Source organism: Notamacropus eugenii, chromosome 1 (assembly GCF_028372415.1).
Source record: "Notamacropus eugenii isolate mMacEug1 chromosome 1, mMacEug1.pri_v2, whole genome shotgun sequence".
Taxonomy (NCBI): Eukaryota; Metazoa; Chordata; class Mammalia; order Diprotodontia; family Macropodidae; genus Notamacropus; species Notamacropus eugenii.
In genome coordinates this window covers 253,579,911-253,651,999 of record NC_092872.1, presented here as the reverse complement: position 1 = coordinate 253,651,999, position 72,089 = coordinate 253,579,911, and the positions used below count along the sequence as shown (strand labels likewise).

Genomic DNA, 72,089 nt, shown 5'->3' with positions numbered 1-72,089 from the left:
TATTTTTCAACTGTTTAAATCTCATTTTATTTCTTTTTAGTGTTTTGTAATTATGTTCATATAATTCTACGGTTTGTCATGGCACTAGGCTCACAAGCATTTTTTATTTTCTACAGTTATTTTAAATGAAATCTCTCTGCCTTTTGCTTCTGGAGGTGTTTGGTAATATATTAAAATGCTGATGATTTATGTGGGCTCATCTTATATTCTACGACTTTGCTAAAGTTGCTAATTATTTCAACTAGTTTTTTTTTATTGTTTTGTTTCCTCATTGCCAATTCTGGTTTCTTTAATTACTTTTTATTTCTTATTGCTATAGCTAGTAGTGAATAACAGTGGTGATAATTGACATCTATTCTTTACTCCTAATTTTATTGGGAAGGCGTTTAGCTTATCCCCTTTACAGATAATACTTGCTCTTCATTTGTAATGAATACTGCTTATCATTTTAAGGAAATCTCCATTTATTCCTATACTTTCTAGAGTTTCTAAGAGGAATAAATGCTGGATTTTGTCAAAAGTATTTTATCTGCATTTATTGAGACCATCATATGATTTTTGTAGGGTTTGGTATTGATATGGTCAATTATGTTCCTATTTTTCCTAATATTGACCGAGACTTTCCTTCCCGGTATAAAAACCACCTGCTGATTGGGCATGATCTTTGTGACATATTGTTATGTTTGCCACTACTTTGTTTAAATTCTTTGTATCAAAATTAATTACGGAAATTCATCTAAACTTTTTTTTTATTGTTCTTCTACATGGTTTAAATGTCAGCACCATACTGGTGTCATAAAAAGGAACTTGGTGAGAACATACAGGTCCCCAGAGTATACTGTCCTCTTGACAAAGGACTCAAAAGTCAAATAATTGGCTGGAAAAATTCCCAAAAAAGGTGGGAAAAATAAGACTATAGAAGGTTACGTTACTTTCTTGGTGAACAGGTATTTTCTTTCATCCTTTCAGATGAGGAAGAAAGATGTTTACCATCAAAGTCCTTTAAAATAAATATGCAGTGGTCTCGGGGCATGAGGAGCTCAAAAAAGATTTTGAAAATCAAGTAAGAGAGGTGGAGGAAAAACTGGGAAGAGAAATGAGAATGATGCAAGAAAAGCATGAAAAGTAGGTCAACACCTTGCTAAAGGAGAACCCAAAAAATGCTGAAGAAAATAACACCTAGAAAAATAGGCTAACTCAATTGGCAAAAGAGGTTCAAAAAGCCAATGAGGAGAAGAATGCTTTCAAAAGCAGAATTAGCCAAATGGAAAAGGAGGTTCAAAAGCTCACTGAAGAAAATAGTTCGTTCAAAATTAGAATGGAACAGATGGAGGCTAATGACTTTATGAGAAACCAAGAAATCACAAAACAAAACCAAAGGAATGAAAAAGTGGAAGATAATGTGAAATATCTCATTGGAAAAAAAAATGACCTGGGGAATAGATCCGGGAGAGACTATTTAATAATTATGGGACTACCTGAAAGCCTTGATCAGAAAAACAGACTAGACATCATCTTTCATGAAATTATTAAGGAAAACTGCCCTGAGATTCTAGAACCAGAGGGCAAAATAAGTATTCAAGGAATCCACAGACCACTGCCTGAAAGAGTTCCAAAAAGAGAAACTCCTAGAAGCATTGTGGCCAAATTCCAGAGTTCCCTGGTCAAGGAGAAAATATTGAAGCTGCTAGAAAGAAACAATTCAAGTATTGTGGATATACAATCAGGATAACACAAGATCTAGCAGCTTCTACATTAAGGGATCAAAGGGCGTGCAATATCATATTCCAGAAGTCAAAGGAACTAGGACTAAAACCAAGAATCACCTACCTAGCAAAACTGAGTACAATACTTCAGGGGGAAAAATGGTCTTTCAATGAAATTGGGAACTTTCAAGCATTCTTGATAAAAAGATCAGAGCTGAAAAGAAAATTTGACTTTCAAACACAAGAATGAAGAGAAACGTGAAAAGGTAAACAGCAAAGAGAAGTCATAAGGGACTTACTAAAGTAGAACTGTTTACATTCCTACATGGAAAGAAAATATTTGTAACTCTTGAAACGTTTCAGTATCTGGGTAGAGGGTGGGATTACACACACACACACACATACACACACACAGACACACAGAGCACAGAGTGAATTGAATAGGATGAGATCATATCTTAAAAAAATGAAATTAAGCAATGAGAGAGATATATCAGGAGGAGAAAGGGAGAAATGGAATGGGGCAAATTATCTCTCATAAAAGAGGCAAGTAAAAGACTTTTTAGTGGAGGGAAAAAGAGGGGAGGTGAGAGAAAAACATGAAGTTTACTCTCATCACATTCCACTAAAGGAAGGAATAAAATGCACACTCATTTTGGTATGAAAACCTATCTTACAATACAGGAAAAGTGCAGGAGAAGGGGATAAGCAGGATGGGGGGGAGGATGGAATGGAGGGCATGGGGAGGAGGAAGCAATTTGGAGTCAACACTCCTAGGAAGGGACAGGATCAAAAAAGAGAATAGAAGCAATGCTGGACAGGATAGGATGGAGGGAATTATAGTTAGTCATACACAACACGACTATTATAGAAGTCATTTGCAAAACTACACAGATATGGCCTTATTGAATTGCTTGCCTTCCAAAAGGAGTGGATGGGGAGGGAGGGATGAAGAGAAGTTGGAACTCAAAGTTTCAGGAACTACTGTCAAGTACTTTTCTTGCTACTGGGAAATAAGAAATACAGGTAAAGTGGTATAGGAAGTTATCTGGTCCTACAGGACAAAAGAGACGGTGGGGAGAAGGGAAGGGAGAGATGATAGAAGAGAGGGCAGATTGGTGATAGGGGAAATTAGAATGCTCAGTGTTTTGGGGTGGAGGGAGGGGACAAATGGGGAGAAAATTTGGAACGCAAAATTTTGTGAAAATGAATGTTAAAAAATTAAATAAATTAATTTTAAAAATGCAATTAGTAAATATTTAAACAAAACAAATAAAAATACAAAAATGTATAAATATTAATATTAATAAATAAATAAAGATAGCCTAATTCAATTGTCAAAGAGGTGCAAGAAGCCACTGAGGAGAAGAATGCTTTAGAAAGCAGAATAAGCCAAATGGAAAAGAAGGTTCAAAATTTCACTGAAGAAAATTGTCCTTTAAAAATCAGAATGGAGCAGATGGAAACTAGTAACTTTATGAGAAACCAAGAAATCCCAAAATAAAACCAAAAGAATGAAAAAATAGAAGGCAATGTGAAATATCTCATTGGAAAAATAACTGAGCTAGAAAATAGATCCAGGACAGAAAACTTAAAAATTATGCGACTACCTGAAAGCCATGATCAAAAAAGAGCCTAGACATCATCTTTCATGAAATTATCAAGGAAAACTGGCCTGATATTCTCAAACCAGAGGGTGAAAGAAATGTTGAAAGAATGCAATGATCACCTCCTGAAAGAGATCCAAAAAGAGAAATTCCTAGGAATATTGTAGTAAAATTCCAAAGTTCTCAGGTCAAGGAGAAAATATTGCAACCAGCTAGAAAGAAACAGATCAAGTACTATAGAAATACAATCAGGATAACACAAGATCTAGCATCTTCTACGCTAAGGGACTGAAGGGAATGGAATATGATACTCCAGAAGTCAAAAGAACTAGGATTAAAACCAAAAATCACTAACCAAGAAAAACTGAGTGTAATCCTTCAGGGGGGGGAAAGTGGTCATTCAGTGAAATAGAGGACTTTCTAGTATTTTTGATGAAAAGATCAGAGCTGAATAGAAATTCTGACTTTCAAACACAAGAATCAAGAGAAGCATGAAAAGGTAAATAGGAAAGAGAAATCATAAGGTACTTACTAAAGTTGAACTACTTATATTCCTACATGGAAAGATAATATTTGTAACTCTTGAAACGTTTCTCAGTATTTGGGTAGTTGGAGTGATTATACACACACAGACGTATATATATATATATATATTTATATATGTATATATATTATGTGTGTTTACATATATGTGTGTGTATATACATATTTATGTATATATATAAATAGAGCACGCGGGGTGAATTGAATAGGAAGTGATCATATTTTTAAAAAAAAATATTAAAGAGTGAGAGAAGAATATATTGGGAGGAGCAAGGGAGAAATGGATTGGGGCAAATTATTTCTCATAAAGGAGGCAAGAGAAAGCTTTTTCAATGGAAGGGAAAAGGGGAGAGGTGAGATGTAAAAAGTGAATCTTACTCTCATCACATTTGGCTCAAGGAAGAAATAACACTCACACTCAATTTGGTATGAAAACCTATCTTACGCTACAGGAAAGTAAGGGAGAAGGAGATAAGTAGGGTGGGAGATGATGGAAGGGAGGGCAAACGGGAGGAGAGAGCAATTAGAAGTTAACACTCTCGCGAGGAACAAGGTCAAAAGAGAGAACAGAAGAAATGAGGGGGGCAGGATAGAATGTAGGGAAATATAGTTCAGTCTTCTACAACATGACTATTATGGAAGTCATTTGCAAAACCACACATATATAGCCTATATTGAATTGCTTGCCTTCTCAGTCGGGATGGGTGGGGAGGGAGGGAGGAAGAGAAGTTGGAACTCAAAGTTTTAGGAACAAATGTTGAGAATTGTTTTTACAGGTAACTGGTAAATAAGAAGTACAGGTAATCTGGTATAGAAATTTATCTTGCCCTGCAAGACAAGAGAGAACATGGGGATAAGGGAAGGGAGGGGTGTTAGAAAGGAGGGCAGACTGATGGAAGGGGCAATCAGAACGCTCAGTATTTTGGGGTGGGAGAGAGGGGAGAGATCGGGAGAAAATTTGGAACTCATAATTTTGTGGAAATGAATGTTGAAAATTAAAAATAAATAAATAAACTTTAAAAAAATAATTAAATAAATGGAATAAAAAGGAATTTGGTAGGACTCATTTGCCTATTTTTGCAAGTAGCTTATATAGTATTAGAATTAATTATTCTTTAAATGCTTGGTAGAATTCACTTGTGAATCCTTCTGATCTTGAGGATTTTTCCTACCTCACTGATGGCTTGTTCAATTTCATTTTCTAAGTTGGGACTATTTAAATATTCTACTTTCTCTTCTGTCAATGTGGACAACTCATGTTTTTGTAAATACTCATCCATTTCACTTAGATTGTCAGATTTATTGAGACATAAGCAAAATAACTGCTTGTAATCACTTTCATTTCTTTTTCATTCATTGTGAGCTCACCCTTTTTTTGTACTGTTAATTAGGGTTTGTTTTTTCTTTTTAATCAATTAACCAATGGTTTGTCTGTTTTGTCGGTTGTTTTTTTTTTTCATAAAACTAGCTTCTAATCTTATTTATTAACTCATTGGTTTTCTTACTTTCAATTTTATTAATCTCTCCTTTGAATTTCAGAATTTTCAATCTAATGGTTAATTAGAGATTTTTAATGTGCTCTCTTTCTAATTTTATTTTTGGTTTTTTTTTTTTTTTTTACTGTTCTTTCTGTCTTTTCCTGATGTAAGCATTTAGAAATATAAATTTTCCCTTAAGTACTACTTTGGCTGTATCACATAAATTTTGGTATGTTTTCTCACTGTTGTCATTTTCTTTTCTGAAATTACTCATTGCTCCTTTGGTTTCTTTTTTTATCCACTCATATTTAGGATTAGCTGGTTTAATTTCTAAATAATTTTCAATCTTTGTGTTCCAGCCCTTTATTAATGTTTTCTTGCATCATGAAAAGATGCATTTAAAACTTCCATTTTTCTGCATTATGTTATAAGGTTTTTTTGGTCAATTCTTGTATTAGAAGCATGTTCGCTGAGAAAAAAGTATATGCCTTTCTATTCCAATTCAGTTTTCTCCAGAGGTCTATTATATCCAACTTTTCTAAAATTCTATTAATGTCCTTAACTTCTTTCTTGTTCATTCTTTAAATTAGATTTTAGTAGGGTTTGTTACTGATATGGTCAAATTTCTAATTTTCTAATAAATTTCTACTTCAGAAAGAAGAAAGTTGAGGTTCCCCACTAATATAGTTTTATTTTCTGTTTCCTCCTGTAACTCACTGAACTTTGCCTTGAAGAATTTCAATGCTTTCCCCAATTGATAAATTATCAAAAGATATGAACAGGCAGTTTTCAGAGGAAGAAATTAAAGCAATCTGTAGTCACATGAAAAAATGCTCTAAATCACTATTGATTAGAGAGATACAAATCAAAAGAACTTTGAGATACCACATCACACCTATCAGATTGGTTAACATGACAAAACAGGAAGATGATAAATGTTGGAAAAGACGTGGGAGAGTTGGAACACTAATTCATTGTTGGTGGAGCTGTGAGCTCATTCAACCTTTCTGGAGAACAATTTGGAACTATGCCCAAAGGGCTACAAAAATGTGCATAGTCTTTGACCCAGAAATACCACTTCTAGGACTGTATCCCCAAGAGATCATAGGAAAGGGTCCCATATGTACAAAAAATATTTATAGCAGTTCTCTTTGTGGTGGGCAAAAACTAGAAATCAAGGGAATGCCCATCAATTGGGGAATGACTGAATAAACTGTGGTATATGAACGTAATGGAATACTATTGTGCTGTAAGAAATGATGAGCAGGAAGATTTCAGAGAGGCCTGGAAAGACTTGTATGAACTGATGCTGAGTGAAAGGAGTAGAACCAGGAGAACATTGTACACAGCAACAACCACAGTGTGCGAGAAATTTTTCTGGCAGACATAGTACTTCATTGCAATGTAAGGACTTAAATAATTCCCAGTGGTCTCTTAAGGCAAAATGCCTTCCACATTCAGGGAAAGAACTATGGAATTTGAGTGCAGAATGAAGCACATCATTTTCTTTTGAATTACATTTTGACTTGTTTTATGATTTCTCCCATTCATGTTAATTCTTCTGTGTAACACGACTACGGTGAAGATGTATTTAATGGGAATGTTTGTGTAGAACCTATATTTTTGTGTCATCTCAGGGAGGGAGTGGGGAGGTAGAGGGGAAGGAAGGAGGGAGGAAAAAATCTAATATATATGGAAGTGATTGTAGAACAGTGAAAACAAATAAAATAATAATAATAATAAAGAATTTCAATGCTGTACCATTTGGTCCATCTCTATTTGGTACTGATATTACTTCATTGTCTATGATATCTTTCAACCAAGATGTAGTTTCTTCTTTTATCTCTTTTTTTATTACCTCTATTTTTGCTTTGTCAGAGATCATGATTGCTATATATGCTTTTCTTTATATCACCTGAAACATAATAGATTTTGCCCCATCTCCTTACCTTTTCTCAGTGTATGAATTTCAGTTTCAATTATCTTTCTTGTAAAAAATATATTGTAGGACTGTGGTTTTTAATCCATTCTTCTATTTGCTTCCTTTTTATGGATGAGTTCATTCCATTCATTTTCACAATTGTGATTACTATGTATATACCTTCATCCTATTTTTCCATTTATCCATTTCTCACTTATCCATCTCTCTCTTCTTTCACTCTATCTACGCTCAAAAGTGTTTTGCTTCTGATCATTGCCACCCCCAATCTGCCCTCTCTTTTATCAGTCCCCCTTATCATTTATCCTCTTTCCCCAACTTCCCAGAAGAGTAAAATAGATTTCTATACTCAACTGAGCGCTTACATTATTCCCTCGTTCAGCCAATTCCAATGAGAGTAAGGTTCAAGTGTTGCCCCCATCTGCCCCTCCATCATAAAATCTATTTTTACCTCCTTTATATTAGATAATTTATCCCATTCTACCTCTCCCTTCCCCTTTCTCTCTGTGAATCACTCTTTCTCACTCTTTTATTTGATTTTTTTCTATCACTGTATCATGGTTAACTCTCAGATGTGCCCTCTGCCTGTGTATACTCCTTCTAACTACCATAATAACGATGAGATTCTTCAGATATATTTTCCATCTACCTCTCTTCTTTGATTCTAAAATACTTTTGAGCTCGCATATGAGTTCCTGTTGGGCCTGAGACCAATTCACATTTTTGTTTGATACTTTGAATGTGGCCCTTGACATTGTTGTCCTCTCTGAGTTTGTGTTTTGACCTTCTATGTCACCATAGTATCTTTCTATTATCAAGTTGTTGTTTTATTATTCTTATTTACTCATTTTTCCAGCCTATTTATAGACTTTTTACTTTATGTTAAATTTGAGTTCTGCTTCCAGGGTGGAAGGAGGTACTGTTTGAAACGTAAAGGTTTTCTTCTGTTGTTTTCAGAGTTGCTTGTGGGAGTCTGTAAGTTTCAAATTCTTCTGAGGTGTTATGATCTACAGAAAGGTGTGGACACCGCACTTCTCACTGTACCTTCATCTAACCAATAAAGGATGATCATTTTTTCTTTTGTATGGAGGATTTCACTTTTCATTTTCATGTTTGATGCCTAAAGTGTCTTTAACCTCTTCTCAAGCAACCACTTTCAGATTGCTAATCTTGGCAATAAAAAATCATAGTATTAAAATTATAGAATTTGTTGCAATTATTCAAACTCTGGCTCCTGCTCCCAGGGAGAATTCGCTTTCTGTATGTGGCTTATTCAGATAATAGGATCATTGCAAGTTTTACATAAATGTAATGTAGAAAAGTTCTCTTAAGGGGGAACATAAAGCCAACCATTTTGATATCTACCCTTTTCTTTGCTTTGCTTTTCCTTTTTTCTCCCTCTCTTCAGTTTGGGGTACGCTCAGAGAGGATGAAGGAAGGGAAAGAATTTTCATAGGATTCTTAAGGAACAAATGAATTAAAAGAACACAGAAAGACTCTTTGGGTCAACATTGTAATCATTAAGTGCCATTCAAAGTAGTTCTTCAGATTGTAGGTAGGTGTGTCTTGGCATGGTGTATGAATACATACATGCATACACATGCATACCTGTCCTTCTCTCTTATCTTCTTCACTGGTTTTGTTTTTCTTTACTTTTTTCTACCTAATTTAATGTTTATAAGTTTCCTCCTCTCTTGGACTGAATGCCCCTATAAAATTTGAGTTCACAACATGTCAGTTATCCTTTCTCCAAACTCTTTCGAATCTGTTCTCCCCCTAATCTCAGTGCTGTGTTAGTCTACAATCTGTTCTCTTCTTCTGTATAAAAAATTCTAAGATGCCATGGTCAACTCTCAAATGGTCCTTTCATTTCTATCCCAGTTATCAGTATCTCTTTGGTGAGTATATGGTCCAGAATTAACATTTCACATTTTGAAACACGAAATTTTCGTTTAGGTAAGTCAAGACATTCTAAGTCATTTTTTTTGTTTTGAGTAGGTGGAGAGACAGGCAGAGACAGAGTGTCAGAGATACAGAGAGAAAAGACACAGAGTCAAGGAGACAGAGATGTGAGATAGGGAAGTAGAGAAATAGAGAGAAAGAGAGAGACAAAGACAGAGCAGTGAGATAGAACAAAGAGACACAGAGAGAAGGCAGAGAGAGAATAATAACTAATATATTAATAGATCTTACTGTGTGCCAGGCACTGTGCTAAATGCTTTACAATTATTATTTCATTTAATCCTCACAAAAATAATCCTGGAAGGCAGGTGCTATTATTATCATCATTTTACAGATGAGGAAAGTGAATCGATCAGAAATTAAATAAATTGCCCAGGGTCACACAGTTAGTAAGTGTCAGATGCTAGATTTGAAATGAGATCTTCCCAACTCCCAGTCTAGCACTCTATTCACTGGGCCACTTAGCTGTATCAAAAGAGTGAAGAGAAAGTGAGACAGATAGACATAGACACAGAGAGACAGGGACAAAGAGAGACAGGGAGAGAGGAGAAAAAAGGGAGGCAGAGAGAAAGAGGATATTTCAGCAGATGTCCAGATTTTGAAGTCTCCAGTCACTATTATCTCATACCTTCTCTTCCCAAACTCTATTTTCTTTCCTCTTTCCATCTAGGTAACTCCAATGACAGCATTATTTCTATTTTCTCCTCTGTTGGTCTTCACTCCAATTGTTTCCCCTTTTCTTTTCCCCTTTCTGGAATTTCACAGTATACTGCTGCTCTCTCTACCCTGACCCCTTATCTGTCCCTATCCTTTTCCTTTTGAATATTGTATACTCTTATTCTACTTATGGATCTCATCCCATCATATCTCTATGGTACTGAAAAAAATCATATTCCCCTTCTCGCAAGAGAATCTAAAGTTTCCTTGCTTAGTTCACATACTTTGTGAACAAGTTTTTAGAGATCTGAGGCCCTATGTTTTATGGTAATATCCTTCCACAGACTTGGCCTCCTGTTCATTTCTAGGTGTTTTTTCTACTATTCTTCCCACACTGTAGTTACTCTCTGTAATAAAGATATATATAAGAATTACAGATAGTAATCTATCCTTACTCCATTTGTCATTTCACTTTCCTCCTTTCAGCATCTTGACCCAATAGTGAACCAGTTCCATCTTAACTAGTTCTCCACTTTTAAATCCCATGCCCACTTGTCCTATGAGGACATGCATTTCCTTATTGAATTCCAGCAAGGAATTATTCCTTCCACTTTCCTTCCCTGTTACTATAGCATTGCTACTGAACACAGATCTCTTCTCCTACTCACTACCCCTTTCCTTTCTTCTTTGGTGATCATCAATATGTAACAAAAACCCTTTCAAGCCCTTTATTTCTTTAATAGTCTCTATGACTCATAAGGACATTAGAAGTTTGAAGAAAAACTTGTCTCATCTTCCCCATTAAGGATGTAAATTTTTGTTCATACTTCCTTTTTCAAGACGACATATGACATCAAAGGATGATGTATCAGCCTGCTCATGAAGTGTATTAAAATGAAGATATCAGTTTCACTCTCTCTTCTAGTGTTATCAAAGGCCAGGAGCAAGACAAAACTCTAAAAGACTGGTGATGGCCCAGGACACATTGGATGGCCTTGGTCAGTCATCTTTGATATCTCACTAAGGTCTAGCTGCCTTCAGGACTATTGGAGCAAATTGTTCTCATCCACCTATTGTACTGGGGGAAATCTTTATATACTTTGGGTAGACATCCCCTAAGTCACAAATGTGTTTGAGGCCTGTCAGTTACCCACTTGGTTTAGGTGGTCTGCCAAGATGGTTTTACTAGAATTTGACAGTTTTACATGCTACAGTTTCTTGGAACTATTTAGGTGAAAGGTATAAATACTGTATCCTTACATGGTCTCTTCTGATTACTCACTGTTTTTATCATTATACCTAGGTTATGTAGTGTACATACATCACTGGGCTTTGAATCAGGAAGACATCTTTAAGAGATCAAATCTGGCCTCAGACATTTATTACCTATGTGACCCGGGCAAGTCATTTAACCCTTTTTGCCTTAGTTTCTCATCTGTTAAATGAGCCAGAGAAGGAAAAAGCAGATCGCTCCAGTATCTTTGTCAAGAAAAGCCCAAATGGTGTCAAGAAAGAGGCCAATGGATACATAGTTTTTCTAGGAGTTGGACTATAAAAAGGAAAGACAGACAGAGAGAAAGAGAAAGAAGAGACTGGGAGTGAGAAAGAGACAGAGAGAGAGAGAGAGAGAGAGAGAGAGAGAGAGAGAGAGAGAGAGAGAGAGAGAGAGGAAGGCAATATAACTGCGGTTGAACAGAGCATGTAAAGTGATTTTGCATTTCTGCTTTTTCCTGCAAAATGTGACTCAACACTCTTACACTTTCAAGATGAAAAGCCAGTCATGCAGGACTCATATATCCTGTGCCTTCCAGAAGTTGAATAAAAACCCTCCTTGTCCACTGAGTTGAAAGAACTGTTGTTAACTCAGCAGATACTTGAAAAAGCATACTTTGTCCTTTCAAAGTTATAAAAGTACTGAGTAAAATATGAACAGTAAGAATCAGAAAGTGAATCTCTGAGAATGAAATGGGGTTTTCTTTGTTTGGTTTGGTTTTAAGGAAGACAGTGAAGTGCATTTTATTGCAAGCTGTGGGAAAGGAATCAGTCTATACAGAGAAATTGAAAATTAGGAAAACAAGGGAAGTTAGAGGATGCAACCTCTCAGAGAAGAGAAAGGCAGCTGAGATCAGGATCCCACATAGAAGGACTGGTGGCTGAAAGGAGAAATGCTACTATTTTTTGAACAAAAGAGAGGAAGTGTGTGATGATGGTGAGTTGATTTAGGAAAAGGGTATTAGAAAAGAATATATTACCAATGCATATTCTCAGCCTTTTTTTCAATGATGTATTGATTTTAATCTTATGGTGAGAGGGAAAGAGTGAGATGATGGGAGAGGGCTCAGTAAAGAAAAGAGATCTTAGAATACATACTGAAGGGAGGGGGAAGTGCAGATGCGTGGACTATCCTCACTGATCAAAGTATCATAGATGGAGACTCATTAGGGAATTCTGAGTCCATGTAGTGCAACCTGTTCATTATAAAGATGAAGAATGTTATGTGAGAACAAATGGTGAAGTAACTTGCTCAAGGCCACAAAAGTTGTTATCATTAGCAGCAGGATTGATCCCAGGTCATCTGCTCTCAAAGCTAGAAAACCTTCCATGTAACCAAGCTGCCTTTAAAACTATGTATGGTAGTACAAGCACATATTTGCACTTCAGGAGTTATGAGCAATACAGTCAAGTTCATTGTACCCCAAATTTAAAAACAAATACAATACAATACAAAACAAGATCATGCTTGAGGATATCTGAAAACTACAAACTAATATGCTTTGTAGGGGAGTACTTTACAGATCTTCCTCCACTCCTAAAGCTACAATGGAGGATGTGGCTGGAGATATTGATGAGGGGGCTGCACATGAATGTCCATAATGCAATCCCTGTTACATAATGACATATAAGATTCTCTGCAAAGCTATCTTGTCTCTGAAATTAAGACTCATTTTAATCAAGTGGTGGGAATTTTTTCTTTCCCTCAAGGGAATTCCAGTAAAAACAGTATTGAAACCAGAAGATGAAAATAGTTGCCTAATTTACCTAATCAACTTTGTGTTCTTCCATAGTGAAGAAGAAATCATAGTTGGTAAAATGGTGGAGCATTGTTGAATCCAACTTGATGGTTCCTGATACTAATTTCATTTGGATCTCCAACAGGCTTGAGAGTGAAGTTCTATAGAATAGAGGTAAAGAACAAAAACAACTCCATCTTTGCCAGACCCTCTCCAAGACAAGAACGTTTTCCTGCAAGGAAACAAAACTATGCTTAGAAATCTTCACTCCACACAGTGACAAACAAAGTGAAACAGACTCACTGTAACACAACAATAGTGGGGGAAAGAGTAAAAGGGAAGGATTTAGATGGGCAGAAATGATGAGAACTATTATTTTGAATTATATTTCAGCTATTAGTATTAAAATGGGCAGGAAGGAATTCCCTCTTTATATTATTCTTCCCATGTGAATCTTTGTGCAGTGGATTTTGCAATGGAGTCAGAATTCCGGTAAAATAAGGGGGTAGGTGAACCACTTAAGAGGCTCAACTGAGAGGGCTGAGAAGAAGCTATGTAATAGAAATACTAAAAAAGATAATGTGTCACATGCCACAGTTGGGTGATGGGTCCTTCAAAGAACTACCCTAAGGAGGCTCAGCCAGAGAAGACTGAGAGAAGAACAGGATCTTATATTAGAGTGAAAGGTAGATATGGGGAGGGCTTCTTTTTACCAATGGAAAAAGGCATGAAGTCGTCAGTTTTCTTGAATTTCCCATTCTGATCCAAGAAGTGCTGGGGATCAAACTGGTCAGGGTGTGGAAACTCTTTGCTGTCATACAAGACTGGGGAGAGCAATAGGACGATTGTTGTGCCCTAAAGAGAAGAAATTCCAGGGAAGAGTCAGTTATCATAATAAATATCTTTCATATGCCAGTCCCAAGAAACTTCAGTGACTCTCTACTGTCTCTAATACAAAATTCACATTCCTTTGTTATGTATAGTGTATGTTATGTATAGACTAGAATGTCAAGCCATGGAAAATCTGCATAGGTTCCTGTCTAGGTTTCCAGGTTGCTGTCCCTATTATTGTCTCCATCATGCCCTCCTTGGGATTCCAGTTAAACTGATCCAACTGCTCTTCCCCATCCAGAAGGTTCCCTCTCTTATCTTGGTGCCTTCACAGTGGCTGAATCCCATGCCTGTAATGCACTCCTTGTTCACTTCAGCTTTTTAGAATCCCTTGCTCTCTTCAAGGATTGACTTGGAGTACTTCCTCCTTTGGGAAGCCTTGGCTAAGGCCCTGAGCTCTTTGTGCTCTCTCTCCCCACAATTCCTGGGTCTGTATTTCATTTATACACCTGCTGTCTATGTGACTCTAGGCAGAATATGGGAATGGCAATACGCCAGGGAATACTTAAAGCTGCTAGGGGCAGACCAAGTTTCCTCTTGAGGGAGTTTCTACAGCAGGAAGACATTCTGCCAATCAAATCACACCTTGAGTCTGAAGGAAAATAATAATACTTTAAGTGGACTTTTCTGTTTCCAAAGTGTGCTTCCTCCAAGAAAAGTCAAGGTCCTCAATAATCAATAACCTTCTCTTCTTTGTTTGTGTCAACAATACTTGGCCCAGCAATTCTCACATAGTAAGTTCTTGCTGAAGCCTTGATGAATTGAATTGAACAATGCATTGAATGAGGTATGTTAAATGTGAAATTAGATGGTATGCTCCCTTCTCCTTTCCTTGAGAGAGAATAATCCTACTCAGCCATTGCTAGGAAACTATAATCTAATTCAATTTAATTCATTTAATGTCTATTTAGTACTCCCTCAAAAGCAGTATTTTGGAGTCTAAAGACCTAGGTTCTAGTCTCAGCTCATGACCTAAGGCAAGTCATTTCACTTAAGGTTCAGTGTCTCCATCTACATAATGGAACAGATAATAGCATTTATACAATCCATTTCACTGTCTTGTAAGAGGGAATGACACGAAAATATTTCACTTGAGCAATCTCACTCTGTTATTTTCCCTGTACATTTTCTTTGCAGTGTTGCTGTGGTGAAATACACTTTCCTCTGATTCTTCATTCAGCACTGCATCTAAGTTGACTATGTATAGCAACAAAAGACTACCTTAAGGAAAACTTCTTGTGAGATCATTATAATGGGACTCAATTTTATCTGGTTTAAAATGAGATCACTGGGGGTGGAGAGGATGGGGGGCAGAGCCAATATGGCAGAGCAAAAACAGGAACTTCCCTGAGCTCTCCCCCAAAGCCCTCCAAATACTGATAAAAAATGACTCTAAACCAGTTCTAGAGCTACAAAACCCGCAAAATGACAGAGTGAAAGAAATGCCAAGACAACCAGGAAAGTTAGCAGGAAGGATATTTTGCACCAGGCAGGGAGCAGAGCTCAGTCCAGCTAGGGCTAGACCAGAAAACACCTACAGGAGTAGGCCTCAGACAACTGAATCATTGCTGGCTGTGGCAGTTTCCAGACTTCTCAATCGAAAAACACCAAAAAGGTGAATGGGAAAACTCTATGGGACCTGGGTCCCAGAGCAGTGGTAGCAGCAGCAGCAGCAGAAGCTGCTTCCAGAACTCTGGGCCCCCAGACAATGGGGGACCAAGTGGCTGATAGAAAATCCCTAAAACCTGGGACAGTACACCCACACCCACACCCACCCACACTGGAAACAGAGTTTTACCTTAACAAAGAGTTAAAAAGCCAAATGTTTGGCTGGGAAGATGGATAAACATCATAAAAGAACTCAGACTATAGAATCTTACTTTGGTGACAAGGAAGATCGGGCATACAACCAGAGAACAGCAGCATTTAAGCTCCTATATCCAAAGCCTCCAAGAAAAATATGACTTGGTCACAGGCCATAGAGGAGCTCAAACAGGATTTTGAAAATCAAGTAAGAGAAGTAGAGAAAAATTTGGGAAAAGAAATGAGAAAATCATGAAAATTGAGTCAATAGTTTGCTAAAGGAGACCCCAAAATATGCTGAAGTAAATAACATCTTAAAAACAGAGTAACCCAAATGGCAATAGAAGTCCAGAAAGCCAATGAGGAAAAGAATGCCTTAAAAAGCAGAATGGGCCAAATGGAAAAGGAGCTTCAAAAGCTCACTGAAAAAAAATAATTCTTTAAAAATTAGAATGAAGTGAATGGAAGCTAATGACTTCATGAGAAATCACCAATTATAAAATAGAACCAAAAGAATGAAAAAATAGAAGATAATGTGAAATATCTCACCGGAAAAACAACTGACCTGGAAAATGGATCCAGGAGAGATAACTTAAAAATTATTGGACTGCCTGAAAGCCATGATCAAAAAAAACACTAAACATCTTTTTTCAAGAAATTAACAAGGAAAGCTACCCTGATATTCTAGAATCAGAGGGTAAAACAGACATAAAAAGAATCAACCGATTACCTCTGGAAACAAATACTAAAAGGAAAACTCCTAGTAATATTGTATTTAAATTCCAAAGTGCTCAGGTCAAGAAGCAAATATTGCAAGTATCCAGAAAGAAACAATTTGAATGCTGTGGAAACACAATCAGGATAACACAAGATCTAGTTGCTTCTATATTAATTTATTGAAGAGCTTGAAATATAATATTCTGGAGATCAGAGGAGCTAGGATTAAAACCAAGAATCACCTATCCAGAAAAACTGAGTGTAATCCTTCAGAGGGAAAAATGAATATTCAATGAAATAGAGTGCTTTTAAGTATTCTTGATGAGAAGACCAGAACGGAATAGAAATTTTGACCTTCAAATACAAGAATCAAGAGAAACATTAAAAGGTGAACAGGAAAGAGAAGCCATAAGAGACTTATTAAAGTTGAACTGCTTACATTCCTACATGGAAAGATGATATTTGTAGCTCATGAGACCTTTCTTAGATTAGGGTAGTTGGAGGAAAGAGAGAAAGAGAAGGGAGGGGGGGGGACAAGGTGAGTTGAATATGAAGGTATGACATCTAAAAAATAAAATTAAGGCAAGAGAGAAGAATATATTGGGAGTAAGAGAAAGGGAGAGATAGAATGAGGCAATTCTCTCACATGAAAGGGGCAAGATCAAGGTTTCACACTGGAGGGGAAGAGGGGAAAGGTGAGAAGGAATGAGTGAATGTTACTCTCATCAGATTTGGCTTAAGGAGGGAATAATATACACACTCCATTTGGTATCTTACCATACAGGAAAGCGGGGGCAGGGGATAAGGGGGGATGAGAAAAGGGAAGGCAGATTGGGGGGAGGGGGTATTAAGAAACAAACACTGTAGAAAAGGAAAAGGATCAAAGGAGAAAATAGAGTAACTAGGGGATGGGATAGGAAGGAGGGAAATACAGTCTTTCACAACATGACTATTAAGGAGGTGTTTTGCATAGCTACACATGTATAACCTATGTTGAATTTCTTGTCTTCTCAGTGGTGATGAATGGGGAGGGAAGAAGGGAGATAATTTGGAAATCAAAGTTTTAAAAACAAAGGTTAAAGAATTACTTTTGCATGCAACTGGGAAATAAGATATACAGGCAATGGGATATAGAAATCTATCTTGCCATTCAAGAAAGTAAAGGGGAAGGGGATGAGAAAGGGGGATGATAAAAGGGAGGGCAGACTGGAGGAAGGGGTAATCAGAATGCATGCCATCTGGGGTGTGGGGGAGGGGAAAGATGGGAGAAAATTTGGAACTCAAAATCTTGTGAAAATGAATGTTGAAAAGAAAATAAATAAATTTAAATCTTAGAACAATGAGATGACTAGATCAGACAATATTTAAGATCTCTTCCAACACTAGATCCCATTCTTCCATGTCTACTGACCTTGGGGAGGACATATTGTTGGAATTGGATGTCCTGGTTCACTACATAGGGCATATCTTGGCTGTCCTTTATGGAAGGAACTCGATTATGTCCAATCACACGATCAATTTCCTCACGAATTTTTGCTGTAAGCACAATAAATATGCATAATCTCTGAGCTTCCTGGTCTCCTGGGAATGCTCAATTGAGCCTTTGTAGCATCTGCCTGATAGTATGACCTAAGATTATTGTCAGATGGTCTTAGTGTTCTTGTACTCAGTCAAGGGTACCAAGACTTTTGCAAGAGCAATAGGATAACCTTCCATGGCTTAGAGGATAGGAGTCAGGAAGAACTGAGGTTACATTGCTCTTTAGGTGCCATCTGCATAACTTCAGCCAGGTCATCAACCGTAAGTCCTATTTTCTTCATCTGAAAAATGGGGAACATAAGTTATGCATCTTGTAAGGCTCCCTACACATCTAAATCTACTACTCTATGGTTCATAAAATGGAGATAGTACTAAACCTTCCTTAGAGGTCATCAAATGAAATAATATGACAAGGAATTTGCAAACCTTACATCAAAAGATGCCAGCTATTATTGTCAAACATAATAGATGCCTTCATTTGAATTGATAGTGCTGGTGTTGACATTATAATGTTGACTTAAACCATTCACCAGGTATGTATCTCAGCTCCTGTCTCAATATCCAAAGTTTTTGAGGCATAGAATCTCAGCATTAGAAACGACCTGTTTTCACCTAGGGCTATCCATAGTAGAACAGGAATCCAGTTTCTAACAGAATGAACAAAAGGTCACCCAGCCTTTGCTTGAGAAACTCCAGTAAGCAAGAACTCACTACCTCTCTGGCAGCTGAATGGACTCTGGGATAATATTAATAGTGGGCAAGTCTTTCCTTACATGAAACTTCCATTTGTCAATTTGTAACTTGTATCCGTGGTTCCTAGTTCTCCCTTCTTAGATCCAGCAGAACCAGTCCTGGTAAGATGTAAATCACTTAAGGAAAGGGAGTGTTTCATTTCAATCTTTGTATCTTAAACATACAGCTAAGTGTGTACAATAGAAGCTTTATACATGGTCGTTAGAATTAATTGACAGGCTTTCACATACTTTAATAATCAATAGATCTTTCTCAGGTGTTCTGTTTTATTAAATATTCTGTCTGATCTGTTGTTGATCTGTGTGGGAGTCATACAAATCCAAAAGTAGGAAAGTGGGACCAGCTCTTGAGCAGGGTATAGGACTGGGAGAGCAAACCTGGTCTGTAAGCACGGCAGTTCTTGTACCTTACCTTGGATCTCAGGGTGTTTCAGAATGAGGAGCAGACCATATCTTAGAGTGCTGCTGGTTGTCTCTGTTCCTGCAACAAATAAATCCACTGCAGTCATTGTTAAATTCTCCAAGTTAAATGCAGACTGGGGATTATCTTTCTCCTAAAGGAGAGGTACAGAATAGATGAAGTAAGGAGAAAAAGCAGGGAAAGCCATTATAAACCATGTAAAGTACATGGCTTGTCCTAAAAGCCCTCCTCCACCTTCATTTACCTACCCTAACAAACTAGAACTTTCCCAATGCCCTCACGCTTCCACTGACCAACCATAGGCTTCCTCTTCCTAGGCAACATTCTTCCCAGCCAACAATATGACATAGTGGATAGAACACTAGACTTTGAATTAAGAAAACTTGGTAAGCTGTAGCCTCAACTAAGGAGTATGTTTGTGTCCTTGGATAGTCATGTAATTTCTCTGAGCCTCAGTTTCCTCATATATTACAGGATAGAGTTGGATTCCTTCCAGCTTTCTAGTTATTATCTATTATACATATGATATGATGAAGACCTGACAAAGTAATTCACTTAAAACTTTAATACTTCATAAGTGATCTCTCATGCAGATACTTTCACCACAAAGCAGAACAGCATTTGAGCTAAAAAAAAATTACATTGGAATTTCAAATTTTCAGAATAGGGAATTGAAAGAAATGACTCAATGCTGGACAATACAAATTTCAAATTTTGTAGAGAAAATGAAATTCAACCACCAACCTGTGACTGATCAGAAATTTCCTTTTCAAATTTCCCTTAAGTAGTCATTCAGCCATCACTTGAAGGCCTCCAGTGATACAGATTACTTAATAATTTCTTTTTTATATATAAGTAATTCATTTTTGTTTTCAACTTTTGCTTTCACAAGATTTTGAGTTTTGAATTTTACCCCCTCCCCAAAATGGCATGCAATCTGTTATAGGCTCTACATATACATTCATATTAAACATTTTCACGTTAGTAGTGATGTAAAGAAAAATTAGAACAGTGGAAGAAACCACAAGAAAGAAGAAATAAAACAAAGCAACAAAATAAAAAGAGAGTAAATAGTATGCTTCTATCTGCATTCAGACTCCAAAGTTCTTTCTCTGGATGTGGACAGCATTTTCCAACATGAGTCTTTTGGAATTGCCTTAGATCCTTGAATTTCTGAGAAAAACCAAGTCTATGAAAGAGTCATTGAACAAAATGTGGCTGTTACTGTGTACAATGTTCTTCCTACTCTGCTCCCTTCACGAAGCATCGTCTTATGTAAGTCTATAAGGTTTTTCTGAATTTCACCTGCTCATCATTTCTTATAACACAATAATTCTTGGTCAGACACTGTGATGTTCTGTGAAGATCTCAAAGTACAATTTTATTTCTTTCCAGGAAAACGGTCTTGTCTTGGGGAAGGCCTGGCAAGAACGATGTTGTTTTTGTTCTTTACTACCCTTCTACAGAATTTCACCCTCAAATCAGTTGGAGATCCTAATGAAATTAGCACCAAGATCAATCCTGTTGGGTTCACCTATGTTCCACCATATTACCAACTATGCTTTTTTCCTCATGAAGGAATAAGACTAAGTTGATTTGGTAAATTATACAACTGGTTTCATTTTTGCTCTCAAGAGTCTCATTTTTTTTTACTGGAATCTCCTTGAGGGAAAGAAAAATTCCCATCAGTGATAAAAATGAGTCTTAATTTCCAGAGAAAAGTCAGGTTAATAGAGTATCTTGTATGTCATTATGTAATAGGGACTGCCTTTTAGATATTCATGTGCAAATTTCTTACCTGTCTCCAGTCAAGATCTAATTCACACCCTAAATTCCGTTCTAGAAAATGGAGAAAGATCTGTAAAATATCCCCCCAAGAAAACCCATATTAGTTTGTAATTTTCAAATATACTGATGGATCATCTTATTTTGCATTGCATAGCTCTTGGTTGTGAATATAGGGTACAATAAACGTGGGGGTGTTGCTAATTACTCCTAACTGGCAAATGTGTGCCTGTATTTCCATACTTTAAGGATTTGTGACTTCAGAAGCATCATGGTAATATGGAAGGAACCCTTTCTTTAGAGGCAGAGGACCTGGGACCAATCCTGCCTCTAATGCTAACAACTTGCGTATCCTGGGACAAGTCAATTCACTATTTATTCTCACATCAGATGCTTTATCTCTATAATGAATGGGTTGAACTACATGGGCTCAGAGTCCCTACTGACTCTCCATCTATGATACTTTGATCAGTGGAGATAGTCAGTGCATCCATCCATCCTTGGTTTAGTGGACCATTTTTAAAGGTTAAATTCAAAGGAAACTGTCCTCTGGTGACAGCCACACTAGTGATGGACTTCTCTGCTGTTGGTTAATATGGTCACCAAGTGATTTAAGTCATTGTGGCTTGGTGGACCCATAACTTTCTATTGTTGTACATTCTTCTAACGTTTAGGTCCTAACCATCCAAGATCACATCCATGCTACAACAAAGCACAATACATCAATCTCTCAAGGATCTGTGATTTTGTTGGCAAAGTCCCAGAAGAGTAAGAACTCAACTATCACTCACTAGCTAAATTTAAGAAAACTAACTAAAGTTTTTAGATATCATTGGACTTGCCTATGACCACACAGTTCTAAAGAGTTATTTGAAGAATTCAGACACACATTTTTCAGACTCCAAGTCCAGCAATCTATCCACTATAACACACTATCATCTCTTCCTGGGATTCACACCTTCTGCATCTCTCCTTTTCCTTCACTTCCATGCCACCCTATTTTCCCATATCCTCCCTTCGTCTCTTGCATCACTCTCTTCCTTTTAGCATCTTGACCCTATAATGAACCAATTTCATCTTCAACTGACCACCATATCAAAATCCCTTCTTATCTTGCCCTATGGAGGCATGCATCTCTTACCAAATTCCAACAAGGAATTATTCCTACCACTTGCCTCCTCTGTTATTATAGGCCCATCAACACAGAACTTTCTTCTGGCTCACTACTACCCCCTGTCTTCAGCATCTATTCGGAGATTTCTTTTTTCTATTTAGTCCTCTTACATTCTCTTCCTTCTAACCAGAAAACTGAACTCAATATTTCCCTGAAAAAATGAGTAATTTTTTTCCTAAATTACTTCTTCATTACACATAAAATTCCTTTCTTTTGTTCCCGTATATTAGATGGAGGTGGAACAATAGAAAAAGAAGGAAACACTTTTCCGTGGAGCTATCAGTCCCTCTACTTGGGCCCTTAATCACAGCTCCTCCTTTCTCCTCTAAGACTTGTGCTTTCTATTCACCCTTGCCTTTTCCTAATTTTCGATGTGTCTATGTTAATTGCTTTCCTTGGTACTGTTTGTAAACATGTGCACAACTCTCTCACTCTCAGAAAGAAATAAAAAAAAAAAAACATTGAATTCCAGGAATTCCTGGCTGCTTCTGCTTTTCTCTGTTACTCCACATTCTTGGCCCTTCAAAATTTTAAAACATCTTTTTTTGAATATGTGCTAAGTTAACAACAGCTCTTCTGGCTCAGAAGAGGAGGATGCTTTGTTTAAACTTCTGGGAGCCACAGGACATCAGAGTCCTTCATGAGTGGCTTTTCATCTTAAATGTACAAGATGCTGAGTCACACATGGCCAGCGGAAAAGCCACCTGGAAATCTGTTCTGTTCAATCCCAACTTATTGCCCTTTTCTGTCTCCCCTCCTTTTCATGGTCAGTATCCTAGAAAAATAATCTTTCCATGAGCCTCTACTTTGTTACCTTCTACTTCACTCCCTTCCCCATATTCTGGCTTCCATTTTCATTACCAAAAGAAACTGCTCTCTCTTTCTATCTGACATTAAAGTGCCTTTCTTCTTCTTTTTTCATTACGGAAACTGAAATAATAAGAAAAGATAAAGAAACATAAACTTAAATATTGAAACAAATACACATTGAGAAGAGAGGGAAAATATGTCACATGCAGAGCAGAATATGAGTGGATACAAAATATATAGCAATAAATTTCCATTTCAAGAAAACCTATATGAATGTACTCCCCGTGTTGAGAGCAATCTATCTTTTCTTTGCTTCTTCATTAGTTTTCTTTTGTTCTAGTAGAAACAGGCTTAACACTGAAAGGTATCAAGGAAAATTTATTTACACAGAGTTCAGAGAAATTGAACTCCTTGGCCAAAAACATACCCTATCCCTCTTCAGCAGGAGGAAGTACTGGATATAGAAGTGAGAGCAGTTTTGTACTGTTAGTTTAGATTCTTCCTTCAGAAGATGGATTGTTCTGTTCTCCATTAGGTTTCCATCTTCTCTACATGCCTACAGAGAGCTGCTACAAATATATTTGTACATGTGGGACCAGAATGGTTGGATCAGCTCACAGCTCCACCAACAATGAATTAGTGTTCCAGCTCTCCCACATCTTCTCCAACATTTATCATCTTCCTGTTTTGTCATGTTAGCCAGCATGGTAGGTGTGATATGGTACTTCAGAGTTATTTTGCTTTGCATCTCTCTAATCAATAATGATTTAAAACATATTTCATATGACTATAGATAGCTTTAATATCTTCCTCTGAAAACTTCCTGATCATATCCTTTGACTATATATCAACTGGGGAATGACTTGTATTCTTTTAAATTTGACTCGATTCACTATATATTTTAGAAATGAGGACTTTATCCCAGTCACTAGTTTTAAAAAGTCATTCCCAGTTTTCTGCTTGCCTCCTAATCTTCATTACATTGGGTTTGTTTGTGTAAAAACTTGTCAAACTAATGTAATCAAAATTATCCATTTTGCAGTTCATAATGTTCTCTGTCTCTTGTTTCATCATAAATTGTTCCATTTTCTATAAATCTGACAAATACACTATCTCTTGCTCCCTTACTTTTTTTATAGTATCACCCTTTGAACCTAGATCATGTACCCATTTGGACTTTGTTCTTGCATATGGTATCAGGCAGTGGTCTGTGCCCAGTTCCTGTCACACTGTTATGCAGTTTTCCTAGAAGATTTTGTTAAACTGAGTTCTTATCTCAGAAGCTGGCATCCTTGGGTTTATCAAACACTAGTCTACTATTTTCTTGGACTACTGGGTCTTGAGTACCTAACATATTCCACCGATCTACCCCTCTATTTCTTATCCAGTACGAAATTGTTTTAATGATTGCTGCTTTATAATACAATTTGAGATCTGGTAGGGCTAGGCCACCTTCCCTAGCATTTCTTTTCATTAATTCCTTTGATTTACTGGAACTTTTGTCCTTCCAGATGAATTTTGATATTATTTTATCTAGCTCTAGAAAATAATTTTCTGATAGTTTCATTGGTATGGCAGTGAATAAGTGAAATAAGTTAGATAGAATTGTCATTTTTATTATATTAGCTTGGCCTACCCATGAGCAACTGATGTTTTCCCACTTACTTAGAAGTGATTTTATTTGTGCAAAAAGCGTTTTGTAATTATGTTCATATAGTCCCTGGGTTTATTTTGGCAGGTAGCCTACCAAATATTATATAGTTTCTAACATAACTTCAAAAGGGATTTCTCTTTCTATCTCTTACTGTAGGGCGTTATTAGTAATACACAAAAATGCCCGTGATTTATGTGGGTTTATTTTGTAACTTGCAACTTTGTCAAAGTTGTTTGTTATTTCAAGTAGTTTTTTACTTGATTCTCTAGGATTCTCTAAGTGTGTCATTGTATCATCTGCAAAGCATCATAATTTAATTTCTTCTTTGCCTGCTCTAATTCCTTCCATTTCTTTTTCTTCCCTTATTGCAAAAGCTAATGTTTCTAGTACCATATTGTATAACAGTGGTGATAATGTACCTCCTTGTTTCACCTCTGATCTTATTGGAAATGCATCTAGCTTGTCCCCATTACATGTAAGGCTTATTGGTGGTTTTAGGTGGATACTACTCATTATGTTAAAGAAGGCTCCATTTATTCCTATGCTCTCCAGTGTTTTCAATAGGAATTGGTGTTGTAGCTTTTCAAAAGCTTTTTCTGCATCTGTTGAGATAATCATATGGTTTCTGTTTGTTTTGTTGTTGGGATGATCATATTGCTAATAGTTTTCCTAACACTGAATCATCCTTGGATTTCTGGTACAAATCCTACCTGATCTTAATGTATTATTCTAGTGATAAGTTGCTGTATTCTTTTTGCTAATACCTTGTTTAAAATTTTTTACATCTATTTTCATTAGGGAAATTGGTCTACAATTTTCTTTCTCTGTTTCTACTCTTCCAAGTTTGGGTATCAGAACAATATTTGTATCATAAAAACAATTTAGTAAGACTTCTTCAATTTTCCCAAATGGTCTACATAATATTGGAATTGGCTATTCTTTAATGTTTGATAGAATTCATTTGTAAATTTATCTGACCCTGCAGATTTTTCCTAGGGAATTCATTGATAGATTGTTCATTTTTTTTTCCTGAGATGGGGCTATTTAAGTATTTAACTTTCTCTTCTGTTAAACTGTGCAAGTTCTATTTTTTTTTAAATATTCATCCACTTCATTTAGATTAACACATTTATGGGCATACTGTTGGGCAAAGTAATTTCTAATTATTGTTTTAATTTCCTCCTCATTGCACATGAGTTCACCCTTTTCATTTTTGATATTGGCAATTTGATTTTCTTCTTCCTTTTCTCAAAATCAAATTGACCAAATGTTTATTAATTTCACTGGGTTTTTTCCTTAAAACAAACTCATAGTTTTATTTATTAGTTCAATAACTTTCTTAATATCAATCTTATTAATTTCTCCTTTCCTTTGCAGTGTTTATAATTTCATGTATAATTGGGGATTTTCAATTTGTTCTTTTTCTAGCTTTTTCAGGTGCATGTTCAATTCATTGATCTCCTCTTTCTCTATTTTTTTCATATAAGCATTCAATGATATAAGACATCTCCTAAGAACTGCTTTTGCAGCATCCCATAAGTTTGGGTAGGTTATCTCCTTGTCATTCTCTTGAATAAAGATATAAATTGTTTCTATGATTTGTTGTTTAACCCACTCATTCTTTAGGATTGGATTATTTAGTTTTAATTAATTTTTGGTCTACCTTTCTATGCCTTCTATTACATATAATTTTTATTACATTATGATCTGAGAAGGATGCATAGAATATCTCTTCCTTTCTGCCCTGAATTATGAGGCTTTTATGACCTAGTACATGGTAATTTTTTGTGTATGTGCCATGTACTGCTAAGAAAAGGAAATATTCATTTCTAATCCCATTCAGTTTTCTCCCGAGATCTATCATGTCTACCTCAACCAGAACTCTATTCACCTCCTTAACTTCTTTCTTGTTTATTTTGAAGTGAGATCTATCAAATTCAGAGTGGGGGATATTGAGGTCCCTCACTAGTACTCTTTTGCTGTCTATTTCGTCTTGTAACTCCCTTAACTTCTTTAAAAATCTGAATGCTATACCACTTAGCGCATATATGTTTAGTAATTATATTGCTTCATTGTCTATGGTGCCTTTTAGAAGGATATAGTTGCTTTCCTTATCTCTTTTGATTAGATCTATTTCTGCTGTTGCTTTACCTGAGATTAGGATTGCTACCCCTGCTTTTCCTACATCAGCTTAAGAGTAATATATTCTACTCCAAACTTTTACCTCTGCCCTGTGTGTATCCCACTGGTTCAAGTGTGTTTCTTGTAAACAACACATTGTAGAATTATGGTTTTTAATCCATTCTGATAGCGACCTCTGCTTTATGGGAGAGTTCATCATCACATTCACAGTTATTATTACTATCTGTGTCTTTCTCTCCATCCTATTAACCCAGTTTATGCTTTTATTTCTCCCTTCCCCTCCACGATAGAGTTTTATTTTTCACCACTGCCTCCCTCAGTCTTCCTTCCCTTCTACCAGCCTCCCTGCGTTTTATTCCCCTTTCCCCTTACTACTTCTTTCCTCCATTTTAACTTCCTCTCCCTTTTCTTTCTCCTTTCCCTTCCTACTGCCTGTAGGGCAAGTGAGATTTCCGTATTTAACTGAGTACCTTCCTTGAACCAAATCAGATGAGAGTAAATCTCAAAAACTTTTCTTCTCCCTCTCCTCTTTCCCTCTATTATAATATGCTTTTGTGCCTCTTCTGTGTTGTAATTTACCTTTATCTTCCTCATTTTCTCTTCTCCCATTGCAATCCCTTCACACCCTTTAATCACTTTTTTATCATCACATCAGTTAATTTATACCCTCTTGCTCTTTCCATATATATTTCTTTTAAAGTCATAATAGATATACAGTTCTCAAGATTAACTAGTATCATCCTCCCATGTAGGGATATAAACAGTTTGCCTGTATTAAACTACAAGTTTTTTTCCCCTGTTTAGATTTTCACATCTCTCTTGAATTTTGTATTTGAAGATCCATAGCTGCTTTGCTGCTCATAGGTGTTCTACTGGGAGTAACTACTTTAAACACAACTAGTTAGCTGGGTATAGTCAGAGGAATAGATGGTTGGAGGATAGGTTGGTGATTCAGTGAGTGGCTGCATGGCATAGCAGCTGGGCACCTGTGGGTAACTGTAGTTACTCTGTCCATCCTAGGCTGGACTGGCTATAGTCTACTGTACTACATTGAGGCTGTCCAGTCTCAACAGGCTTGCTCCCAACCTGGGGTCTTGCAGGTGTCCTGGTTGTTGTCTACTGCCTATAGATAGAATAAACAGGCTGGGTGCCATATGCAGACTGTTCTGCGTAGGATGCCTGAGGGTTCATAACCATAGCAGTAGTGGTATTATAGACCTTGTCCCATATCCTGAAACAGGATGAATGTAAGTTTGAGGTGCAGTTGGTATAGTATAACCTGTTGCAGGCTGTCCATAAGAGGTTACATATGTGGTCTGCCCATATGTTGCAGTTGTCTGAGCCTGTGTATAACTGACATCAGTAGGTGACCCATAGGTTGTATAACTTTGTTGCCCAATGCCTGGGTGATCTGTGCATATCTTGAGCAGGCTGAGCTGCTTAAGCACCGTAGCTCTGCTTGGCTGCAGCTTGACTGTAGGTACTATAGTCCATGGATTCCATTTTCTCTCCTTCTTCCTCCTCATTCTCTCAACGTCCATCTCTCTCTACCTTGGTAACTTGACCCCTGTGAAAAACTCTTTCTTGCCTCTTTTATGTGAGATGATTTGCTACATTCTACCTATTCCTTTCTCTTACTCCTAGTACATTCCACTCAACAGTAAATTTTATTTTTTAGGTATTCTCTCTTCATATTCAATTCACCCTGTGTAATCTGTCTATGAGTATTCATACATACATACATACATACATACATACATGTTAAGTCAATATTAGACAATGAAAGGAAATTACTCCTGTGTTCTTTCAGGAAAAAGAGGGACCATGGGAGAAGGAGCAAGGTGGTGAAGGGAGGGATTGAAACAGGAAACTGGGAGACATCTTAGCTCAGTGACAGGAGTGGTCTCATTGAAGAGTATTCCAACATGTGGAGAGATATATACTGTTACAGGAATTTAAGGAATCTTACGATGGGAGTAATCTGAAACAGATCTGAGAGAGAATTGGGATGCCAAGGACAGCATCTTTTCAAAGGAGAAATGGAACCAGAGTTCCTGGGGAAAACCAGAATCTAGAAGGCTAGAAGGCATGAACCCAGAAAAGAGAATGCATGGGAAAGAAGAAGAACATTGAGAGTCATTTTCAAGGTTTCCAGAGGAAAAGCAGTACTAGGGCAGTCTGGACAGATGCCTCTCATCTCCATCATGAAGCAGCTTTCGTGTGTAATCTACATTCCCACAGCCTTGTCCTTCTGTCTGCAGCCTTCTGCACAACTTGCTTAGCAGAAATACACAACTCTTCAACAGTTCCTTCTCTGGAGTCACTTGACATTCATAGCACAGTGCTCTGATGTAGATTTCTGCTCTAAGGCTGCCCAGTACTCTCAGCGTGGAATGGATGAAGATGGTTGGATTGCAGGAGTATTGGCTGAAGTCTCTGGTTTCTTACACTTATTTTGTTCTGTATGGGTAAACTCTAGAAGATAACACCTGATGAATCCACGTACATGCAAGCATAAAATTTGAGACTCCTTGGAGACTAGCAAACCATCAGTTTTCTACATGAAAGGAAGATAATAGTCTTGAAATAAGATTCAATTTCCAGTTTCAACAAGGATAACAGTACTTTCACACCTAGTTTCAAAAAGTTACTGATAGTTTTCATCTCTATATAGCTCAATATCAGATTTATTTCCATAAACATTTGCTGAATTGAATCAACAAGAAGAATTTACGAACTATCAGTTGTGTTCCCAGCACCATCTTGACACTCAAGGATACAAAAAAAGAATAACCAAGAGCCATTTCTCAAAGATAAGTGATCACAAGATATGAACAGTATTTGAGAGAATTGCCATTTGGAAACTTGCTCCAAATCAATAATAATAAATTTTTAAAAATTTTGCAAATTTTAGAAATTCTGAGTTTTCACTTCTCACCCTGAAAATTGACTAAGAAAACAAAAATAAATATAGTGCTGGAGGATTCGTGGATAGAAAGGAATACTCGTACACTATTAGTAGAGCTGTAAATAGATCCATCCATTTTGCTATCCATTTGGAATTATGCAAATATGTGACATTGGTTTATACTTTTTGACCAAATAAATCCCTCTACTAGACATATACCATAAGAAGTTCAAAGATGAAAACAGTTTCAGTAGGACTCTTTGGTAACAACAACTACGACAAAAGCTGGAAACAAAGTAAAGCAAAAGTCAGCTGGTATATAAATGTAATAATTCCTGCTACATAGAAAGGAAAAAAATCACAAGAAGGAACCTGAGCTCTGAGAGACTGAGAAAGCAAAAAAGAAATAGTGCTAAAGAACAATTAAGGGAACAGTTGTCTCCCTTTGACAGATGTGTGGGGGAGATATACAAAATGAGACTGTCAGAGTCACTATCAGGTAGTCTTGTTTAATGAGGTTTTTTGTTTGCTTGTGACAAAGAAGGGTTTGACAGGAGAGAGGGTGGGACAGCTGTATAGACCTAGAAATAACTGTGATGTAAAAATAAAAGGTATCAATAAAACAGATTTTAAAAAAAGAAGAAAATTACCATGGTGAAGTTATATGATAGAATCTGGACATTAGCCTATTAGTTCCTTGAGAAGAACTGTCTTTTGCATTTCTATCTCCAGCAATTAGCAAAGGACCCAACACATAGTATGCACTTAATATATTATTATTGACTTATTGACATAATCAAGGACATAGAATTCCTATCTTGGGACAGTATTTTTTATCCTCTCTGTGTCCTGTAGAAACTTATATATCTGAGAGTGAATCACAACAGAAACAATGTCTTAAGGTAAATCCTCCAAGGTAATAAAACAGGAATTGTTTAGAAGAGGAAATTCAAAATTTTTCCATTTCATGTTTAATTGCAAGAATAATATAGAAATTAATGAAGTAATGACTAAATATCAAGACTCTTGATAAAAAACTACATGCTTAAAATCGAACTGAAATAAAAGATGTAGAAAAAGTTTTTAAATACTAAAAGAAGTGGAGGGGGTGGAGCCAAGATGTCAGAGTAGAAAGACACACATACGCAGGTTCTCCCCACACACTCCATAAAATACCTGTAGAGAGGGACTCTCAATAAATTTTGGAGGAGCAGAAGTGGAGAACAACAGAGTGGTGTAGATTTCCAGCCCAGGTTGACCTGCCCATGGGAAACGTCTGTTGCAGCAGACGTGGAGCAGAGCCCAGCCCATCCTTGGCCACGTGGTGCAGCATGGCATAGCTTTGGGAGGAGGACACTTCAGGGACAAAGTCTCCAGGCATAGTAGCAGCAGGTTCACAGATCCCACAATCCACAGGCGCCAAATATCAGTGACAGGGTTTTTTCAGCTGGCTGAGAAGGGAGAAGTGCCTTCCTATAGTTCCGACCTCAGGTAGCAGTCACAGAGGCAACATTGAGCAGGCAGCAGCAGTTCCCACAGCAGTCTCTACAGCAGCCCGCATCCATTGTTGGATTGTAAAACCCATGGGGGCACTGAGGAGCTGACTTTTACCTCAGCCCTGTGTAGAGGCCCTGAGGGAGCTGATCTTTATCTCACATTGAATGGTGGCCCTATCCACACACCTTATCTAAAAATCAGCCCCCAGTGCTGGCTTGGTGGAACTGGAGGCCAAGTAGCTGTGGAGAGGAAACTGTTAAGACTCTGGGCACAAAAATCTCTAACTACTCCCAGACCAGTGTACACGTTTGATTGTGCCACTTGGGAGGAACTGAGATCTTACAGATTCCCACGGTATACCTTACTCTTGACAAAACACACAAAAGTCAAGTAACTGGTTGGGAAAATGCCCTCAAAATGGGAAAAAATAAGACTATAGAAGGTTACTTTCTGGGTGAACAGATATCTTCTCCCATGCTTTCAGATGAGGAAGAACAATGGTTACCATCAGGGAAAGACATAAAAGTCAAGGCCTCTGTATCCTAAACATCCAAATAAATATTCAGTGGTCTCAGGCCATGGAAGAGCTCAAAAAGCATTTTGGAAATCAAGTAAGAGAGGTGGTGGAAAAATTGGGAAGAGACATGAGAGAGATGCAAGAAAATCATGAAACATGGGTCAACACCTTGCTGAAGGAGATCCAAAAAAAATGCTGAAGAAAATGACACTTTGAAAAATAGGCTAACTCAATTGGCAAAAGAGGTTCAAAAAGCCAATGAGGAGAAGAATGCTTTCAAAAGCAGAATTAGCCAAATGGAAAAGGAGATTCAAAAGCTCACTGAAGAAAATAGTTCTTTCAAAATTAGAATGGAACAGATGGAGGCTAATGACTTTATGAGAAACCAAGAAATCACAAAACAAAACCAAAAGAATGAAAAAATGGAAGATAATGTGAAATATCTCATTGGAAAAACAACTGGCCTGGAAAATAGATCCAGGAGAGACAATTTAAAAATTACAGGACTACCTGAAAGCCAAGATCAAAAAAAGAGCCTAGACATCATCTTTCATGAAATTATCAAGGAAAACTGCCCTGAGATTCTAGAACCAGAGGGCAAAATAAGTATTCAAGGAATCCACAGAACACCACCTGAAAGAGATCCAAAAAGAGAAACTCCTAGGAACATTGTGGCCAAATTCCAGAGTTCCCTGGTCAAGGAGGAAATATTGCAAGAAGCTAGAAAGAAACAATTCAAGTACTGTGGTAATACAATCAGGATTACACAAGATCTAGCAGCTTCTACACTAAGGGATAGAAGGGCGTGGAAAATTATACTCCAGAAGTCAAAGGAACTAGGACTAAAACCAAGAATCACCTACCCAGCAAAACTGAGCATTTTTCAGGGGGAAAAATGGTCTTTCAATAAAATAGAGGACTTTCAAGCATTCTTGATGGAAATACCAGAGCTGAAAAGAAAATTTGACTTTCAAACACAAGAATCAAGAGAAGCATGAAAAGGTAAACAGCAAAGAGAAGTCATAAGGGACTTACTAAAGTTGAACTGTTTACATTCCTACATGGAAAGGCAATATTTGTAACTCTTGAAACTTTTCAGTATCTGGGTAGTGGGTGGGATTACACACACAGACAGAGAGCACAGAGTTAATTGAATAGGATGGGATCATATCTTTAAAAAATGAAATTATGCGGTGAGAGAGAAATATATTGGGAGGAGAAAGGGAGAAATGGAATGGGGCAAATTATCTCTCATAAAAGAGGTAAGCAAAAGACTTTTTAGTGGAGGGAAAAAGAGGGGAGGTGAGAGAAAAACATGAAGTTTACTCTCATAGCATTCGACTAAAGGAAGGAATAAAATGCACACTCATTTTGGTATGAAAACCTATCTTACAATACAGGAAAGTGGGGGAGAAGGGGATAAGCAGGGTGGGAGGGATGGTGGAAGGGAGAGCAATGGAACGAGGGAGCAATTTGAAGTCAACACTCTTAGGGAGGGACAGCATCAAAAGACAGAATAGAAGCAATGGGGGGCATGATAGTATGGAGGGAAATATAGTTAGTCTTACACAACATGACTTTCATGGAAGTCATCTGCAAAATTGCACAGATATGGCCTATATTGAATTGCCTGCCTTCCCAAAGGGAATGGGTGGGGAAGGAGGGATAAAGAGAAGTTGGAACTCAAAGTTTTAGGAGCAACTGTCGAGTACTGTTCTTGCTACTAGGAAGTAAGAAATACAGGTAAAGGAGTATAGAAAGTTATCTGGCCCTACAGGACAAAAGAAAACATGGGGACAAGGGAAGGGAGGGATGATAGAAGAGAGGGCGGATTGGTGATAGAGGCAAGTAGAATGCTCGGTGTTTTAGGATGGGGGAGGGGACAAATGGGGAGAAAATTTGGAACCCAAAATTTTGTGAAAATGAATGTTAACAGTTAAATAAATAAATTTTTAAAAATTACCTTCAGTCTGTTTGACCGTCCCTGCCTGACTGAATTAGACACTGCCTCTTGACAAGCAGTAGAAAATTAGACAGAATGTAAAGGATTACACCAGACAATGGAAGCCTTTGAAAACCAGGCTAATGAATACACTTGTAATGAAGTGAACATATAACAGGGAGCCACTGTGGGTCCTTGAATAGGGAAGTTCTAAGAATAATTGGAGAGGAAAGGATATTAGAGACAAACAAGCCATTGAAAAAGATAACATTATACTCTGGATATGAGATAAAGTGATTCCAGATTACATTAGTGACAATAGGAATGAAAAAGAAGAAAATATGAGAATTTTCAAGAAATAAATGACAATATAGCAAGGAATTTGATATGAAATGGAAGGAAGCAGAAGAACAAGGTATAATTTCAAGCTTCTATTTAGGGATAATGAAAGAATGGTGGCATCACAAACAGGAATATGAAGTTTGGGAACAATGAATGAAAAGGAATGGAGATTCTATTTTGGACATAATAAGTTTGAGGTAATAATAGCAGAATATTTGGTGCATTATGAATCACAGACTGTTGGAAAGTAAGACATAGAGCTAAGGGCTTTTCATTATTACAACTATTCACAAATAGCATTTGCCCTATCAATTCTCTTTTTCTATATAGCATTTAATCACAGATTGAGAGCTTTAAGGAATCTCAGAGGATACTTATTCCAATCACCTCATTTTATAAATGAGGAAACAGGTCTAGGAAGATGAGATCATTTGCCCAAGGTTACAGAGGGACTAAGCATCAGAAGTAGAATTTGAACATATCTCCTCTGACCTTTAGAACTCATTATGCCACATGACTTAGGTAAACTTTTTCAGACATGTAAATAAACTCAATTTTTATATAGACATGAACTATAAATGCATTGCATTTACCATGGTTTTTCTGACTTTATAATTATTGGGATTAAGCTTTATTTTCCTGAAGAAATCTCAGGTGGTATATTTTGAAGGAACAGTGTTATATTGGAGAAGAACATGGAAATGGTCCACAAAATCCTTTAAAAATGAAAAAGAAACAATGGTAAAACTATAATAAAACTATTAATAACTAATAATAAGCACAACAGCTAACATTTCTATAGTGTTTACTATGTGTTCATCACTGTGCTCCCCACTCTACAATGATTATCACAAAAAATACTCTACATGAGTTATCTTAGTGGCAAATTTCTGAGGTGGAGGGAGAGAAAATTGTGAATAAAAGGCTTGGTGTAATCAATAAAGTTCTTTATAGTTACAATTTATCCTTTAAATTTAACAGTATAAAAAGCCAATCTAGAGGCATGTACCTGGGGATAAAATCAGTTAAGGGTTAGGAAGATGATGGAGGTAGTAATTGTAATATTTGATAATTACAGAAATATAGAAACTTGGAACAAGAAGAAACCTTGGACATCATCTAGCACATTCCTTCCTTTAAGTGAATCCCAAATATGACAAAGAGCTGAGCTTAGATCACAGGCCTTCCAGATCCTATTCTATTATACTACATCATACTGCTTCTCTAAAAATTGTTTTAAAGAATATATTACAACACATTGAAAAAGTACTGTTACCATAACCGATTTTCACAGAAACATAAGTGAACGTGGCAGGTGTTAGTTTGTGTCCAAGAATGAGGCTTTGAGACCTAGAGTGATTAAGAGACACTCTCAGTTACACTGAAGCCTCTATATAGCTGACTGGAGAAAGCTTTATGATCACATCTGATAATGGCACCATCAGAGGCCAGCTGTACTAAATGAGGAGCTTTGGATTTCAGTTGTGTGGCAATCAGTCAAGGAAAAATTACATGTAGAAAACTCAGAAGAATACAAAGAATGAAGTACATTTGAGTAGGCAAATCTAACTGAGTTCTATTAACCCTTACAGTACCAAGAATATACAAAATAAGAGTTTCCTAACTAAGAAGATGCAGTATTTCCAAATTTTAGGAACAATTTATAACAACTGGGAATTGGAAGACATTACTGATAATATAAGTGCAGTAAAAATACTTACATGAGCTTAAATAGAGCATTCCTACCATGTAGAAGTTAACATTTTCTCTTCTTGTCCATTTTCAAACAACAGGAGATAAAAGGAAGACGGGAGAAATAAGTACATGCAAAGCCAACATATAATAAGCAATGAGGTACATCAGAAACATGAGGGTGTATGAAAAATCAAGATGCACAAACGTGAAGAAAAGGGGGAATATAGGCATGTATATGAGTGTGTGTTTATATATATATATATATATATGCAAACACATTAGCATACTTTTTAAACTCAAAAGGAGCCTTTGACTGGCCTAACCTGAAAAGAATATTTGCAGCTATAACCTGATAGCCGGAATCAAACTGTGTCCAGCATCCTCAAGAAACACAGCTGTCTATGTACCAATGGGTCACTGGATCTTAAAGGAAGCTAAGAACACAGAATGGAAAAAAAAGGAAAGGCTTACATGAAATACAAACTCTCTAACCCAGACTTTTTAAATGTACTCAAAAAGGTAATTTAAAAAACTTTGGCCTAATAGCTTGTACAGAACCAAGTTCTAGTTGTTAATAAGAAATACATTTTGCCGATGATATTGTTACAAAATTAGTAAGAATTGTTCCTGTGATTTCATAGGACCTATGACTTAGTTGGTATTAGGAACCAGTAGATGAGGGAAACTCCCTCAACAAATACAAGGTGGAATTTTCTCTGAAATTTATAATTATAATTTACAATTATAGCTGTATAATTAAATTCTCCCTGGGCAGAGAGAATCTAAATGACTGACCCAGAATTAGAACTTGAGCTCAACTCTTCCTGATTTGGAGATCAGCTCACTGGTCACTATGTCACATTATCTCTGTGGAAACAGCAACTATAAAAATTCTTATATTCTCAGAAAATACATAAATTGCGCACCAGGACTGCATTTCAGTAAGGTAGGTGTCTATAACCCATATTAGGCAAGTTCCAAGATAACAACTAAAATATTTTCAACCTGGAGATTTGTTGCTTCTTTATTGTCTTGGTAACTATGTTGTTTGATATGAAGAAAAGAGATTTGCGAGACTCTGACCCCTCACTGTCCTGTATTCCTATTTTTACTAATACAATTACTAAATTCCAAACATACCATGTAAGCTACTGGCAACCAAAAGGCAATAAGAAAAAAATGGCTGGACCACTGTTAAAAGGAGGAGTTAAACGTGTATATAGCTGTAAGACTGTGGACAAGTCACTTCCAGTTTCTTCATCTAGAAAATGTTACCAGAATATCTGTATTATGTACTTCACTGGGTTGTATGAGGATCAAATCGTATTAAGCATGTCAAATACTTTGTACATTTAAAACTATTAGAAAAGTTAGCTACAACTATTACATGATCCTGGAGATCTTATATATGTGTGCATGTAAACATACATGTACATGTAAACACACATGAAAGAAGAAAGTGAGCTGGGAGAAAACAAGTGACTTGATCACAGTTACACAACTAGTAAACAAAAGATTTGAACCCAAGTTCCTCTCTTCAAGTTGGGCACTCCTTCTACTACACCAGGGGTTCTGAACGGTTTTGTGCCTTGAGCCCCCTTGGGTAGTCTGGAGAGGTCTATAAGCCCCTTCTCAGAATGTCTTTAAATGCATAAAATGAAATACAAAGAACTACATAGGAAACCAATTATACTGAAATCCAATTATCAAAATATTTTTAAAAGAAGATCACAATCCCTAGGTGAAGATTTTCTTTACTGTAGCCTCTAACATTGTCCTAGTGGAAGAAGTAATTTTTTTGGTTGAAATTTTAACCAGTGAAATGGGCCAGATTTTATATAAGCTAAAAGAATTGTACGTGGGTCAAGTGCATTGTTCGTTAAAACCATTTACTGCCTACAGGAATGGAAGCTTTTTCTTTCTTCTCAGACCCTTTTCATAAAGACATTAAATCTTGGAATCTGATATGGTTTGTGCTGGCCTGTGTGGCAGTACTTGCAAGATATTTTTACCTTTTCAGCATTAGATCAAATGCACCTCACAAAATGTGGTTCTGCTTGACCAAGTGTCTCCACCAACTTGTTTAGAGATATCTGCAAAACAAAAAAGATTTTTAGTATGTTCTAGTCCAGATGAGCAAATGATACATGATACATACAAAAGTACATGTTAAAATGATAATATTGAGTAAATAACTATAACTAGGGAGCAACACAGAAATAGGTTTGCTTTCTCAGAGGTATTTAGAAAAGAAACTAGTCACATCTATCCTAGAATTTAAAAAAATTATAAATGTTAAATAGATATCTTTCCATACTTGTATAACTCAGGAATAATTAAATCTATTCATTTTAGCCAAATCAAGGCAAAATCAGTTTCATGGTTTACTTGACTATGATGGTTAATTTGGCAATAATGACAGTTTGTTATAATCATATTCAAAAACTAACTGGTATTATACTAGACCATCGTAATGGTCTAGTATAACTTTTATTTTCTATGTACTCATATATTGGGGAAAATGATCAATTAAGTTTTGAAGTAAAGCTTTTCTCAGGGAAGGATATTGTGTTGACTAACTTGGGGAAGAAAAACAGTAAGATTTTTGTGAAACTCGGAGCACTTTGGACCCGCCCCTCTTGTCTGGAATGCCTTCCTTTGCTCACCTCTGGCCTTAGTGTCCTTGAATACTGGCTCTCCACTCAGAGTTGGGCTCCCGCATCACCTGAGGAAGCCTCTCCTGATACACTCCTTTTAGCTCTTTCTGCTCTTCTCATTTCACCAAGTATTCATCAAGTGCCAACTACACCAGGTGTTATGAGAGTGGCCAGGGAGCACAAAGAACAGTCACACAATTTGTGCTCTGTACAAATTGCTTTGTATTCACATGCATTTATTGTATTCTAATTTTTTTCTCTATATCCCCAGTACCAAGCAAGTTGTTTTGGTGTATACTACATGCTCAATAAATGTCTATTGAAATGAAAGGTAATTATGCCAATAGTCGAGACACTATTTTTTAGTTTCTTTCAAGACTAACAAAAGTAAAATACCATTAACTCATAACATTATCAACCAATTAAATGTTTCTATTTTCTACCAATATGTCACTCCTTCTTGCAATCTTGTTCTTTAGTAAAAGAAAAATTTGATTCCTTTTTTAAAATGTGTACTCTTAGAAAAAGAAAATGATTTGAAGTGCTTCATAGACTCAAATTATTTTCCAAGTCTGCAGGTGAAAATGATGAAATATCAAAATAACCTTCCGCATCCATAACATAAGTCGTATTTATAGAGATCTTTTTATTACTACCACATGTCACAAGTAAGACATTTTAAGACAAGCTGCACTTAACTTGCTTTTTGAAATAGATTCTTACAAATATATTTTGTTCTTAAACTGCTTAGATTTCTCCCTATTCTTCCCTTTCCCCTTCCCAAAGAGTTATTTTTATAACAGTTTTCTTTCAAAAGGAAAAAGTGGAAAGAAAAATTTCAGAAAAACCAATCAATACACTGAAAAATCTAACCCACTTTCTGTAATTACTTTCTGAAAAGTCAATTGACAAAATTCCTCTAGGTTTATTTTTCCTCCCTCTGGGTTCATTTCACTTTCTTAAAATAAAGAAAAAAAAAACTGTCATCACAATGTTGATATTCAGGAATATGTCCTTTATCTTGGTTCTAGGAGATGTGGCATAATGTTAACAAGAAAAAAAAATTAGCAAGCATGCAGAGGGATTTTAGAAAAATGAAGAATGAAAACTATAGGTGATTAAAATATTAATATTAAATATTAGCTTTCCTGTTTTCATGATTGTATTCATTTATTTCCTAGTGCTCTAGGCAACTCCTTAAGACTATAAGTTGCAGAGAAACTGGAAACTTGCATTAGGAATGATGATTTCCTGGACAGGGAGAAACTACATTCAGTAAAGTCTAGGAAGAAAATATTTTCCTTTGCGATCTGTTTAAAAGAGGTTTAGATGGAAAATGAGAGGGAAGTTTAAAAATACAGTGTCCACATAAATGTGGTAAACCAAATACTGTAGGAAGAGCAGCAGCTAAGACATAGGAAGAATAAAAATGGAACGGGAGGTTTTGTGGACTTTAAGGAACAGATTTTACTGACCATTAAGATCTGGCTACCAATGGGACCAAGAAAGCAATCTAAGTAGTCACAACAGATATCTCCATTTCTGTATATGCAAAGAATTTTTCCTCCTGATTTTCAATGACAAAAAAATTAATGTTCTAATACCTATTTGAAAAGAAATAGTAAATTATACATGTTACTTACTTTTGGAAGAGCAAGTTTAGGCTTGAAGTTCTTATTTCTCCCGAAGACAGAAAATGGAAATAAGAAAAATTATTTTGGGGTGTAGATTTTGAAGGTTTCTACATGAGGCAAACAAAATTTCTCCATGACATTTGCAGAACGTGGTTTTTCTATTTTAGCTTCAAAAAAAAATCAAAATCCCACATAGAGACCTCGGAAATATTCCTCACTACTGAGGGGGAGGGTCCCATTTGATCCCATGAGTTTTCATGATCTAATTAAAAAATGATTGCTCATTAGAACCTGGGATATTCCAATGCCTCAAAACTAAAAATTCTCTCATACCTTTAACTAATTCTTTTTTTCCACCTGGTCACACTCTTAATGCTATCCCTAATTTAGATAATTAGGGGTTTTTTTAATTATAAGAAATAAATGAGTAGATACTGTCATCCTCAGTCTTAAAGGGCTGTCACATCTAAAGTCAGTAGTCAAAGGTTTAGAGTTTGGAATGGGTACTAATCAGGTTGGTGCTGTAACAAGGCAACTAAAATCTAGGAAGGCATTACATTTACTCGTTTGATTTAACTAGAATTGTAGAGATCATAGAGCTCTGAGACCAAACTGATGCTTGATTATGACTTAGTCATACTGTTGGAGTATACTAAAGTTTGGCTTTATGCTAAAGCTCTGAAGATAGAGGTCTATTTTAATCATACATATGGACTTCTCCTCTGAGAAGAAACTGGGGTCAGATTCTGGTCTATATACCTTAAGACATGCGGGGAGTCGCATTCTATTTCTTAGCTGGGCACATGGCAAAGATCCCACTCGCTTTGTCTAACTTTAGCCTTCTACCTCTCCCTGTGAGATAACAAAAGAATGAAGTGGTTCACGTGTAATTTACTAGCTTCTTGGGTTCACACACTGAACGAATAATTTTGGAAGTCTTGACTTCAAATTTTATTTATGTTGATGTAACCAAATTAACTTGACTTTTGCCCTGTCCATAGTTCCACAGAGAACAGAAATGTACTAACATGAGAATGCTATTGGCTGTCTCCAGAAGCTTGCTGTTAGTTGAATTAATAAATATTCCATCTTTGTCTAATAAGGAGCTAGAACTTCACATTCTGTTATGTCTGATGCCGGTCCTGCCATTCCAGTCAATGCCAAACATATCACTGAAAATATAGGAGAGATTACTTTGTACTTTGAAAAACCTCATAAGGAAATAATGACAACAGCTACTATTTACATATAACATTTTAATATTTACAAGGTTCATTACATCCAGGATATCTCCTACTCTACATCTTCTATTCTTAATTAGGTAAAGTAAAACTCTGAAAAAAACAGTAAAATTATTCAAATGGAAATAGTGCCAGTAGGACAAAACTTCAACACATAGATTATTAGAGAATAACTTATTGAGTACGTACACTGTATAAGGTATTGAGCTTGAATGCTGTGGATGAAATAATAATGAAGGAAAATAGATGTTTGCCTTCATAGTGTTTTTATTCAACTAGCTGTGACTGAAGTTAGTCTTTTAAGTAAGATTTTTTTCATATCCCTTATCCACTCCCTGCATCTCCAATCGTGTTAGAGTCTTGAGCCTGTAAGACCCATTAGGAGGCCATTGCAGAAGTCCAGGAAGGGGTGATGAAAGCTTGACCTAATGTAGTAGTTACGAAAATGGACAGGAGATGGATACAAGGGAATTTGTGGAGGTAGAAATGGCAACATTTGGCAACACATTAAAATATATGAAATGAGGAAGAGTGAGAAGTTAAGGACAACACTGAGTAAATGAACTTGGGAGAGTAGAAAAATGATGGTGCCTGGGGGAAAAATATGAAAAGTTGAGGGAGAGTAAAGTTTGTCAGGAAAAGTTGAGTTTTCTAATACTGATAATTTTGGGCAATCGTATTCACACTGGGGCATAGTGGAGGAAGTACTAGACTAGAATCAAGTTCTAGCTATCTAGTTTCACCTATTCCAATAATTGTGTGACTTTGGACATATCACTTTACCCCTGTTGGCTTCAATTTCCTTACATGTTAAATAAAGGGGTTAAACTACATGATTCTGAACATTCCATCTAGCTTTAAATGCAGTCATTAATTGTTTTACTCGTATGAGAAGAGGGCTTTTACTAAAAAAAATAAAAGGAACAGAGTGAAACATAAGCAAGAAAGTCATTTAATTCTAAAGGAAAATGGAATTCTGTTGAGTACCAGGAGCTAAGGTTTATTTTTCCTTCAACTGTTAAAGCTGAATAATATTTTGGATGTTTTTAGCTCTACACACAGAAACCATTTATTATTTTAACTCAATATAGCAATGAAAGGGAATTTTCTACATTACTAAGTAGTAAACATGTAACTAAATTTAAATACAAGAGATGATCACTATTTATGAGGTTTAAAGCTTTAGTTGTTAGATGCTTTAATGTTTAATGCTAAAATATAACCTTATTGGGGGTCATCTAAAATGAAGAGATGATATTTTGCTCTTCAAGTGGCTCAAACATTTAAAAACTATTCACCTGAACGGTGAATGGACTTACTTCCAAAATTCTGATAATTGATTATGTTGACTTCTTAGCCCTTGCCTCAGTGAGTTATTTAAATAAACCTGAGGTTAAGCTTTGGTTTTCCAGACTTATTTTATTTTCCAGATGCAAAGAAAGTTGTTCAGGATGGTTTGTTTTAAGTCAAGCCATACTACCACGGACCAAATTTTCCATTAAAAAAATCCCAGAAGATTAGCTCTGGCCTTCAGATTTTACAAAGGTTAAAGAGCAAAATGACAAATCGTAGGGAAGGGAACAAGCATTTATATAGTGCCAACTATGTGCTCAGGGCTTTAAGCATAGTATGTAAAATTTATGAGTGTGCAAAGATTTTTTATTTTTCCATAAAGTAGCGTTAGTAAAAAAAAAAATAGCACATTCATTTTATATAGCTCAGAAAGCCTTGGATACTTGGAACCTGACAATTCTTTTTCTTGAGAATTGTTTATTCACTCTTGTTATGCCCTTTTCATTCAGGAAAGTTATCAGAAATGACAAAAGGAAAGATTCCTGAATAAAACTTAGGTACATTTCATTTTTTATTTTTATATTTTGCAGAATTATAACTATTTAAATATGAAATCTCCATTTGTTCTTGCTGTTGAATCCTTTCATACATGCTTGACTCTTTGTGAACCCATGTGGTGTTGCCTTGGCAAAGATATTGGGGTGGTTTGCCGATTCCTTCTCCAGTTCATTTTATAGAGGAGGAAACTGAAGCAAACAGGATTGTGACTTGTTCAGGGTCACACAGTGAGTTAAGCGTCTTCAGGCCGGATTGGAACTCAGAAAGATGAATCTTCCTGACTTCAGGCCCTGGACTTTATCCACAGTGTCACCTAGTTGCTCTCTATACCTGTGATCATTTCTGTGTTTTCTAAAGGAACAAAAATTCCTTACCATTGACTTTTCTCATTAAGAGTGTTCATGCCTTGGAGATCAGAAAGAGGCATTCTGGGGCTCTGCCTAGTTATACCAAGGAAACGGAAATAGAAGTAGGAATTTTCAAAATGTTACCGATATGACAAAAAGCTCCAATGTATAAAGCAACTCTGTTAACTGCTAGTCAAGTAAGCAAAAACTTTCTGTAATACAAGCCAGAAATGCAAAAAAAAACGTGTCTTCAAAGCTAATGACCATTTGGGGATGCTAAATAGGCCAAGGGAAATTAACAACAAATAATTCCATCTATTCTATGTCTTGATGGTACTGGGTCAAAAAGAGTATTGGATTGAAAGCTTCAAGGCAAAAAAGTCTATTTTCCATTTTCAAAAAAATCTAGTCAGGAAATTTCTTTGGCAACATTTTATCAATGAACTGAAAATGGACAACTCATTCACTTTTAGATGTGGAAGGGATTTATGAGATGAAACTGAGAGCCAATTTTCTTAACTTAAAAAGAATTTACAGTTCTTTTCATACCATATTACCATTACTTGTATTTCTTTTTCATGTCTTAGTTTAATGGCTTATCATGGTTTTAAAATCCATGACCTCCTTCAAATCACAAGACAAAGAAGAATGAATATACAAAAAAGCTAGATGCCAATTTCTATAGCCTTCAGAAAAAAACATATAAGCCTCCAATATAATAAAAAACATTTCATTGTTTTGCTTCTCCTCCTTTCCTTCATTCCTAAAAGGACATATAATAATGCATATGTAGCTCTTTTCTTTCCTTCCAGTGTCTAAAACTGTATTAATAACTAAGGATAGCTTAATTTTGTCAATCTGTTTAACATGATTGAGGAACATTATTCTGATTAGTCATGTTGAGAGCTGCTACATATCTACATGGATCACTAATTTTCAAAGAATGTAATATAATAAAGTCAGTCAATAAACACAAGTGCCTACTACATGCCAAGCACTATGATAAACACTGGGGATACAAAAACAGGCAGAAGATAGTCCCTGCCTTCAAGGAGTTTATAATCTAACAAAGAAGATAACAAATAAATATGTACAAACAAGCTTATATATAGCATAAAAAGGAAATTATTTACAAAGTGAAGGCACTCAAATTAAGAAAAGTTGGAAAAATCTTCCTATAGAAAATGGAAATTTAACTGGTACTTAAATAAGGAGGGAGGGCATTCCAGGCATGGGGGACAGTCAGAGAAAATGCCTGGAGCAGAGAGATGGAGTGTCTTGTTCGTGGAATCACTAGGAGGCCATTGTCAATGGATTTATGAATAAGTGGTGGGGAATAAGGAATGAGAAGACTGAAAAAGTAGAAGGGGGCTAGCTTATGAAGGACCTTGAACACCAAGCAGAGAATTTTCTATTTGATCCTGGGGCATTAAGTAAGCAATGGAGTTCAAAAATGGGGGTGAGATGGTTGGACCTGTAATTTAGGAAAACCATTTTTGTGGCTGAATGGAGGATGAATTGGGAAGACTTAAGAGAGGGAGAGTGACTTGAGGCAGATAAGACACACCAGCAGGCTATTATAATAGTCCTAATATAAGATTATGAGGGCTTAAACCAGAGTGGTGGCAGTGTCAGAGGAGAGTAGGTAGAATGGTCATGAGATGTTTCAAGGATGAAATAGACAGGCCTTGATTAACAGCTTGGACACTGAGGAGAGAGATAGTGAAGAGTCCTGGATGACATCTAGCCTCACGAACTGGAAGGATAGTGTTGCACTTTGTAGTAATAAGGAAGATAGGCCAGGGGGGAGGGTTTAGAGGAAAAGATAATGAATTTGGTAGAAAACAGGAAATGAGAATTGGGGTTGAAACAATGATCTACAGAGGTTCAGAATCACTGGGATATGCAAGGTATGGTCAGCCGTCAGAATGTTCATCAGTGAATATACAATATATGCAAGCTTTATCTTTCTTTAGAATAGCTGACTGCCATGTCTCAGTGTCATTGGTTAATAGCAACTACAACCATGAACACCACAGCAATTCTCTGTTGTCCAGAATTTTGATAACCCAAACTCTCTACTTTATGCTATATTTTGGCATAGCCAGATTTTAAACAGCAAATAAGAACAGGCTATATTACTTGGGAAAATCTAGATTTTTAAATTTTCCCATTAACTTTGAAAAGTTCCTTGAAACCAGAACAAAGGAGGCCACAATTCCAAATTACCATAAGCAGTTCTTTTTTTTTGGTAAATGTTTGACTGTTTCAAAATATCTAAAAAGACCGGGATGTAATGTTTGGAATGTTAGGGAAATGTTGCAGTCAAGTTATTTGAAAATCTGCATACTAATAACACCTCCAACAGAACTGTGCAAAGAGAGGTGAATAAATATATCTTGTTGCTAAATTCTATAGTGAAAACTTATTGGAGTTGTTCAAATTTTTTTCTAAGATGTTTTTGGTTTTAATGAATTAAACACATCACCTCAGGACAGCATAAGCTGTCCTGACTTTTTTTTGGACTTTGCTACTGAAGACAAAATCGTTCAACTCCTCAACATTTACTTACTGGTGCCTAGTTTGTGTCTTGGTCTTCATTTATGTACTAAGAAGGATATCCAAAAATGATATGACATAGTTCTGGTCTCTTAGCTAGGGGAGATCTACCACAAGATGATCACAAAATAATATAAGACAATACTTATTCAAGAGCTAAATTTTGTAGATGCTGTGTAGTTGAATTTTTAGAGAGAGGTGAGACTACTATAAATTAAAGAAATCTGCAAAGATTTAAAAGAAAAAGCAAGCCGTAAAAACTGATTTTTTGATAGATAATGGGGAAAATATTCCAAATGCATGTATTGGGGAAACAGCATAAAGAAAGCATGGCATATGCTGAGACAGTGAAGAGACCAGTTGGGTTATGTGGAAGGGGGCACTATTATAGAGATCCTTGAAAGTCAGGGTGAGGAATTTAGATTTTATCCTACAAAATGCATTCCACGAGCAAAGTACAAACTAAAGATGATTAAATGAAACCAATATACAAGATGAATTGTTGGAGAGGATACTATAAGAAAAGATACCAGCTAAAAGGCTACAGCAGTAGCCTAGAAGTGACTAGTCTAAGACTGTAGCAGTAAGAATGTAGAGTAAGGACAAATCAAAGAGATATCTTGATATAAGAAGCCCTTAATAAGGAATAGTTCCTATTAGAAACTATTTTTAAAAGGACTTCCAAAGATGGAGAGGAATGGAACAGGAAAGCATTCATTAAGCACTTGCAACATACTATATGCTGTGTTAACTGCTAAGGATACTAGAAAACTGAGACAGATCCTGTTCTCAAGGAACTCAGGGGGTGTGGGTTTCCTGAGTTAAATATGGACCGGGGGTGGAAGCTGAAGGTGAAGTTCAGCATCAAGCTAAGGGTGGCTGTCCAAAGGCTTAGTGGGAATTGGGAAATGAAGGTTGGAAAGGATCCACTAGGATACCAGAAAAATGGTATTATTAGTGAGAGTTTTGGTAACAGAAATGAAGAGGCTGAGCTCAGGGTTTGGTTTTTAGATGGATGGGTAGGGATAAGGAATTTGGTTTTAGACAATGGCAGTAGTAAATCCAAAGAGAGATGTCTGTAGGAAGCTGAAAACCCAGAAATGTTGTGTTGGAGAGGAAAATGTGGAAATGGGAGTCATTTCCTTTCTAGTTATATTTGAAGCCAAAAGAATAGACTATAGCTCTGAGGGATAGAACAGATAGAAAAAAGAGGAGAGGGCTTAGCATTCAGCTTTTGAGAACTCAACACCATTAAGGATGAGAGGAAGATGTATGCCCTTCTACATGAGATCCTTCCTAATCCCCACAGTTGTTACTAACTCTCTACCTCTTGAAAATAATTTATATAAAATTTGCATCTGTTTACCTCTAAACATGTCAGATATCACCACTAGTGATAGGCAACTATCATGACACTGCTACCTAGTCTCCCAACTTTCTTATATGACATTTTGGAGCCCTTAGAAATGCAATTCCACTTCCTTTTAGCAGTGTTATTTGTAGCCTAGTGAATCATGAGAATTACAGAATTTTACTTGGAAGAGATCTCAGTAGTATCTAGTCCATTTCACATCTGAAAAGGAATTCTCTCTATGCCATGCCTAATAAGCCATTACTCAACCTAAGCTTGAAGACCTTTAATATTGGAGAAGCCTCTGTCTCTTGAGGCAAATCATCCCAGTGTTGAATAGCTCTGTTAGCAAGTTTTTCCTGACATCAAGTTTAACGTTATGGCTCTGCTCTGAGTTTGGCTTTATGGAGAAAAAGAATAAGCTTAATCTCTTTCCGACAAGGCAAAGATTATGGAAGGAACTTTATGAGAGGAAGGGAAATGATGATCAATCTTGTCTAGCAACAAGAATGGGATGTGGTTTGATTGAAAGCAGTTTATGTGGTTTCAGGCAGGTGCTTTAGTGTTTCTCTTCCTCCCATGTGCACCACATACATATAGATAGAAGGCTTCTCTTGAAAAGACTGCAAGACTAATTAGAAGTCTGTTTACTTTCCTGCACCCACCCCCTTTTTCTTTGCTCGGACTTGATAGATTCATCAGTTTCACGTTAAGGCAGATCCTGATGGGCTTAGAAAGGTATAGATTATCATCCTTCAAAATCTTTATGGAAATAATTGTGAGCTTTATACATCTACAATTTTTTCTAAGGATTCTATTTTCCTTATATAACAGTCATTTTAGATAGTTGGGCATGTCTGTTACTGAGTAAAGGCATCCATAGTCTATGGGCTGAAGTCTCATAGAATTTTCTTTGCTTTTTTCCATTGAATTATTTTTTGAGCAAAACTGTGTTGTTAGTAAATCCTGTGGTGTTCAGTTTTGTAAGCTCACTATGATTTAGGTGAAAAAGTAGAAGAAATTTTTGCATTTTAACAGATGCACCAGAATTAACAGTTGGAGAAAATTGGAGGAGTCGGAGGATTGGTCCTCTTCTTTCAGCAGGCATAACAACATGGCTCTCCCGACTGCTGAAAGTGAGATTTTTCCAACTATAAGATCACAGCTCTAAAGAGGAAAAGACCTCAGGTCATACAGTCATACTTTTCAGATCAGGAAAGTAAGGCTTGGGAAGGTTAAGTGACTTGCTGAAGACCACACAAGGAGTAAGCATTTGAGGCATCATCTGATTTGTGGTCCTTTTGACTTTGGTGCCAATACTCACTCCACTGGTCAGTCTTCTCTCACTAGTAAACAGTTCTGGTTCACTGTCAATGAATGATTTGAAAAAGTCTTTCCTACGTTCTCATTATTCCATTAATATATTAATAGCCTCTTTAGCACTTCTAACCTAACACACCAGACAATCACACCTGCCTTCCATTGACATCTACTTTATCTTATTGATTTTAATTTGTGTTATTTTTATTATTGTTTTTTGTGAAATGAAATGGTTTAATGAAGAGTAAAAAAACTCTAAGAGAATGATATTTGGACAGCACCAAAAGTGAAGGAGATAAGAAACTCACTTAGCTATACCTTTTCCCTACTTTGCTCAATTAAAGTACCCTGAGTAAGAGTTTCTGTGTTGTAGAATTCCTATTGAGAAAATGAGAATCCTTAAAAAATAGTACATGTATATTTTTATATATGTGTGTGATTCTCAAGCCTGCTCCATCTACTGATGTATTAAGTTTGTTAAAAAGTTTATTTCTGCTGTTAAGAAGGAAATTTTAACTAAATTATTTTTGCTATGAATGAAGCATTTACAAAAGTATGTTTGTAAAAAGGAGCTTATGGGAAAATGTGCAAAGGTCTGGGTTTTTAGATCTTTTGTAAATTTTGTCAATTAGGTTCATGAAGATTTTGTGACATATTGTAAACTCTTCTTAAAAGAAGATATTTTTGTATGAAGAATTGATTTTGTAAAATCTTTTGTATGATTTTTGAAAGACGTACCTACCAGATTTTTATTTGTAAGCTAATTTTTTATAATTAATAAAAATTTTATGGGAAGTGGAAGATGAGACAGGATAAGAGAGACCAAGAATTTTATGGCTCCAGGAAGCTCTGTGATATTTTAAGATAAAATGTCTCCTGGCCCCATCCCCCTTTCCTTTTGAAGTCCAGTCATTACAGAAGGACTTCTCAAAATCTAATCTGAACTGGAGATGCTCAAAGAAGAGATTTTAACTCTTTTCTCTTGTCAAAGGAGAGGAGTGGCGCTAGCCCTACCCAGACCCCCCTAGATTTGAAGAGTCTAAAATGATCACACATGTGGTGTGGCCCCTCACTTTGCTAAAGTTGTAGTAAAGTGTAAACTGCTTGTATGTGGAGTTCCTAAACAAGGAATTTGTTTCGGTGATAAGCAATATCTAGTGATTGATTTTTAGGAAAAATTTAAGATGTGTGTCCTGGAACAATTTTTGATTAGTGAACCCTGCCATCTAATGTACAAGCCTCTGGGATCATACTCAGAGAGGAATGTGACTGTTAGAGGTAGAAGTTTGCCTCAGGGGACAATCCTTTCCTCAGCCTGTGATGGGATCTTTCTGACCCAGTTTCCCCATTGTGTTCCTTTGGAAAGGAAAGTTTTCCCACTTGACTATTTCTGAGTCTGGTTACAAAGAGGAGATGATATCTAATTAGGTCCTCATTTTTCATCTTCATGGCATGTTTCTATAATCAAAACAGATAGTTTAAGATGTAAGCTCAATGCAAGTAGTGAAATCTTGCTCTTTTCAATTATTTGGGTAAATGAGCACTCTGGTATGGTCTTGTGAAAGATAAAATCCATGAAACAGAACATTCCTTCTGAATGTTATAGGAATAATACAGTAAAGGAAAGGAAAGCAAAGTGTAAATGTGATGTTGAATCATAGTTCCAAAGAACAAGACTAGGATTTAGAATTGACTGTAATTGTATGGAATTGTTGAGGTTAGGGATGCTTGGGACCCAAAAACATTGACGCACTGAGTCTTGTTCAAATGAATTGGCCCCAAGCCTTCTTTCAGCTAAAGAAGGTCAAAGTTTGTTATCTCATCTACAGAGGGACTGAGGAAGGAGTCCTTGCTTGATCCCAGGTGATCTGGAGGTTCCAGAGATGGTCTTGATGGGAATGACCAGTAATTTGGATTGATAGGGCATAGTGATGGAGAAGCTCATGGGCCTCAGGAGAGCCAGTTCATGTGGGGAAATCCTAGAAGTTTTCAAGGTGAAGTTTTCCAGGGCCCTTTTAGACAAATAGGACTAAAACTCCTTGGGGGTAATGGACAAAGGTCCCAACTTGGAATAAGGTCTTTACATGTTACAAAGACCAATTGGGTAAATACAATTGACTGAATCAAGGTACTGACCCTAAATCAGAGACATCTTTAGTTTGGGGGAAAGAATTGCAGTCCAAGTTTCATAGAGGCAGGTAACTTCTGGTAATATTTGACACTGCGGGAAAAGTTAAATGTTTCTGTTTTGATTTGGATTCATTTCATGAACGTAGGTTGAAGTTAATATTTGAACTTACCGTATGTGTAGCTCATTCTCTTAGACTGAGCAGGGTTAGAAAGGTATAGAGAAACTTGGGAAACAGATGTAAATCTATTAGAGCAATAACTTATGATTGTTATTTAATCAGAAACTAGAACATATATAGAAAGGCATGCAAGCTACTTAAGACTTGCTTCAAATGATGTTCCTTAGCCAATGTGAAATTATAATCATGTCTGAAACTCTTATTGGAACTTGCTATTTTAAGATTTTTTGGTGCTATTAACTGACTGTTCTTCTGAGTCTAACTCCAGGTGTGGATAGCAAGAGAGATTGTCTGCTCACTGATCCCTGATGTCAGTGAGGCTGTGAGATTCTGGTATGAACTGCAAAGGGGTGATCTCATGGGAAGGTAGGGAAAGTGACTGTTCAGCCTGAACTGAGGTAGGATTCTCCCGATCCAATTTCCCCGCTGACAACCTGGTAAACTTTAAGCCTGGGCTGAATGCCAGTTGATAATCTACTCCTGGCTGGAATTGACATGCAGTTAGGGAGATGTTTTTTCCCTGAAATGTACCTGCTCTTAGTGGCGATTTCCTATAATTAAACATTTTTTAAGCTTAATACCAGATCTATTAAACAATATATCATTGGTAGGGGAGCATCTATGATTAAGTCAAAAAATAAGCTATTCGTTTCAGGATTTTAGACCAACAACAATAAGTTAGGGTCCTTTAATTCTTAGTAATGGTAAGGAGACAAACAGCTTAAGGGCTTCTGAGGTTATTATATATAGTTATTATTTTGTCTCAGTTGGTAAATGTTAAAAGAAAAATATTTTAAATGCTTTAAAAGAAATATCACTCACCAAAAGTTGGAATTGTTTTACGATGTGATATGTACTGTGTTAAAATGATTATTTATTGTATTTATGTAAGTACTGGAGCCTGTTATTGACTCCTTATTCTCCTGATAGGGAAAATGAATAGTAAATTACTGTAAAATGCAAAAAACTAATGTGAATTTATTAAACATGACAATTGGCCAAAGTTTCAATTTTGATTTTGTAAGAGTGATAGGAATATCAGACTAAAATTCCATCAAGATCAGTTTTGTAGGAGAGTGAACATCTGGACTTCTACAAGAAGATAAATGGAAGAAGATGCAGAGATGCTGTGCTGAAGATGACTTGAATGAATGTCCAGACCAGAAAACTGCATCAGATGATGTTCCTCCCTAGACTGCTGTATCAGATGGAACCTCTAAATGGACAGTTCATTGATCTACCTTTTTATTTTGAATCTCTGTACTGGCACTTATGAAAGTGAACTGTCCCCTTGTAATTTGTCAATGCATTGATCAACTTTGGTCCCCACCCATATTCACGAGAGATAGATGAAGGGAAGATTTCATAGGAGAAATAATGTGAGGAGGTATTGATTGGATTTAGGTGTGGAAACAGAAATTTTAATAAGGAAAAAAAAGGGGAGATTTTGTGGGAAACAGGGAAATTCAGAAAACAGTATAAGGAGCTACATTTTTCTGAACATATTGTAATTGTACTGTAACCTTACTCTGGTCATTCAGGGGGAATGGACATAAAGATTAATAAAAGCTCTCCTGATTTCACAACAAGTATTGTTCTTTGTTTAAGGTGAGTGTGTTTCTTACTGCTGGGGGCTTCTTAGACAGGTTCACTTCTAACACTAGGGATTCATGACCTCAGAAGAGGCATGGTAATATGGAAGTAGCCCTGACTTTGAGGGCAGAAGACTTAGGAATAATCCTGCTTTTCATGCTAACAACTTGGGTGACCTTGGAGAAGTCACTTCACTATTTAATCTCACATCAAATTTTTCAATTCTACAATGAATGGATTGGACTACATCGACTCAGAATTCCCTGCTAACTCTCCATCTATGATACTTTGGTCAGTGGAGATAGTCAATCCACCAATCCATACTTTAGTGGACCATTTTCAAAAGTTACATTCAGAGGAAAACCACCCTCTAGTGACAGCCACACTAGTGATGGACTTTTCTCCTCTTGGCTGGGATGGTCACCAGGTGACTAAGTTATTGTTCACTGTTAGACCTGTAACTTTCTAGTGTTATAGAATCTTCTAGAGTTTTGGCCCTATACATCCAACATCAACTCTGCTACAACACAACACATCAATCGGTTGAGGATCTATGATTTTGTTGGTAAACTCCCAATGCAGGTAAGAACTCAACTATAACTCAGCAGTTAATCTGAGAGTTGCCTGAAGTTCTTATACATCATGGGACTTGCCTATGACCATACAGTTTTTAAAATGTTATAAGCAGAACTCAGACCCATATTTTTCAGACTACAAACCCATCTGTCTGTCCACTATAATGCACTGCAGTGGAGGTATTCTAAAAATAGACAATATCCACTATGTACCAGGCACTGTGTTAAATATTGAGGATACAAGAAAAATGCAGAAATAGGCATTGCCTTCAACAAGTTTTTGTTCTAATGGAGGATGCCCCATACACCTAAATCAGCATACAAATCATTCAGTTAATACACAGTAAATGGAAGGTAGCCTTAAAAGGAAAAGATACTAAGCTGGGGGAAGGAGGAACTCTAAGAACCCTCCCTCACTCAAAACAGTCAAGTGTAAGTCATGTCATTATTTCTCTGATGGCATGGTCTTCTTTGGCAATGAAAAATGAGCACACACACACACACACACACACACACACACACACACACACACACACAAACACATGCCCCTATAGGACAAGACGACATGGGATTTGGAAGTGGAGAGCAAGGTAAGATGGAATTGGCTCACTATTGGGCCAAGATACTGAAAGGAGGAAAGTGAAATAAGAGAAGGAGTGAAGACTTAAAGCATGCATAGGTGGACTAACCCCACTGATCAAAGTATCATAAATGAAGACGCATTAGGAAATTCTGAGCCCATGTAGTCCAACCCATTCATTGCAGAGATAAAGAATGTGATGAGAGAACAGATGGTTAAGTGACTTGCCCAAGATCACACAAGTTGTTATCATTAAGGGAAGGATTGATCTCAGGTCCTCAGTCCACAAAGCCAGGAATCCTCCCATGTTACCACGCTGGTTTTGAAGTCATGAATCCTCAATGTATGGCAGTACAAGCACACATCTGCACATCGAGAGTTGTGAGCAACATAACCATGTTCATTGTACACCAAATTCACAAACATGAGCTAGACAATACAAAGCAAGATCATCTGTGAAGAAATCTGAAAAGCACAAAATAATATGGTTTGGGAGGGACATTTTACAGAACTTCTTCCACACTCTAAATCTAGAGTTGAGGGTGTGGGTGGAGATATCAGTGAGAGGGTTGCACATGAATGTCTACAATGTAGCCCCTATTATATAATGACATACAAGAGACTCTACAAGGCTGTCTTATCTCTGAAATTTAAGGCTTATTTTAATGAAGAGGTGGGAATTTTTCTTTCCTTCAAAAAGATTCCAGTAAAAACATGATAGTATTGAGTCCAAGAGGTGAAACAAGCTGGCTGATTTACCACATCAACTTTGTGTTGTGTTAGCGGGGAAGAAAGCATAGTTGGTAAGGTGGTGGAATACTGGTGAATCCAACATTATTGGTCTTAATGCTAATTTCATTTGGATCCCCAACTGATTTGAGGGTGAAATTCTGTAGAATGGTGGTAAGAAACAAAAACAACTCCATCCGTGCCAAGGCCTCTCCAGCACAAGACCGTTTTCCTAGAAAGAAACAAAATTGTACTTAGCAATCTTCATGGAATATCACATTCAGCCAAAGTGAAACAGACATATTGGACCAGGACAATAGTGTGGAAATGAATAAAAGAGAAATAGATAAGCAGAAATGGTGAGAACTATTATTATGAACTATTATTATGATATGTCAGTGTATATTATACATAATATATAAATATATGTGCGTATGTGTATAGTGACATTAATGTTCACTAGGGGCAGGAAGGAATTCCTTCTTCACACCATTCTTCCCACAGTAAGCTCTTCTGTAGTGGATCTTGCAATGCAGTCAGACTTCCACTTAAATAAAGGGGAAAGTGAGCCAGCCAAGAGGCTAAGCTCATCTATTGAAGGGTCTGAGAAGAAGTCAATCCATGGCAATACTAGGAAAGACAATGTGTCACATGCCACAGCTAGAGGTGCATTCTCAGAAGAACTGCCAAGAGGGGGCTCAGCCAGAGAAGAGTAGGGGGGAGGAAAACAAGAGGCTCCTTTTAGACTAAGAGGTAGAGATGGGAAGGGTTTCTTTTTACCAATAGAAAAAGGCGTGAAGTGGTCACTTTTCTTGAATCTCCCATTCTTATCCAGGAAGTGCTGGGGGTCAAACTGGTCAGGGTTGGGAAACTCTTTGCTGTCATACAAGACTGGGGTGAGCAGGGGGTAGACTGTTGTTCCCTAGAAGGGAGAAATTCCAGGGAAGAGTCAGTTATCTTCATGAATATCCTTTGTATACCAGTCCCAAGGATCTTCAATGACTCACTACTGTCTCTAGTACAAATTGCATGTTTCTTTGTGCGTGGTATCAACTGAGAGGTCAACCCATTGAGAATCTGCATAGGCCCCAGCCTAGTTTTCTAGGTCGATGTACCCATTTTTGTCTCCAACATGCCATCCTTGGAGGTACAGGTAAACTGCTCCAACTGCTGTTCCCCATCCACAAGGCTCCCTCAATGGCCTTCAAGCCTCTATAATGGCCATGTCCCATGCCTTGAAGGTACTCTGTGCTCACTTCAGTCTTTTAGAATCCCTTGAATTCTTCAAGGATTGCCTTGGGTATGCTCTCCTACAAGAAACCTTGGCTAAGGCCCTGAGCTCTTTGTGCTCTCTCTCTCCCCTCAGTTCTTAACTCTATACTTCATGTCTATACCTGCTATCTATGTGACTCTGGGAAGGATATGTGAATGGCCAGTGTCCTAGGCAATGCTTAAATCCTCTAGGGCCAGGCTAGGCTTCCTCGAGAGAAAGTTTCTTCAGCAGGAAGCCAATCTGCCAATCAAGTCAGATTTTGGGTCTGAAAGAAAGAAATAACACTTGGGGCTGAATTTTCTGGTTCCAAATTATGTTCCCTCCAGGAAAAGCCAAAATTCTCAATGGTCAAAAACCCTTCTATTCCTGCCTTGTGTCAGTAGCAATTGACCCAACAATTGTCATAGAGTAGGTTCTTCTTACTGAAGCCTTGATGATTTCAATTGAAGAATGCACTCAAGGGAGTATATTGAGTGTGAAATTAGGTGGGATGCTCCCTTCTTCTTTCTTTGAACGAGAATAGTTCTGATGAACCATTGCTAGGAAACTATCATCTAATTCAATTTAATTTATTTAATATTTATTTCACAGCACCAAAAAGCAGTATTTTAGAATCTGAAGACCTAGGTTCTAGTCTCATCTCCAGTACAAATTATCTTAGGAAAGTCATTTGACCTGACACTCAGTGTCTCCATCTAAACAATGGAACAGATAATAGCATTTACACAACCCACTTCACTGCCTAGTAAGAGTAAAGACATAAAAAAATTTCTTTTGAGGCACTTAACTCTGTAATTTTCTTATACATTTTCTTTCCAAAATATTACTGTGGTAAAGGAGAAGGAGGGAGAACAGACATAAGTACACACCTTTCTCTCATTCTCAATTCAGCATTGCATCCAAGTTAGCTGTATGCTATAACAAAAGACTGCCTCAAGGAGAACTTTGAGTGAGATCATCACAGTGGAACTCTGATTTCTACTGTCAATAATGACATCATTTGACCAAATAATATTTCAGATCCCATTCCCCCATGACTACTGACCTTGGGGAGGACATATTGTTGGAAATGGATGTCCCGGGTCACTGCATGAGGCAGGTTGAGAGGTAAGAGGTTAATGAATCTTTGCACCTCATGCACCACAGCATCCACATAGGGCATATCTTGTCTGTCTTTTATGGAAGGAACTCGATTATGTCCAATAACACTATCAATTTCCTCATGAATTTTTGCTGCAGAGACAAAAAATACAAATAACCACTGAGCCTCCCATTCTCCTGGGACGGTGCAATTGAACCTGTGTGGATGATCTGCCTGATGATATGACCTAAGATGATTGTCAGATTGGCTTAACGTCCTCCTTCTACTTGGTCAAAGGTACAAAGGCTTTTGCAGTAATTATAGGATAATCTTCCATGGCTGAGTGGATAGGAGTCAGGTAGAGCTGGGTTTCTATTTCTCTTTAGACACTGTGTAAATTCAGGCAAGTCATTTAATCTGTCTAAGCCTCCTTTGCCTCATCTGAAAAATGAGAATCATAAATTATCTGTCTTCTAAGGTTCCCTATACTTCTAAATCTATTATCCTATGATTGTGAAATGGAGATATTATCTGCACCTCCCTTTGAGGGCCTGAAATGAAATAATATGGCAAATGATTTGCAAAATGTAAATTCTTTACATTGAGGCCACTCATTAGTGCCTAAGAAAGTAGATGCCTTCATTTGAATTTGATGACATCATCATCTTGATTTAAACCATTCACCAGGTATGTGTCTCAGTTCCTGTCTCAGTATCCTAAGTTGCTTAGGCATAGGGTCTTACCATTATAAATGACCTGTTTTCACCTGTTTTCGCCATATTTGCACAGGAGTCCTATTTCTAATGGACTAAACAAATGGTCACCCAATATTTGCTTTAGAACTTCCAGTACGTTAGAACTGACTACCTCCAGGACAAATGAATTGGTTTTGGGAGAACTTTAATAGTTGGCAAGTATTACCTTACATGAAGTCTCCTTTTGTCCATTTTCACCTTTTATCCATGTTCCTTAGTTCTGCTTCCTTACATCCAGCAGAACCTTCCCTGGCAGAATATAAGCTATTTGAGGAAAGAGGGTCTTTCATTTGTGTCTTTGTGTCCTAAGCAAAGAACTAAGGGTGCACAGTGAGAGAGTAATTAGTCTTTGTTATAATGAATTGAATTCCCAATGACAGGCCTTGTCCAAGTGTTCTGTTTTCTTAAATAACTTACTGTCTGACCTGCTACTTATCTGTGTGGAGAGTCATGCAAATGCAAAAGGTAGGAAAGTGAGGTCAGATGCTGAGCAAGTCAGAGGGCTGGAAAAGCAACTCTGGTATATAAGCATGGCAGTTCTTGTACTTTACCTTGGACCTCAGGATGTTTCAGAATGAGCAGCAGGCCATATCTTAGAGTGCTGCTGGTTGTCTCTGTTCCTGCAATAAATAAATCTGCACCTGTCATTATTAGATTCTCCATGTCAAATTCAGACTGGGGATTGTCTTTCTCCTAATAGAGAGGTACAAAATAGATGAAGTAATGAGAGACGGCAGGGAAAGCCATTAGTAATCATGTGAAATACACAAATTTTGTTCTAGGAGCCCTCCCCTTCTTCATTTCCCTATCTTAAGAGACTTTCCAATGCCCTTAGGTTTCCACTGCCTAACCATCAGCTTGTCCTTTCCAGGCAACCTTCTTCCCAACCAGAAATATGATATAATGGACAGAGCACTAGGCTTTGAAACTGAAAGATCTGGATTAAACTTTATCCTCAGTGTAACAGAAGAAAAGTAAGATGTTTTGCTATTTTTCTGGATGGAATTTTAGCCAATCAGATATGGAAGTGGACTCTAATCAATCATATATGTGCATGTGAGCCCTAGTCAATCAGATGCTGAGTAGCACTGTATATAAAAAGAGCTGGTATTGGGAAAGCAGACGTTGAAGAGAGCCAACATTGAAGGGATGAGACAGCATTGAGAAAAGGAGACCTCTGAGGGTGGAGACTCTGATGGTAGAAACTTGCTGAAGGAACCTCCAAACTTGGAAAGCAAATAGAGCCATAGGGCAGAAACCTGCCTGTGGTAAGGAAGCTTAGTTTAAGCCTGTTTTGAGAGCTGCTAAAGTGAACTGATCTGTTATCACAGAGCCTCTGGACTTCAGAGGTGAGTTGAGATGATGATGCTGGTGCTATGTGTCAGTATTGTTGTTGCCCTCTTGAGCTTTGTTTTCCCAGAGGCAGAAACTGGAAGAACTTGGAGAGAAACAGTTCCCATGAGCTGACACATGAACCTGAAGCAGAGAACTGCCTATGTGCGAATCCAAGTGAGAGTCAAGAGAGGTTAGTTCACAGAGGAAGAGCCATGGGTTGAAGGTTAACCTTGAGTTAAGATGAAAGAGGACTTTGCTTGAACACTTGGCATTGATTGGGGAGATTGTTCTTACTGTGACCTAAGAGTGGACGGTGTGGTGTTTTCTGCTACCCCTTAAGGATGCATCACGCTAAGGAATATCCTAACCTGGTACCCCCCGATTTTGGGGATGCAATGATATTTGTCGTGTACTTTAATGTTCTTACTGTGACCTAGGGATAGATGGTGTGGTATTTTCTGCTACTCCTTAAAGGTATGTTGTGTTAGGGAAGATCCTGGCCTGGGATGCCCTGATTATGTAAACAAGTATTTTGGGGAATGCTACTGAATGCAATAATATATTCTATGTGCCATATGACATACAGAGTGTTATGAAATATATTTATATGAACATATATATATACTGAATGATATATTTTACTTAAGGATGTTGCTATGAATATTATGCTTTACTTTATCGAACAATGTTTAGTTTATTGCTGAATAGGGAGTTCATTATATTATGCAATTAGACCCTTGAAATCATTCACAGCAGCAGTCCTCAGGTGTGCTGCTGTGACTGGTGATATACTCAGTTAAGGGGTATATGTCCATGGGAAAGTCCCTTAATTTCTTTGGGTCTCAGTTTCCTGATATGCAACATGAGAGATTTGGATTCCTTCCAGCTCTCAGTTGTCTATGATACATATGCTATGGTGAGGACCTGATCAAGTAAGTCACTTAATAATCTGCTAAGAGACCTCTCATGCTTACACTTTCACCACAACATAAGACAGCATTTTAGTTTAAAAAAAAACAGTAATAAGGAGGAACATCAGTTTTTCACAGTAGGGAATTGAGAGAAAAATTGGAGGATGTGACAATACAGAATTTCAAATTTTGTAGGGAAAATGAAATTCACCCAGTCAATCTGTAACTTATCAAAAATTGCCTTTTCAAAATCTCTCTTAAGTGTTCATCTGGACTCAGCTTGAAGACCCACAGATGAATTTATTACTTAAAGAAGAAGTTCATTCTAATCTTGGACATTGTCCCCTCATGTGAAAATGAAATGAATCTCTGTAATTTCAAACTTCTGCTATGAGTTCTGTCTTCCGGGAGTGAGGAAGGAAAAGGATTCTCATCCTTTTTGTGTGAAAGCCCTTAAATTAGGTGTTGCCGAGGTCCCTTCCAACTCACAAATTCCATGAAATTCTGTGAACTATGCAAGTATCTAGGATCTGGAAGAATCTTAGAGATCACTTGGCTCAACATATTCATTTTGCAGAAAAGGAAATTGAGGCCTAAAGAGGTGAAACAATAATATTAAAATCAAAACAAATTGGGTTATATTCCTAAATAAGTAATCCTGCAAATATGAGCTTAATCTCAAACAAAATAAGATGAATTTATAATCATCAATATTGTAAAAATGAACAATTTTGAAAGATTCATGAGCTCATATCAATTCAATTATTAATCATGAGCACTGAGGTCTAATGATGAAGAATGCTACTGGTCTTCTGAGAGAGCTGATGGACTAGTATGCAGAATGGGACACATATTTTTGGACATGGTCAATGTAGAAATGTATTTTTATTGGTTATGCTTATTTTTAACAAGGTTTTGTTTATTTTTTCTTCACTGGGTGGGAGAAATAAGTATTTGATTAAAAAAAGATGGACTTATAGAAAAAAGGGTGGATTTCACCTAAAAAGAAATCCAGACAATGGGTTTTTTCTGGCCCAGAGTTACACAGTTAGGAAGTATCTGAATTTAGCTTTGGACTCAAGTGTATTTGACTCCAAGTCCATCTCTGCATCCCATTGCTCCTGTTTAGAGCTTACTTTGTGTGTATTTGTTTCCACATTATCTCCACCATTAGATTGTAAGCTCTTTCAGGGTAGGTGCTTTCTTTTGCCTCTTTTGTGTTTTTTGTACTTAGCAGAGTTCCTGGCACATAGTAGGTATTTGGCAAATGTTTATTAATTGATTCATATTATCATTCTCCAATATGATATCCTCCTCCAAACAGAAAAGGCCAGATCACCAGCTCATCACCCAGTAAAGTGGAATTCTTCCAGCACCATTTCCCTTACAATGCTACATAAGCTCACATTCAGACCAAACAAATCACAGCAAACCAATAGCATCCTTGGAGATATGGGTACCTTGAGACTCTCTCTAATGTTCCTTCCTATGTTTTGAAGAGAGTGGTCTTTAAGAATTCTTGAAATATCAACCTTCCTCAACAAGTAAGGTGATTACCCCATGCATCCTACCTGCTGCATTTTGGACAGGTAGCAGTCAATATAGTCTTGAGGACTGGAGGGATCCAGTATCTTTTGATGCTCCTTCACTCTTTCCAAAATGAAACTTTTAATTTCCTCTAAAATTCTAAAAAGTCTTTTATGTTCTCCAGGGAGGTACGCTCTGAATGCTGGTAGAAAGTTGTAGAGCTACATCCACACACCCCAAACCCAAACAAACATATGTGAGTTTACTGTCATGAAGAAACTACTTTAAAATCTCTAATTATTACTTTATTGTATTTTATTCAAATGCATTGCATTTTTTTATATTTAATTGAGTTTTCATTGACAAATTGTATTATCTCTCATCTTCACTGCACACTGAGAAAAAATAAAAACAAAAAATTGAACCAATTATACATAGTGAAGTAAAATAAATCCATACCTCAGCAGTAGCCAGAAATGTATGACATACTCTACATTTTGAATCCATTGCCCTCTTTGTCATGAGGTGGATAGTATTTATCACCACTCACTGTCCTTGCCAAGACTATGGAAGCTTGGTCTGTCAATGATGCTTAAATTCACCACATAAGCAAAAGGGCTTAGAGACATTAGAGATTCATATTTATTGCTAAGATTACTATATTTCTGTTTTAGGAAGATAAGGTGGCCTGTTATTCAGTAAAGAATGTTTAAGTGGAAAGGTCACTGGACTTGGAGCCAAGAGAGTTGGGTCAGGCTGCGTACCCTGTAACATATTGGATCACCTCGGGAAAATCATCTCACTTCTCCATACCTCAGTTTCCTCATCTCTGAGGTAATAGTAACAATATTAGCTAGTATTTATATAGCACTGTGTGAGTGTCCAAAGTGCTTTACATTTATTACTACATTTGAGTCTAACAACTTTAATAGTTAGGTGTTTATTATTGTCCCCGTTTTACAGATAAAGAAACTAAGTGTGAGAGAGGTAAAGTGACTTTCCAAGGGTCATACAACTGTTAAGTGCCTGAAGTATATCTCAAACTCATTCTTTCTAATTCCAATTCTAGCCCTCTATTCATTAAATTCCTTTCTGTCTCTAAATCCTCTGATTTTGTGATCCCTCAATTCAAGGATCATTAAAGGAATAGCTTTCTTGGGCATTTGGGAGTAGTGAGCTCCTCTGCACAAATCTGAGTTTTATGACTCCTCTCAAATCTAACCCTAATTTGTCCAGTGTTGTACTTCCTACTGAGGAGACCAGATGAAAAAATATTATGTCCTCATTCAAAAGAAACTGATATTTGAATTAAAGGGAGATCTAGTTATCTTATAATAATTAACAGAATAACTAACAGAAAGAAAAGAAGACAAAGATACAGCAATGTATCCAATTAATTCAATTCAATTCACATTTCACAATTCAATTCACAATTCAAATCAATTCAATTCACAAATAATTGCATCAAGCATTTATTAGTACTCACTACAAACCAACTCTGGCACTACGCTATGGTAATATAGACAACAATAGAACAGTCATCATCCTCAAAAAACTTATATTCTATCAGAGAAAAGTTGAGCTAGAGTATGTGTCCCAGATTATAATGGAACAGAATGTGAGCCAAGGAAAAGAAAGCTTATTTTTTGGCTGGGTGAGGATCCTTAGTTCTGGCTTCAATGAATAAGAGCTTTGATTCTGTGAAATAGACACATGTCCATTCATTGTAGAGGCCAGACTATAGCACCCCCAAGTCAGTATAAGCTATTGGTCTAAGTGACTTGTTCTCTGTATTTTCACCTGAATGGTGTGGGCAGGCTCTTTGTTGATAAACTCTTTTAGTTGGTCACATCAAGCATTATCCTGCTTGGGATATCCTAAGCCCCAATAAGACATTTCTCCCTATAACTTAAAAGTTTATGACCTAAAACTAGTTCGGAAGTCTACTAAGGATAGAATACCTACCTAATATCTTATCCCAGGACCAAAGACATTGCATGATGTTATTGTCCTTGAGTGCATGGTATATGCATGGTATATGCATGGTATATGAATGTGTGTGTGTTTGTTCTCATTGGTGTTATTTGAGATGAGAGCCTATGTGGTACACGAATCCTATTTCTGAAACTCAGCAAACAACCATAGAGTAAGAAGAGAATTATGGGCTTACCTGTGTCCATGGTTTGTTAAACAGACGAAAGTTTTCATTTAACAAGTTCATCAGATATAGAAATTTCTCATCATTGTATTTGAATCGATCACGGAAAAGGATAGAGCAGATCACATTGCAAGGAGCACAGCCAAGGATGAAGGTGGGATCAGTAGGTTGGCCTAATGTGGAGAAAAGTTACCAAATGGGGGGGAAAGCAACTTTAATAGAAGTGTTTCCAATCACGTGGGATCTGGGCATCTCTTGTCCATATAATTGGATATAGTGTTTTGTTCCTTTAAGACTAATGAATATTGTTCTCCTGGTCAATTTCTTTAACTACTTATAGGGAGACTAAATAAACTTATAATACCTAAGTACAAGAAAAAAACAAGGGAGTTCTCTGGCCAAACAGAGTTATTATCTGATCTGTGGATCAAGCAGAGGCTTTTAAAATGATTCCCAAACCAAATAGTATGTACGACTTGCAGTGGGTGAGTAGTTGGATCCCACACCCCCAGGAGGAAAGAAATGAAAACCAACCCTTTGTTTTCTTTAACTCTTCCACCAAACACTGGGCTTCTTCTTGAACTCTCTCTTCAATGGTTCTCTTCCCCATCCCAAAGTTCCTTAGGGTCATGAGAGAAAATCTGCGGATTTGTTTCCACCTCTCTCCATGACTGAAAACAATTCCTAGACAAGAGAGAAGAAGAGAACATTGCTCATTCTAACACTGAAAGTGTGGGGAGAGCATCGTTGTATATGATGGCTGTGAACTTTCTGGCTTAGTTTATTGATCAAGTTTAATTTTATAGAATTTAACCCAAAGTGCAGTGGCAGCATGGTGGTTACCAGGTACCTACACATGAAGATCTTGTGGTAGGTGAGGGAAATAGAAGAATAAAAATGAAGCCAGTGACTATATTCCAGAAAGGCACACTCCACTGGGTATACTCTGCCATACATTTTGCTTTTCTGTAACTCTTTTAAGCAAATGAAAGTTACCTTGTCCTCTGGCTAGATCTTCAAATATCGGTATGTCTCCTCTGTCCATAAAAACATCTCCTTGATCAATCAGAGCTTCCTTCATAATGTTATATCCATGTAGCACCACAATACGCTGGGTTCCAATATAAATAGTATAGATGGGGCCATATTTTTCAGCCAGCTGTGAAAAAAATGTTAAGAAACAGGGTGAATTTCACTGTGAAATCTTAAAAAGATGGAATTTATCCCCACAACTGCTTCGTAATATGTCATATGCATGTGTGCATGTATGCACCTATATATGCATGAGACCATATCTTGTTAATGAATTCTGAGTACACAAAAGCATAAGCTGAGGAACAAGAAGGTAGTATTCTCATTTCTTTTTATTTGCTGCTGGGGAATCCCTGCATTATATGTCACAGTGTTTTTCTCAGGTAGTTTCCCCGTGTGCCCTATTGGTACCTATATGTGTAAAAAGTCTCACGGTCAATGCTGGGTAGATGGCCCATACAAAATGCAGAGAGGATTGCCATCTCCTAAAAAAAATTTATTTACTCTCATTACTTGTCCTCTCATTTCTTAAATGTTTGCAATGATTCTTCAGTCAACACTGCTCAGCTCCAACTGATCACTCCAAAATTACTAATCGTTTCTGACTTGCCAGACGTGATGATATTACATCAATCCACATTCTTCTATATCTCTTTAGAGCATTGGACACTGACTACCTTCTTCTTCAATCTACTGTCTTCTCTCTGGGTTTCTCATATCACTCTGTGTCTCTCTGTCTCCATGTTTCTCCATGTGTGTGTATCTCTTTGTCTCTCTTTTCCTCTTACCTGTAATTATTGCTCCTTATTAGCCTCCTTTGCTCAATCATAGTCTATATTGAACTGAGAGTTATCCCCATGTTTCTGTCCTGAGCCATCTTCTGTTTCTGTACTCTCACTTGGTAACATCATTATCAATATGGAGGTAACTCCCAGATCTATACATGTTGCCTTATTATCTCACTTGAATATCCACAGTTATACCTGGATATTATACTCAGTAAGTATAAAATAGAATTCACTATCCTTATCCTAAAAAGCCACTCTCTTCCAAATTTTCTGATTCCTGGTTAAGATACCACTATATAAGCTCACGTCTGACCATTTCACTCTCCTGATCAGCAAACTTCAAGAGTTATCTATAACATCTGGGACCTACTGTAAACTTCTTTGGAATTTAAAGCCCCTCACAACTTGCCTGGAATATCTCCAATGTTGTTATTCTTCTTCACGTATCACATAGTTTAGACTAATTGCCCTTTTTGCTGTTTCTCCGATAACACTCTATCTCCCATCATCTTTTTTCCACGAACTTTTACAAACGTTGTGCCCTGGATGTACCCCTTCATTGCCTCTGATCTTAAAATTCCTACTTTCCATCAAAACTTAACTCAAGTGCCACTTAATACACAAAGACTTTTCTGACCCCACCCCCAGCTTCTAGTGACTTTCCCTCTAAATACTATGTTACATTTATATTCAACATATTTTATGTTACTTTGCAAATTCTCACTTTTTCCCATTCCCCAATCTATATTCCCACTTGAAGCTGTGGGTTATACTTTTCTTCGTATGTGTACATTTTACTTGTAACCATAGAATGAAAGCTCTTTGAGAGCAAAAGTTATTTCTTTTGCATATTTGCATTATCAAGACCTTGAATGGGGCCAGACCTGTAATAGGTACCTAATTAATGCTTTTGGATTGATTGAAAAATTCGATTAAATATTCAGCAAAGTAGCAAAAGCTCTGAAGAAAGATTTCTCTAGGAAGACTTTGGGGAAAGAAGTAGATGAAAATGTATCACCAAGACACATTGTGCTGCAATATTTCCAAGTACTTCAATGAAAATGCTGCTGTAACTTGGCTCATTGATAAAAGAGGGATATGGAAAGGTAGGAGAGAATTGGTTTCAATATTTTATATTATTTTACATATAGTGATGGAACATGAGAAAGGACTCAGAAATATTGGCCTGAGAAATTGTGGTGGATTGAGTAGAGCCAGAAATGTGTCCTTTATATAATAGCCCCCTCGGTATATCAAGCATTAACATTTTGTGGGTGTTTTGGGAGCAAAGAAGTATTGGAAACAAGGCACTTTTTAGGTCAAGAGTTCAGACTATTCGTAGCTATATAATATATGTTCCAAATCATTAATAATTAGAGACATGCAGATTAAAATATTTCTGAGATTCTCCATCAGATTGGCTAAGTTGACCAAAAAAAGGATAATGCACATAATGGAAGGGCTCTGGACAGGGAAAATGGATATTAATGTACTACTGATGGAGTTTTAAACTTCTCCAACATTTCTGGAAAGAAATTTGGAACTCTGTTCCAAAATTTATTCAATCATTCATGCCATTTGCTCAAGCAATAACACTACTCCAAAGAGCACAAAGAAAGAGAAAAAGGAGATATATTTATATGTACACACACACACACACACACACACAGAGACTGTGTATGTGTATGTAGAGGTATATGTATATGTGTGCATGTATATTATATACACATATTTAGGTATAGATGTGTCAGAATATGTACATATACACACACAAATATTTACAGCAGCTCTTTTTATGGTGGCAAAGAATAAGAAAATAAGGGAGTACCTATCATCTACAAACCAGGGCTATAAACCCACTTATTTATTGTAGTATTTATGTATATCCCTTTTTTTACAATTACATAATATTATAATGTCTACAATTATGCCTTGCATTATACCATCTTTTTCAAATAATTGCTGTATTTGAAAAAATATTTCATGTCACGAGGTCTTTTTAATAAGTGTGTGCACATGTGCCTTTTGTCTCTTTCAAATATGAAATCCTTGAAGGCAGGGATCATTTTACTTTTCTCTTTGTATCCTAAGGACCTAGAACAGGTCCTGGAATGTGGTACATGTTCAATGATAACCTTTTTATTGATTGCTTAAGGTTTAAGTTCTGTAATATTCTGCCTAGGTTAAAAGGACCTACAGACAATAAAGACTTCATTACAGGCTATCTGTTTGTCAAAGACAAGTCTAGCCAAGATCAGTACTTACCAGTTGTAAAACTCCTCTACCATTTCATTAGGTACTTCTCTTTGATATAGGTCACTGTCAAAGCTATCAGACCCCTAAACCCATTTTTCACTTAAATGCTGTGGGTTTTACTGAACAATTTTAAGTAGTGAGGTGATTTGGGAGAAAACTTACTCTATCTCATTGCAGGAATAACTGTATATTAATGTGTTGGAATTTTACTGTATTACAAAGAATGAATAAAGGATATATAATATATAATCTAATATATAATATATAATGAATATATGATCTCAGAGAAACAAGAGAAAATTTGTGTGAACTGATGTAGAATCAAGTCAGAAAATCAAGAACAACTTATTTAATAAAAACAACACTGTAAAAACAAATAACTGTCAATAACTTGAGAACTATGATCAACATAGGAAGAACATAGCATTCCAAGGGATTTATGATGAAACATGCTATCCACATCCTGAAAGTAAGGAGATAGATTCAGGCAGGGTTGGGGAACCTGAAGCCTCAAGGACATGTGAGGCCATCTGTTGACTAAACTCTTGTTTTACAGAATAAGTCCTTTTATTAAGGGTATTTGTTCTGTGAAGTTTGGATTCCGTAAAAGGATCACTCTTGAAGACCGACAGACAAACATATGGCTCAAGGGTGCAGGTTTCCCACACCTGGGCTAAGAATTCAGATGGAGACATTCTTCGAAAGTGAATACTGTGGGAATTGGTTTTCCTTGTCTGCACATTTGCTTCAGGGATTTGATTTTTGATGGAAAGTGGGAGCTTGAGTCAGAAGGAGGAACGATGGAATCCTTTTCATTGAAAAAAATGTGAATTTAAATAATTAAGTGGAATCAACTCTTCTCTTCCTATTCCCTTACTTCTCCTGAGCATCACCTCTCAATTACTCCTTTTTTTCTACATCATTTCCAGGGCTTGGATCATTCTCCTTGTCAGAGAAGACTGTAGTCAAATAATAAAGGCCTGGCTTTACCCCCTCTCTGTTTTTGTAATTATTGCTCCATGCACCGCAAGCAAGTGTCCTTTCCTATAGTCAATCCTACTTTTTCCCAAAAGAAATGTTTTAATAAATCAGTCCCCTTTGTTGTTCTCGATGTCACTACACAGCTTCAGGTCGTTCTGAGCTTAGCACTCATAATGTATTTTTTATACAACAATGCTGTGTTCTTAGACCCATTCTCTGCTACTTAGCCTTCTTTCCAGTGTCTATAGGTGTCTTTTAAAATTAGTTTAAACCCGAGCCTTTTGATCTTCTATATCTCTGTTAGAGAAGGACATGAAGTTAACCAGGCATTGTCTGTTCATGATGAAGGCATGATGGCTCTTTGTAATCACTATATCCCTTTCCTGATGTTCACTAATATATCTTTTTGATTGATCTATTCTCAAAATTGGCAAGGAATTGACATGAAACTGATTTGTGTTAAGATTCTGCTTCTTTCTCTTCTCAGAATTTGTCTTGGGAAGGATTTGAGGCTAATGACTCTATAAGGTTTTAAGAAACAAAAAGACAAAATAAAAATGCACCTTCCCCACAAAATGAAAAGAAGAGTAGAGAGGAACACGAGGCTAATGACTCTATAAGACTTCAATCTCTCCACAGTTGGCTCCAACCTAATTGTCTAGAATTTATTTTGTATTACCCCTTACCCCTTGCCCCAAACTTTACATTCTTGCCAAACTCCCCTGGTGGCCATATTATTTCCCAACTCCTACCTTTGCCCAGATTGTCACATAAGTCTACTTTCTTCTAATAAGGATCTGCTACTTCCTTCAAGGTCCAGATCAAGAGTTCTCTCCTATGAGAAACTTTTTTCAGGTCTTCCAGTTACTACTGTTTTCTCCTTCCTCTAATAGCCTTCTCCTTGCTTATCCATGAATTTGTTGCATCCTTCTAGTAGAACATAAGCTCCTGAATGACAGGAGCTATTTCCTTTCAAAGAGAGATTGTTTCATTCAGCATTTGTTTGACTGTATTTGGCACAGCAACAAGCATACAACTGAAGTTCTCCTTAATTGAATTACATGTTTTTATCTCTGTAGTCACAGAGCCTAGTGGTTCATTCCAAAAAGTCAATATCTGGTCCTGTTGCTGAATTTCTTCTGATGCTACCAACATTTTGACAAAACAATCAATTCATGCCTGACATCATTGTTAATGGAGATAACACACACAGAGTCCTTGACTCATCCCTTCCACAGTCTAGGACTCTAAATCACTATGAATCCAGATTCAATTATTCACTTGAAGTTTTTGTGTCTACCCCCACAACCTAAGGAGCTAGGATCCAAACTCCAAATCCAGTCCCTTTACCTGAGAGAATGATGCAGCAATGTTTTTCAAGTCCAATTGCAGAATGTTGCCAATAAAGGGAAGAGGAGTAGGACCTGGTGGGAGCTTCCCCTTTTTGAATCCTTGGATCCATATAGACAAGATCAGGAAAAAAACACAAGCCAGGAGGGCAGGAGTGGTGAGTCCCCAAGGATCCATTGCACTGAAAGATGATCCTACAGCTTTCAGAGATACCAGCTCAGATGGCAGACTTTTATCATCACTGGTAGAAAATAAGGGGTGGCAACGCCCAGCCAATAAACATAGAGTCCTTGTAGGCAAACAACATTTGTTTTCCAATAACTTTGATCAGTTCAGCAAATAAGGCTTAATCAAAGAAATCTCTACAGATTTGTTGCTTTGCAATCTGTCCTTTACCCTAAGCTGGCACTAAATTGCATAGGGAGACTGGGATTAGGGAAGGACGTTATCTAACTCAACTTATTAAGGGTCATGGACTGTTAACAATCAAGTTTCTGTTGGTTTATGGGTATGTGTTGAACTAAGGAGAAAGCAAATCTCCAGATTCAACCTGAGAGGAGGTGGTGGTAGATATCTGATTGTCAGATCCTGCATGCTTGACCTCATATTAAAGATGTCACATGCTATTTTCTTATTTCCTAAGCTACATTGAACTTAATTGACTTCTTTACCATGCTTCTTCTTTCTCCACTCCGAAGAACATTCTTCTTGAGACAGAAGATAGCAACAAATTATGCATTAGCATGCTTTGCCAAGGTGGAGCCAAGATGGCAGAGTAACAGCAAGGACTCAGCTGACCTCTCCTCAAAACCCCTGCAAATACCTTTAAAAATGACTCTAAACAAATTCTAGAGCAGCAAAACCCACCAAAGAATAGACTGAAACAAATTTCTAGCCCAAGACAACTTGGAAAGTCAGCAGGGAAGGTCCATTGCACCAGGGTGAGACAGGAGTGAAGTCCAGTGCAGAACACACCAGCCCAGTCCCAGCCCCAGCAAACCAGGATCAGACTTTGGAAATGATTGAATCAGTGGCAGCACTGGTAGAGGTTATTTCCAGAGCTCTCAAAACACAGACAGTAAGTAGGACAAGCAACTGATCAGTAGGAGATTACAGGGGCCTTTTTTCTAGCACTGGGACAGGACTCTCTTGCTTTGTCCATACTCAGATGTGGGTCATGGTCCTGGGTGTCAGTTCCAGGGTGATGAGGAGCACTAGTGTAGCAGAACTTGTGACCACTCAGTTACAAGATGGAAAAGAGTGCTTGCAATTGTTCACAGACCAGGGCACAGGCCAGGATAGTGGTAAACATCTCCCCTTAGATCACACCACCTTGAAATAACTGAAAACTTATAGGTTACTAGAAGTAGCTCTGAAAACAACTGCGAAAAATCCCTGAAGCTTGGAACAGTGTGCCCTCCACCCTGGAAGCAGAGCTCTACTTTAACAAAGAGTTAAAAGTCAACTAATAGGCAGAGGAAATGAGCAAAGAACAGAAAAAATTTCTGACTATAGAAAGATACTAAGGTGATGAGGAAGCTCAAAACACACACTCAAAAAAGACAACAAAGTCAAAGTTCTGACATTCAAAGCCTCCAAGAAAAATTTAAATGGGTCTCAGGCCATGGAAGAGCTCAAAAAAGGATGTGGAAAATCAAGTAAGAGAGGTAGAGGAAAAATTGAGAAGAGAAATGAGAATGATGCAAGAATATCATGAAAAACAAGCCATCAGCTTGGTAAATGAGATACAAGAAATATTGAAGGCCAAATGTTAAAAGAGGTCCAAAAAGCCAATGAGGAGAAGAATGAATTGAAAGCAAAATTAGCCAAATGAAAAGGACATCCAAAAACTCACTGAAGGATATAATTCCTTGAAACTTAGAATGGAGCAAATGGAAGCTAATGACTTTATGGGAAATCAAGAAATGATAAAACAAAACCTAAAGAATGAAAAAAGTAGAAGACCATGTGAAATATGTCATTGGAAAAAAACTGACCTGGAAAAAAGATCCAGGAGAGAGAAATTAAAAATTGTTCAACTACCTGAAAGCCATAATTTTTTTCAAAAAAAAGTCTCTTCTGTCAAGAAACTATCAAGAAAAACTGACCTGATAAGTAAGAACCAGAAGGGAAAATAGAAATTGAAAGAATTCACTGATGACCTCCTGAAAGAGATTCCAAAATAAAAACTTTCAGGAATATTGTAGCCAACTTCCAGAGCTCCCAGGAAAGGAGAAAATATTGCAAGCAGCCAGAAAGAAACAATCCAAGTATCACAGAGCCACACTTAGGATAACACAAGATTTAGCTGCTTCTATATTGAAGGATCAGAGGGCTTGGAATATGATATTACAAAGGGAAAGCAGGAGCTAGGATTAATTAATGCACTGCTAGTTGAGTTGTG

General features: G+C 36.9%; 1 protein-coding gene and 1 pseudogene across 2 annotated transcripts; both read right to left on the bottom strand.

The window, feature by feature from the left end:
* Positions 1 to 27,391: 27,391 nt before the first annotated feature.
* Positions 27,392 to 28,094, bottom strand: LOC140515788 (RNA-binding protein EWS pseudogene; annotated as a pseudogene).
* Positions 28,095 to 53,888: 25,794 nt separating this feature from the next.
* LOC140517372 (cytochrome P450 2C23-like) lies at positions 53,889 to 69,904 on the bottom strand. 2 transcript variants are annotated; one of them, XM_072628567.1, is made up of 9 exons: positions 69,686 to 69,904; positions 64,275 to 64,437; positions 63,813 to 63,962; positions 63,291 to 63,451; positions 61,165 to 61,341; positions 57,899 to 58,040; positions 56,557 to 56,744; positions 55,019 to 55,160; positions 53,889 to 54,470 (listed from the first exon to the last, which is right to left on the bottom strand). In XM_072628567.1, exons 1-9 carry the CDS (start codon positions 69,860 to 69,862, stop codon positions 54,289 to 54,291), a joined length of 1,482 nt encoding a protein of 493 aa, XP_072484668.1. In that variant the 5' UTR covers positions 69,863 to 69,904; the 3' UTR covers positions 53,889 to 54,288. The 2 variants fall into 2 exon arrangements, with proteins under 2 accessions (XP_072484668.1, XP_072484669.1); XM_072628568.1 differs by lacking the exon at positions 61,165 to 61,341.
* Positions 69,905 to 72,089: the final 2,185 nt, after the last annotated feature.

Bases quoted from the DNA above. Each gene is read 5' to 3' on its own strand.
- LOC140517372 (XM_072628567.1), bottom strand. From the start codon at position 69,862: ATGGATCCTTGGGGACTCACCACTCCTGCCCTCCTGGCTTGTGTTTTT. The intron at 64,438-69,685 runs GTAAAGGGACTG...TTTTTTTCACAG, and splicing joins TTGCTGCATCATTCTCTCAG to CTGGCTGAAAAATATGGCCC. The intron at 55,161-56,556 runs GTCAGTAGTCAT...TCTCCCTTCTAG, and splicing joins AACAATATGTCCTCCCCAAG to GGAACAACAGTCTACCCCCT.